Source organism: Monodelphis domestica, chromosome 2 (assembly GCF_027887165.1).
Source record: "Monodelphis domestica isolate mMonDom1 chromosome 2, mMonDom1.pri, whole genome shotgun sequence".
NCBI classification, from domain to species: Eukaryota; Metazoa; Chordata; class Mammalia; order Didelphimorphia; family Didelphidae; genus Monodelphis; species Monodelphis domestica.
In genome coordinates, this window is record NC_077228.1 from 260781699 (window position 1) to 260853787 (window position 72089).

General features: G+C 40.2%; 2 protein-coding genes across 2 annotated transcripts in view; one reads left to right on the forward strand and one right to left on the reverse strand.

Moving 5' to 3' along the window:
* Positions 1-12939, forward strand: part of EPHB4 (EPH receptor B4) — a 20412-nt gene extending 7473 nt beyond the window's left edge. Inside the window, exons 5-17 of the mRNA XM_056817747.1 lie at positions 1040-1195; positions 1687-2019; positions 2355-2479; positions 2809-2974; positions 3382-3484; positions 3688-3752; positions 4109-4222; positions 4432-4679; positions 7233-7448; positions 8117-8266; positions 8899-9092; positions 9315-9470; positions 11802-12939. Coding sequence (XP_056673725.1) covers positions 1040-1195; positions 1687-2019; positions 2355-2479; positions 2809-2974; positions 3382-3484; positions 3688-3752; positions 4109-4222; positions 4432-4679; positions 7233-7448; positions 8117-8266; positions 8899-9092; positions 9315-9470; positions 11802-11931 — 2156 coding nt within the window. The 3' untranslated portion in view covers positions 11932-12939. The remainder of the gene's footprint in view (positions 1-1039; positions 1196-1686; positions 2020-2354; positions 2480-2808; positions 2975-3381; positions 3485-3687; positions 3753-4108; positions 4223-4431; positions 4680-7232; positions 7449-8116; positions 8267-8898; positions 9093-9314; positions 9471-11801) is intronic.
* A 30593-nt stretch (positions 12940-43532) lies between these two features.
* Positions 43533-51173, reverse strand: EPO (erythropoietin). Its single transcript, XM_056814692.1, has 5 exons — positions 51083-51173; positions 49921-50123; positions 48988-49074; positions 46831-47010; positions 43533-46571 (listed from the first exon to the last, which is right to left on the reverse strand). Exons 1-5 carry the CDS (start codon positions 51171-51173, stop codon positions 46416-46418), a joined length of 717 nt encoding a protein of 238 aa, XP_056670670.1. The 3' UTR covers positions 43533-46415.
* Between the last annotated feature and the right edge of the window lie 20916 nt (positions 51174-72089).

The window sequence follows — 72089 nt, forward strand, 5'->3', positions numbered from 1 at the left end:
ATATATAGTATTGATTCTGAGAAAGAAGGTAAGGGTTTAAAAAAAAAAAAAAGCACTGGACCTGAGCTTTGAGTCTTGGCTGTGCTATTTATTGGCTATAGGATCCTGGTAAAGTTACTTTCCATCTATAAAATGAATATTACTTTCATAACTTTAATAAAATGAAAGTTACTTTCCATCTATAAAATGAATGGGTAAGAACTTGTGGTCTCTGAGGTCCTTGCAATCTCTAATGTTCTAGGACTCCCAGAATTCTTCCCTCTTAGTTCCTATGGTTCTTCTGATTCTATATCTAATGGTCATCTCTCCTCTTCCAAGTTTTCTAGCCTCTTTTAGAAAAAAATATTCCATGAGTTCTATTCTCTCACTATTGCCTCAATATGAGTAAATAGAATATGGCGAATTCCCCTTTTGGAATTTTCACAACTCATAGATCCATCAACCATAATCTCTTATAATAATAATAATACATTTGTATAACATGTTAAGATTTACTAAGTACCTTATACATATTCTCTCATTTGATCCTTATAATAATCCTCAGAGTATTTACCATTATTATCCTCATTTTCTAGATGAAGAACCAGACTCAGAGTAAGTGCCTAGGGTTACACAGCTGTCTGTGTCTAGATTTGAACTCAGGTGTCTGAGTCTAGATTTGAACTTCCTGACTCCAAGTCATCTCTAATCTTTTTCTAATCTCTTCCTTCCCTACTTTGCCTCTTTCTTAAACTTCAACCACATTCTTTCCCCTACCTCTGAGAATTCTAACCTAAGCCCAAAGAATCTCATCAGAACTTGACCAGGGTTGGGATCAAGGGACAAAAGTCTCATGGACCTGACTTATTCAATATGACCTCTGGCTCCTTTTCTGCTGTTTTTTTCCTAGTATGTTTTCTCTTGATAGGAAAAGCTCCATTTTCTATCCTTTCTGGCTTCTCTTCTCTTCTCCGCTGTTGGTATTAATAAAACTTTAGAATGATGAACTGTATTGGGGAGTAGAAAATGTTTTTGGTGATTATCCACTTCTCTTCCACAGCCTGTATGCAGGGAACCTTCAAGCCTCTTGCAGGAGAGGGGTCATGCCAGTTATGCCCAGCTAATAGCCAGTCCAACTCCTTTGGTTCGACCATTTGCCAGTGCCGAATTGGCTACTTTCGTGCCCCCACAGACCCCCTGGGAGCTCCTTGTACCAGTAAGTAACCAGGGCCCAGAAATTTGAGGGAAGGCCTTGGCATTAACTTTAAAACTGGGGGGGGGGGGTGTTGAGCAAGATGATCTCTAACAGATCTCTTCCAGCTGTCCTTAAGCCATGAAATTCCTTCCCCTCCCCCGCCACCTCCACTTCTTTCAGGTTCCAGGCATCCTGTGCCTCAGCCATAAAAAACTGAACAATACACAACACTTATGGTTCCATTGAGTTAAATTCAACCAGTACTTATTAAGCACCTACTATAAAAGATTTTGTGTTTCATTAAAAAACAAACTCTTTTTGTCTCTGCCTTTTTCTCCCTCTCTGTCTCCTTCTGGTGGGATTATTTTGGTCTCTTTTTTGATATGTGTGTGCTTTTCTGTGTTCCTCTATGTCTCTCTGTGAGTTGCCCGTTTCTTTATCCTTTTGACTGTTATCCTTTGTCTTTGCCTCTGTCATGAATTCTCTGTGTCTGTCTTCCCCATCCCCCTCAGCCCCACCCTCAGCCCCCCGAAGTGTAGTGGCTCATCTCAATGGCTCATCTCTTCGTCTGGAGTGGAGTGCACCCCTTGAATCGGGAGGCCGAGGAGATCTGACTTATGCCCTTCGTTGCCGGGAATGCCATCCACGAGGCTCCTGTGTATCATGTGGAAAAGATATGACCTTTGACCCAGGTCCTGAAAACCTGGCTGAGCCCTGGGTAGGGGTTCAAGGACTTCGTCCTGACCTTACCTATGCCTTTGAGGTCATGGCCATCAATGGGGTATCCTCTGTGGCCCTTGGACCAGTTCCAGTGGAAGCAGTCAATGTCACCACAGATCGAGAGGGTAAGATTGGCAAGTTAGAGGATAGGGATAATAAGAAGTAAAGTGAGGCATGAAGGGCCCCGGAGGAATGTGGAGAAACTGGGAACAGAAGATTGATGAGCAGGGACAAATCAGCTGAGGCAATGGGAAGAAAGGAAAGCAGGGATACTCAAAAAACGATCTGGGACTGGAGGACACAGAAGAAAGACCATAACACTAGCCAGAGCTGAGAAAAGAGGTTATAGAAACAATGGGGAGTCTGGAGAGATTGGGAAAGGGAAGGAAAGAACTCAGTAGATTAGAGGCAAGTTTGAAGTGAGGAAGGGCCCCAACTTGCCTGACCTGTCTCTCTCCAGTACCACCTCCAGTGTCAGACATCCAGGTGACAGGAGCATCTCCCAGCAGCTTAAGCCTGACTTGGCCCATCCCCTATTCCTCCAATGGGGCAGTGCTGGATTATGAGGTCAAGTATCATGAGAAGGTGAGAATTACTCAGGAGCTGTAGTCCTTGAGGTGGGGCCAAGGGCCCAAGGGTGGAATCCCAGGGTCTTAAACAGTCATTATTGGCTGAATGTACTTTGTGGAGTAAGGAATGGGTGTTGTGTACAGAAGACATGATCTTCCCACCCTTCTTGAGACATGCATAAGACACTTCTATTCAACGTAAACAATAAAAAATGCTTGGGGGGGCACCTTTGATGGAGAGGATGAGAGTTAGCAGGGAGAGGGCTGAAAGCTGAAGCAGGAGGTTAAATAGAAAATGTGAAATCTTAACTCACAGCCACCCTTTCTGCCCCTCACTGAGGACAGGGTGTGGAAGGACCAAGTGGAGTACGCTTCCTGAAAACATCAGAAAATCAAGCGGAGCTACAAGGACTGAAAAGGGGGACAAGTTACCTTGTCCAAGTTCGGGCACGCTCTGAGGCTGGCTATGGGCCCTTTGGCCGTGAACATGACAGTCAGACCAAACTGGATGGTGAGAGAGTTATTCTGGGGTCAGAAACAGAAGGGGAAGAGGGTTTTTTTTTTTTTTATCATTTTATCATTTATCATTATTATATGGTCTGTGGTCTGTCCCTGACTATTTACATTACCACCACCACCCCTTTCTTTCCAAATCATTTCTATCTTCATTTTCCATCTCATATTTCTTGCCCTTTCTATTTCCTATCTTCACAGTCATATTGTATGAAGAATGTTGAAGGGATGATACACCAGTGGCTAAACTTATAACCACTCTCCTCTTCTAATTCAATCTTGGGGGGGGGGGGAGAGGAGGAAGAAAGAAAGAAATCAATAAGTCAAATATTCCTTTATATCGCTTTCCCAAGAGTCCTGCCTATCCTCTTTTTGACTCCCCAAACTTGTTCTATCTGAAAATAGAAAATGAGACCTGGAGGGAACAGCTGGCACTGATCTCGGGCACAGCAGCCGTGGGGGTTATTCTTATTCTAGTGGTCATTGTCATCGCAGTCCTCTGCCTCAGGTGAGAACTAGTAGTCTCTATCTTCCATGCTCTGAGACAATCACTTGTCCCCGGGGTCCAGGGTAAGTCAGATGGCATTCCTGGTGAGTGGGAAAGAGAAGAAGTTCTTTTGCTCCCCCAATTTACTCTCTTTATCCCTCCATGGGGAACTTAGAGAGAGAAATCTGAGTCTTAATCCCTCTGTCTCTCTCCATTGACTACAGGAAACAGAGCAGCGGGAGGGATGCTGAATATTCTGACAAGCATGGACAGTATCTCATCGGGCATGGTGTGTGCATGGTATAACTAGATACCTGAGTTCTGGGCCCTAGCTTGGGAAGGAGACTGGGGTTTGGTGGGGAGAGGGCTGAGGAGATGTTAGAGAAGACATTGGAGTTCTGCAGGCACTAGGTAATAGTGAAAAGCATTTAGAGTCAGATTCAACTTTTGCATCTCTAGGCAAGCCAATTATATTTTCTGGGCCTCCTTTTCAATAGGGGTTGGGCCGGCTGGTTTCTTCCAACTCTAAAACCTACAATTCTATGATCCTGTGACCAGAGTACTTGAGGGAAATAGGATGTGGGAAGAGGCCTATCAATTGAGGAAGGGTATCCCTTACTGATGACTCCCCATACTGCCCCCCAGGCACAAAAGTCTACATTGACCCCTTTACTTATGAAGACCCCAATGAGGCTGTGAGAGAATTTGCAAAGGAAATTGATGTATCCTATGTCAAGATTGAGGAAGTGATTGGAGCAGGTAAGAAAGACAAAAGTTTAGAGTGCAGGGTTCTTGGGGGCTTTTGCATGAAGCGGGAATATAGTGGAGGGTTTGCTGTGTTGTGGGGGCTTTAGAGATGGACATTTGGGCCTTTGAAATTTAATTCAGGAACTAGATCTAGGCAAAGCAAAGGAAGGTGAGACCCTGGGTGGTGAGGGGATGGAGACATCTAGCTTCCTTTTCTTCAGGAGAGTTTGGAGAGGTGTGTCGGGGACGCCTGAAAACCCCAGGAAAGAAGGAGAGCTATGTGGCCATCAAGACCCTAAAAGGTGGCTATACAGAAAGGCAGAGAAGGGAGTTCTTGAGTGAGGCCTCCATTATGGGCCAGTTTGAACACCCCAATATCATCCGACTAGAGGGCGTAGTCACCAATAGTGTACCTGTCATGATCCTAACCGAATTCATGGAGAATGGGGCGCTGGATTCCTTCCTTCGGGTAAGTCCCGCTTCCTTGCCCTCATAGCCTCTTGGCTCCTGATTTCCTGTTTGTTTTTCTCTCAAACCAGAGTAGGGTATCTTTTTGTGCTATATGAGATGTAAAAGTAAGTTTTTGGCAACTTTTCTTCCATTTCTTCCTTCCCACACCCCTCCCACCTCATTCCTCTAAGATCTTAAAATTCTTGAGCTACAGCTTGTCAGGGGCCTTAGAGATCCTCTAATTCAACTCTAATTTTACAGATGAAAGAACTGAGGCCAAGAGAAGGGAGAAGACATGGCCAAGGTTACATAGGTAGTAAGGAGTAGAGAAAAGTCTAACCTTTCTGTTTGTTTGGTTTTTCCTGCTATAGTTTCCTGACCTTTTCCTTATTCTTTTCATAATCATATGAGGTCTTGCTGGATTGTTGTTGCTCACTTGTGCCCAACTCTTCATTATGCCATGGACCATAAGCTATCTGTGAGGTTTTCTTGGCAAGGATATTGGAATGGTTTGCCTTTGTCTTCAACTTGATCCAGTAAATCTTAAAAACAAACAAAACATACACACACACACACACACACACACACACAAAACCCCACCAAAAACAGCTTTTACTTTCTGTTTTAGAATCAATGCTAAGGTCACTGGGATTAAGTGACTTGCTCAGGGTCACACAGGACCTCCTATCTCGGGCTGAGCCACATAGCTACCCTCAGTGGATCCTTTTTTTGACAAGGAATCAGATGTTAAGTGATTTGCCAAAGATCACACAGCTAGGAATTATCTCAATCCAGATTTGAACTCCAGGCCCAGTACTCTATCTTCACTGAGCCATAATTGCCTCTGCTGTTCCTTATTCTTTTAGCAAAGATGGAGGAAGTCTTGTTATATGTGTTTATCCCAGAGCTCATCCTATCACCCCATCAATTTTGTTTCTCTTTATAGACAGCTAGCAGTACCTTTTATGTACTTCAGGGATAAGAAGGAGGAATAAGAATTTATTAAATTCCTGCTGTGTGCTAAGTGCTTTGCAGATATGACCATATTTGAAAGGGACCTGGTGAATTCTTGCCTCATAGCCCCTCCTCTAGCTAGCTGCAGAGGACTATTGTGCCGGTACTCTGCCTCCCAGTAGAATCGTTAGGTAACTCCTTAGTTTAGAAGTGCAAGATTTTGATGCTGAGGTCAAGGTCAGGATTTGGGTCCCTTGTTTGACCTATTTCCTGGTTACAAATTACATCCCAATCCCTGCTAATTGTCTTGTAAATGCTTTAAATTTTTTTATACTTTTAATGCTATACAAATGAAATTTCCAAGAATATACTTTGTATGATAATAACAAAATTCATTTGGAAAAATAAAATGTATAGAATATCACAGGAAATAATGAAAAGAAGTATATATGAAGGTGGTATTAAGACTTCCAGACCTCAAATAAAATTAAAAGAAGCATTGTGAAAACTATTTGGTATTGATAAAAAATAGAGAAATAGAGGGACAGCTGGGTGGATTGAGAACCAGGCCTAGAGTTAGGAGGTTCTAGTTTCAAATCTGGCCTCAGACGTTTCCTAGTTGTGTGACCCTGGGCAAGTCACTTAACCCCCATTGCCTAGTCCTTACTGCTCTTTTGCCTTGGAACCAATACACAGCATTATTCTAAGATGGAAGGTAAATGTTTTAGAAAAAAATAGAAATAGATGAATGGAAAGGACTTGAGAAGGGAGATTCCAAAAAAAATAGAACTCAATAACAGAGTGTTAGTGGCAAGGCCTAGGCCAACCTCGATTTTGGTTACAAAATAGCCTGAGCCATAGTGTGGATGTATCAATACAAATCCATCAGTATAGAGGGAAAAACTTGGTGGATCTATCATAGTATGTAGGGCTTCCCAAAAGTCTTAGTGCAGTCTTCAGCTTTAATAGCTTACTAAAATTATTAACAAAATTTATTGAGGTGAAAACTACACTGATAGCCCGTGATTAAAGAAGAGCCTTGAACAGAATAGTTAGCAGAAACATTTATTGAGTATCTATTGGGTGCAGAACATATACTAAGAAATAGAAAATAAATAGAAAACATAGTGTCTGATAATCTAGCCTAAAGAGACAGGCTATACACACTGGAACAGCTCTAGAACGAGATCATCCGGTCCAACCCCTTCTTGGATATTGGAACTGGGACTCAAAGAGATTAATAGTGACCTGCCCAACTTTAGTAAGCATCAGGGCAGGGATTCAAACCCAAATTCAAACTTCAAATCTAGGGCACTTCTCTGTTCTCACCTTGGTAAAATTGTACAAGTCTGGAACCAAGCAACTAAGAATAGAACTAAGAAAGAGTAAGTACCAAAAGGAATCAAGAATAAAAGAAGGCTAAACATAAACCTAGAATCAACTGGGGAAAGATTCCTAAAGGAGATTGGGAGGAATGTAGATTTACAAGGTAAAGAAATGAGAATAATTCAAGAGTGGGGATGTTGAACAGGTATCTTGTGAGGTCCTCCTACCTCCTCTAATTCACTGCTCCCTTGTCTTATTTCTCCCCTTTTCTGTATTCGGGTTCCCACTGAAGCTTAATGATGGACAGTTCACAGCCATCCAGCTGGTGGGCATGCTTCGAGGCATAGCCTCAGGCATGCGGTACTTAGCAGAGATGAGTTATGTGCATCGAGACCTAGCTGCCCGAAACATTCTGGTCAACAGCAACTTGGTCTGCAAGGTTTCGGATTTCGGTCTCTCTAGATTCCTAGAGGAGAATTCCTCTGACCCCACCTACACCAGCTCTCTGGTAGGTCCAAGAGTCAAGGGAGGTGGGATTCCTGGGCATGAGGCAAGGAAGGAGAAAAAATGAGGACCAGGAAAAAGAAATGGAGCCAGAGCCTGAGGGATTTGATATTTAGGTTCAGGGGAAGAACTAGGAGCTGAGAGAGACCTGGGAAGATGGAAAATAGACCACTTAGTTCTCTTAATAAAGGAATGTGGGCTAGCTTGAGTGTATGTGTATGGGATTGGGGATTAGAATTGGAATTGGGATCAGGTAACCATGATGGCAGGTACAACTCACGTTTTATAGTGTTTTAAAAGTTTACAAAAAGACTTTACTCACAACAACCCTGTAAGATAAGTAGGGTGAGCATTACGAGTCCCATTTTACAGATAAGAAAAGTGAGGTTCAAAGAAGTGTCACATGGACATATGACAGAGCCAGGATTTTAACCAAAGTTTCCAGGCTCCAAGTTCACTGTTTTTGCCCCCTAACTCCTCTTCATTGCCTCTCTTAGAAGTGGTGTTGTACTGAAGTTGAATGTCTGGGATGTAGAAAGCAAGTCAAGATTAAGTAGAAAGAGCTGGGGTTGGGGTAGATTTGTCAAAGATGGAAAAGGGGTAGAAAGGGAGAAATGAAAAAAAAGGGGGCTGGACCATCTCTCACATTACCCTTCTCATTCTTTTGTTCAGGGTGGCAAGATCCCCATTCGTTGGACAGCCCCTGAAGCCATTGCCTTCCGGAAATTCACATCGGCTAGTGATGCTTGGAGTTATGGGATTGTGATGTGGGAAGTCATGTCATTTGGGGAACGTCCATATTGGGATATGAGCAACCAGGATGTGAGTCCCTTTCCTCAAGATATTCCTACTGAACATAGGGTCTTACTTACCCTAGAACAAATTATACAGAATTCTCCTGAAGATTTTCTATGTGGTCTTTCCCCTCCTTCCTACAGCCAGCAAAACTCCATTATATAGGTAGGAGAGAAGGGAGTTTCCAGGGTGCTCGCCACTGAAAAGAAGTGGGATTGGCAGGAAGATATCTTTGGGTTTAGGGATAGGACTGGACCTTCAGAGGTACATAGGATTTAAAGCTGAAAGGGACCTTAGCAGTCATATAGTCCAACCCTCTTATTTTACAGATGAACTTTAAAGAAATTCAATTATTTCCCCAAGTTCATACAAATAGTAAGTAACAGGTCAAGGATTCAAATTCAGGGATTGAATTGTATGGCTCCAAATGTGGTGCTCTTTCCTTTAGAGAAGTAGAGGCGGGAGAGCAGGATAAGAAAGGATTTATATGTGGACCACAATTCAAAGGCATTTAAATGGGTTTCTCTCTACACCTATACCCATCCCATACATATACAGTGGTTATACATGGCCAATCTAGTGACCATCTTCATTCAAAATATCCACTGCTTCCCAGACCCCACTACTTCCTGATAATTTCCCCCCCTCTTATCTGTCAGGTCATCAATGCCATTGAACAAGATTACCGGCTACCCCCACCTTCAGACTGTCCCACCTCCTTGCACCAGCTAATGCTGGACTGCTGGCAGAAGGACCGAAATGCAAGACCCCGATTCCCCCAGGTGGTCAGTGCCCTTGACAAGCTGATCCGTAATCCTGCTAGCCTCAAAATTGTGGCCCGGGAGAATGGAGGGTAAGAACTCTGGCCTTCTGTGGGTCTATAATCTAATATTTTGCATGACTACTGAAGAGTCTCCTAGAAAGATGCTTTGCTGATATTGTATGGAATCATTCTGTCTGCTTCCTGAGAAGCAGAAATGACCATTTGGTAATGCTTTATCATATTGTCCTCTATCCCTTCCCTGTCTTTATTCCAGTGCTAATAAACCCTCCACTCTTCTCCCTTGCCCCATAGAGCCTCACATCCTCTCCTGGATCAGCGGTTGCCTCATTTCTCAGCCTTTGGCTCAGTGGGAGAGTGGCTTCGGGCAATCAAGATGGGCCGATATGAAGAGAGTTTCGCAGCTGCTGGGTTTGGCTCCTTTGAGCTGGTCAGTCAGATCTCAGCAGAGTGAGTTTTGGACCTGTCTATGGAAGCAACAACTATGGGGGTATGGGGGAATGAAGGCTTTGGAGAATCAGAAGAGTGTCAGAGGAGGTGGATAGAGTCCTTTGGGATTTATCTTTTTTAGTAGAGAGAATTACTATCCTGATGATAGCATTGGTAGTTCCAGCCACCCAATGATTAGAAAAAAAAGAAGAGTAGGAATTCCAAAAGCTGAAAAATTGAACATTTATGAATCATGGAGGAAATAACCATGCTACTGCCTTCTTTCTACCTTGAACTGCTTGTTCCATTTAAATTTCTCCCCTGAACAGATATTGTCCTTTTTCCTGCTTCCGTCTTCCCTCTTCTCTTCTTTCCTCCTCTATGTTTCCCTTTTCTCCTGTTTCTTACCATATTTTCCCCTCTCCCTGGAAGAGTATGACCAGGATGGCAAGGAGATTCAAGCTCAGGGCATCCAAAAAATGTTAGGGTTATCTGGTCTGAAGAAGAATAGATTTGTGGTGAGAAAGGTGCCTCCAAGTATTTGAAGACTGTCATGTGAAAGAGGATCTAGTTCAACTTGTTCTGCCTGGTCCCAGCAGGCAGGATTAGAATGAAATGATGGAAGTTTCCGGGAGGGGCAGACTTGGAAGAACTTCCTAATAACTGGGGCTATCCATGGTAGAATGGGAGGCAGTGAATTTTCTGTTCCTGGAACTCTTTAAACCCATAACTATCATAATTTATCAGAACTGTGAAGGGGATTTCTATTTTGGAGAAAGTCTGTAGAAGATAGCCTCTAAAGTCCTATCATGCCACAAAGTGTTTGTCTCAGCTCCCTGCCACTTTGTTCCCTATCTCTTTCTCTTCCCCATTTATTTTCCACAGTGTCTCTTCTGTTTAACTCATAGAAGTTTAGTCCAACCTCCTTCATTTTACCAATGAGGAAACAAATTGTAAGAGAGGGTAAGATCACACCAATACTGAAAAAGCTGTTACAGGAACCTGTCTTCACTTTCTTTCCCCTAACTCTACTCCATCCTTTTCTCTCCAGATTCCTTCTCTCCTCCTTGTTCCTTTCATTTCTATCCCTTCTGTATTCTATCTCCATTCCATGCGGAGTCAGGCAAATCTGTTGGTCTTTGGTTTTATCTTTGTCAGTCAATCAGTCAATAAATATTTAAGTGCCATTTTGTGCCAGGGACTATGGTAAGTGCAGCTGATTCTCTTTTCCATTTGTTCTTTTCTTTCCTCAATTTTTTCCCATCTGCTCTTCTCTGTTAACCCCCTTCTTCTTCTACTACTTTTTGTATGTATTCCTCTTCCCTTTGACCATGAGAAGAGTATAATGGAACGAGTCTCAGATTTGGCATTAGAAGACTCCAAGTGAAAATCCCAGCTCACTCCTCCACTTATTACCTCTTTGACAAGTTTCATCTCTGTGGGCCTCAGTTTCCTCATTTTTAAAATGAGGAGGTTTCACTGAATAACAAGTGTGCTTGCTCATACATTGATTCCACTTATTCCACTTTCACCCCATCTTCCCAACCCTGGGGTCAGGAAGACTTGAGTTCAAACCCAATCTCAGATACTAACTGTGGACAAGTCACTTAACTTCTGTCTGCTTGTTTCTTTAACAATAAAATGGGAAATAATAGCAAGCACATGCCTCCCCAGGTTGTGAGGAGATAAAATGATGTATCTATTTAAAGCACTAAGCATAGTTCCTGGTATATAATGGGCATTTAATAAATACATGTTTCCTTTTCTTACTCTCTTTCTCCCAGACCAACTTGCTTGTTTGCTTCCAGCCCCATGAAAAAGTATTTGTATAATGAGAAACTAGGACTTTTTAGGAAGGGCACTGGCAAATTAGAAAATTTTAGAAAAGGGCAATCAGGATAGTGTGGGGTCTCAAGATGGTAGCATATCAGGAACTGCTAGAGGAACTGTGGGTGTTTAGTTTGGATAAAAATAAGGAGACCTGATAGTATCCTCTTGTATTTGAAGGTCTCTTGCATGGAAAAGGAATTAGACTTGTTTTGTTTGGCCTCAGAGGATGGAACGAGGAGCAATGATTGAAAGTTAGAAAAATAGATTTCAACTCAATGCAAACTTCCTAATAATTAGAACTGCCTCTGTGTGGGAAGGACTGCCTCAGAAGGGAGTGGGTAGACTAGACAGGTCCTCAGACAGAAGCCCTCTAGAGGGTCATATGTTTATAGGTGTGTAGAGGGGATTCCTTTACAGGTAAAGGTCAAATAAACTTTGAAGACCCTTTCAACCCTGAGAGCTAGACTGAGGATTTCTGAAAGAGAATGTTGGTAATGACCATCACTCTATTCCTTTCCATAGGGATCTACTCCGGATTGGCGTCACTCTGGCTGGACACCAGAAGAAAATACTGTCAAGCATCCAACATATGAGATCACAGGCCAAGCCTGCAACCCCAGGAGGGGCAGGAGGACCAGCTCCCCAGTACTGATCCCTGTTTCTTCTGCTGCTTCTCTCTAGGAGCCCACATCCCTGGAACAATCCCAGGAGCCCAGGCTCCCTAACCTTTTCTTCCCTGGCAGAGTTGAGGTTCTACCATATTCCTTAACCTTGCTGGATTGCACTTTGAACTCATGGGGGAATGGAACTTTGGAGAAACCAGATTTGGGGATTCAGTCACATGAGAATGTTAAGGAGAGTTCATGGAGCACATATCCCCTTTTCCCAGGATCTCCTACTCTTTCCCTCAGAACTGGTAATCACTTGAGGGAAAGGTAACAAAAGTAAGGAACCTTTCCCTCCAATCTCCCAGCTCTTGCTCTCCAGCTTGTGGTTGGGAGAAAGAGGTGAGCATAGCTCCCTCTCAGGGTCCTTCTCATTCTTGAACAGGACTCCCCAGGTGCTTCTCTCCCCCTCCCCCCAGGGGCCATACCCCCCACAGACCAAAGAGAGGACTGAGGGACAGTCTCATGACATAAGAAGTGGAGTGATGTCACAGGAGGCAGGGAGTCAACTGTGAACATGTTGGTGTTGCATACGACATCATTTTCCTGGCTGTTTTGTTATCCTCCTAGAAGTGATATCGTCACCCCACTTCATTTTTACCCTGTAAATTCCCCTACCCCACATCTGCTGCCTTCATATTGAAGGTTTTGTGTTTTTTTGTTTCATCTTTCTGTTTCTTCCCAATTATTGTCACAACTTAATGTCTCAGAGGAACCATTCCCCTCATTGTTCCTCTTTTTGCGCCTAGACTGGGATAGGAGATAACAGTGTACCTGCTTGATCTCTTGAAGAGTACTTTTGTCACAGCACATCCTCCCAAGATGGGACATCCCACTCTGGTCCTGCCTTATAAAGGGATGACCATAAGAGGGCAATGGGGAAGAGTTGAAGGGAAGGACCCTGGCTGACAGAAGTTCCTTGGAGGGGTTCTTAAATTATAAAGATGTTGAGGGTTATTATTTTTTTTTGTATAAATAAAAGAAAACTAAGGAAATGGACTCTGGGATTGACTTGAAAGCACATGGTCTCCAAGAGGGTTAGGATCTATGGAAAGTGAATAAGAGTTAAATGGTGGAGGAGCACGGAGGAATTAAGGGCTAGACATGGATCCTTAAAGTTATTGGGCCAGAGAAGAAAGAACAAGGGCCTCATTTTGTCAGATTGGGGATGGAAGGTCTGTTAGGGGAGTAGAACTCTTGGGTTTCCAGCCCCAGGGTATTTGGGTTTGTGTGGATGAGTCATTGGCAGCTGCTCCTAAAGGCTCCAGCCTTTGCTGCCAAGAGCCCTGGGCATCTCCGGGGTGGGGCTATCTCTCCTTCTCCAGGCTGCCCCTGTTCCAGCAGGAGTGCTGTGAAAAGAGGGGAGAAATGCAGGGCCTGGCTATCCAATTTAGCAGATCTTGAGGGAGAAATGGGAGCCTTGGGGGGCCCAGGCTAGAGCCGGGGATGGAGGGGAGGAGGTTCAAGCAGTAGGGAAGACAGCTGTACTCCAGATGTTGACAGATGGGCTTTGCTGCAGAGGAAGAAGCAAAAAGGGTGAAATGAGAGGGGTGGAGTTTATAGTTATGGGGGAAGGGAGGAAAGCTAAGGAATTAAGTGTTGGTAGAAGACCTTGATCCTTGTTCTATCTTCCTGAACTGTCCTTACCCTTACCCACTGGGTCTATTTAGGAAGAAATCTTAGATGGTCCTCCCAGTCAATGATGAAGGGAAGGGGGAGGCTGTCTAGATGTTTGTTTGTTTTTTCTTTATTCATCTCCCCAATTCTGCCTTATTAAGAAGACAGTTCCTCTATCATTTTCTTTTTCTGTCTTTCTCCTCATTTCTATCACTGATATCTGACTTATTTTGTCTCTCAATGTTTCCTCATGTTCTTCCATTCTACCTTTGTCTCTGTCCCTCTCACTGTTTCTGTATCCAGAGCTACACAGACATTTGGGAATGGATGCCAACCGATGGAGAGGGCCTTTGGGGCAGTGTGGAGATGGGGCAGGGAAGTGACTATGAAGGTGAATGAGTCCTCTGATATTTTTATGTCAAAGATGCCCCCTTGTGGAGTGGTTAGGGTCATCCTAAATGCCCTTCTCTTCCAGGCACCAACCCATGGTTATATTGCCTGCCCCATGATTTTCCTCCCCATGTATTACCATTCTTTTAACCCAGGTATCCTTCAACTACCTTCCCAGAGTCCCATTTTTCCCCTATAAAGATAAGATAACATTCGAGTCCCTGGAGAGAAATAAAAGTCCTATATGGAGGAAAACACAAGTTAGAGAAGTTATCCATGCAGGAAAACTGGGCCCCATGGAAGACCAGTACAGATTATCCTGGAATGGTGGATGGAATGCTGGATTGGGCATCAGTAAGAGCTGAGTTCATGTTCTGATTCAGCCATTCACTTACCTGCCTTTTACCTCTGAATCTGTTTCCTCAGTTGAAAATGAAGATAATAACACCTATCCCATAGTGTCATAATGATCAAATATGTTGTAGGTGAAACTGCAATCCTTAAAGAGTTATATAAATATGAGCTATTATTATGTATTTAGGTTGTGAGGAATTTAGCACTAGAGACCTCCTTCTCTTCTCTTTTCCTGAGTGCCTGACAGTCAGAAAGTCAAGGTGGAATGTAGAGAAGAAAAAAGGAGCAAGGTTAGAGACCAAGGGCAGGAAGGCAGTGTTGATGCTGTGGTGGGCACTACCCTATGGGTCAATCTCCTATCTCATCAATGATATTGATACAGTGATAAGGAGGAAAAGAAGGTTCCCTTATGTTTCCCAAGCTTCTACATATCTGCAGTCCAGTTTAATCCCAAAGCTACCTTACTGACTTAGCCTTAACATAGGCTAATTCCTAGGGCCAAAAGAAAGAGGCAAATAAGGCTAATTGGCTGGACTGTAGGAACCCTCTTCCCCAACTCTTCAAACTTGTTTTCACTAGGGATGGGGGACACTTCACCTAGGGCAGAAATTCATAATCTGGGGTCCACAGCTCCAAAGGGGTCTGTGGATAGATTTTTAGACAGCCCATGAACTTAGATGGGAAAAGAATTCTGTTTTTACATTCACTAAACTCTACCTGAACTTTATTATTTCCTTCACTTATGAAGGAAGGCAACAAAGTTTTTCTGAGAAGGGGGTCCATGGTCTACTGTTTTCACTAAACTTCCACAGGGGTCCATGACATAAAAAAAAAAGGTTAAGAACCACTGCCCTAAGGATTGGAGAACTGATAGCTTTAGGAAAGGAATATGGAGAGTAAGGGGGGAGGTACCTGTCCAGATTTCCTCTCCTCTCAAGGTTCCCTCCATTCTAAGTGTATCTTGGTAATGAAGGTTTAAATTGGGGGGGGGGGGGAGCAGGAGTTTGATCAAAAGCCAGTATGCCGTTTATTAAACGCAAAACACTTAGTTTATTATTAGGAAATACAGATAGGAAATAGGAAGGAGAAAAGTGCAAGTAATCTTATAATAAATTATAACTATACCCAAGATCCCAATCCTAACTAAATTTTTCTACAAAACTCTACATCTATCTGCCTCAGAGGGCAGTATCTTCTGCTAGGCAGAAGCCCTCACCTACTCTCCTCTTCTCTCTATCTGATAATATAACCACTATCTATCTACCTTATCTACCCAAGTTAGTCTATAATCAATAAGGTTGTTTAGGCCTTAAATCTGTTTCTTAGTCTCCTCACAGTCCCAGAGAAAGCAAACCACACATACTAGACAAAAAGTCCTTTCCAACAGTCTAACTTACAACTTACTCAGTCACACCCTTCTAACTGTCACCAACTGCCAAGTGGCACAGCATGGGTGTCATCAACTGAAAAGCAGCACAGCAGAGGGTCTCTTACTAAAAATATTATTGATCCTTTTTCTCTTAAATATAAAAAGAGAAATTAATAAAAACTCTCTTAATACTAGGTATATCATGGTAACGTCCTCAGTCCTCTTTTTTTTTTTTAATCTTTACCTTCTAACTTAGAATCAGTACTTTGTATTGTTTCTAAGGTGGAAGAGTAGTAAGGGGTAGGCAATGAGGGTTAAGTGAATTTCCCAGAGTCACATAGCTAGGACATATCTGAAGTAAGACTTGAACCTAGGACTGCCCATCTCTGGACCTGGCTCTCTATCCAATAAGCTAGCTAGATGCACCCTTCAACTCCCAACAACCCAACAATACTTGCTATCTGGATTTACTTTCTAATCCAACCTGGATCTACCCTGGAAGGTCTGAGGTTTCCAGAAATGAATCATAATCATTATGCCACTGCTCTGAAGGTCCTAGGGGCAATCGTGGTGACTGTATGTGGAGAAGACCCTTTACTCCTCTTTACAACAAGTGAGCCCCCAAGAAATCAGCTACCATGATACTATTAACATGATACCTTTGCTAAACAATAAAGTGGAAACAAAATTAATAACATTTAGATGTAGAACTCTTTCCTTTTTTCCTTTTCCTTAAAATACAGATTAATATTCCTCCCAGAATAGCAAAAGAACTATGCTTTATAATTATTTTATTTTCCACCCTCAGAACAGATCAGAAAAAAAGATCTTCTTTTGATATTTAAAAAATAATTTTCTTTTACTAACAGTACAAAACTTCTTTTACTCTTACTTAAAAAATGTTTTTAGTGAGAGCAGTGACCAAATGCATTCATTTTTTAATGCTTTGTAATATAAATGATTTAACATTTTTCAATGCAACTATTCAAAAGTCTGGCTCCAAATTTAGTCTGTTTTGATACTTTTAAGTTATAGGTTAAAAAGAAAGATCCTAATAAAACCAAATTAAAGAAAAGTACATAATTGGTTGCATAGCTAAATCATGATAATTTTTCAATCTCATCTTTATTTAGGAAAAGATTTTTCATTCAAGCAAACATTTATTAAGACTCTACTATTTGCCAGGCACTGGGCTAGGTGCTGGAAAATTTTCATCTCTGATGTCAAAGAGGGTGGGGAACATGGTCTATGGAGTTTAGGTTCAAAGGGTAGCTAGAACTTAATAATCTTTTTTTTCCCCCTTAAAACCCTTACCTTCTGTCTTGGAATCAATACTGTGTATTGGTTCCAAGGCAGAAGAGTGGTAAGGGTTAGGCAATGGGAGTCAAGTGACTTGCCCAAGGTCACACAGCTGTCTGAGGCCATATTTGAACCTAGAACCTCTCATTTCTAGCTCAATCCACTGAGCTTAATCATCTTGATGGAGCCCTTAGGAACTATATCCAAAGGAGTGAAAAAGTATGGGCTAGAGAGACAGATCCCAAACCCAGACACCTGGCTCCCAACCTTTGGCTCTCCAACTCCTTTTAGGGACTTTTTAGGCTTAATATTCGTCACTCTCATCAGGTTGCCTTTGTTTTTGCTCTACATTTCTTTCCTAGTAAAGGAAAGATATTAAGACCCAAAGGCAAGTTGAAAGGACTTCTCATGCCCAGCTTCTAACCTCATTTCCCTGGTCCATCCTTGCCTCCTCAGTTACTCCCTTACTTAGTAGCCACCTCTCACCCTTTAAACCTACTGCTACATGCATCAACATTCACTAGCAGGATGGTGAGGTTGGCTGACACACTCTGGGGGTTGAGGGTCAGTAATTTTTATACTTAGGACCATAGTACTTGGAGCTAGAAGGAAACTTAAACTATCGTCTAGTCCAGCATTGTTGAACCTTTTAGAGATTACATGCCCAAACTGCACCTTCAAGCTGCCTGTGAACAGCCACACACACGCCAGACAGCAGCAGGAGGAAGTGCTTGCCATTGGGCAGCTGTAGAGAGGCAGAGCATGCAAAAAATGTCCTCAGGTACAGAGGGCAGCCCCCTGTGGCACCTGGAGCACACCTGCCACAACCCTAACACAGATCTAGTCCAACTCCTTCATTTAGCAGAGAAGGAAATGAGACCTGGAGATGTAAAGTAACTTTACCTCTGACCAAAGTCATATGGGTTAATAAGAAAAAAATGTAGCAGGATCAGAATCCAAAAGCCAGGTATTTTGAGTCTATAACAAGGCTTGTTTCCCCACTATATATCTCTGTTTCTTTTTATTCCCTATTATGTAATAAACTTGAAAGTAAAAATTTTTAACTATCTTTGTATCCTCAGCTCCTAACATAATTCTTTGGACATAGCCTATTTTTATTTATTTTTATTTTTTATTCAAAGATATTTTATTTTCCTAGTTACATGTAATAATAATTTCCAACATATGTTTTCCAAAATTATAAGATCTAAACTGTCTCCTTCCCTCTCTTCCCTCTCCTCACTCAGAGATGGCAAGCAATTTGATCTGTGCCATACATGTGTCATACAAAACACACTTCCATATTGGTCATTGTTGCAAGAGCACACTCATATAGAGCCAAAACCTCCAAATAAAACCACAAATACACCGATGTGAAAGATAGTATGCTTTGATTTGCATCTACTTAATTCAACAGAAGTTGAAGAAATTACATGGATTAGAATTAACCAGAAAATATGTAGAGTTAATAAGCTCCAGTTTACCTGAGAGAGAAACCCTGATCCCACCGAAGGGGAAATTCTCTGGAGGTATATGGAGGCAAACTGGAAACCAGTAACATGATGAGAAGCAGTTCTAGAAAAGGTTGAATGACAGGATCAGCTAAGAAAATGTTACTAAGGGTAGAGAGGGATTGGAGAAGAGAAATAATAGGAGTCTGCTCTGGAGTCTCAAAAGTCAGTGTTATATTTTCTGTCCCTCTTCCTTCCACTCTCTTCATCCCTCAACGTGACATCAAAGTTTCCTACATATCTCTTTCTCTCTATCTAGAGTCAGTCCCAAAGAAAGTCTAGAACCAAGTTTGTCTCTTCCAAAGAAGAAATAGAGAATATCTTCAAACTCTCCAAAGTTCTAGCATCAACTCTGTTCCTCACATAGGCAGGCAATGTCTAATATTAATTCTCTCCACTAACAAGAAAAGTCTTATGCAAATGCTCCAGTCTTGGAAACCTGGAATATACCTGAGCAGGCAGGAACTTCCCTGGGCTCAGGGAACAGCCTTCTCTAGTAACCAATTTACATTTACTGATAAAGTTGGCTCTTTTCCATTCCCAACAGAATTCATCATTATTGCAAAGATTCTACAAACTGAAGTTCTCTGAAGACACAAGATTAGAAGATGATTAAAGCCATTTTGGTTAGTGTCAACGTGGAAATCTAAAAATTCCTAGTTTATTTAGTTGGGAGGTAGAAACCCCAGGTTTTGACCTTGGGGAAGGTCCTGCTTCACTGGTCTCAGGCTAACAATAGATACTCCACTCCAGAAGCCTTTCCCAGTATATCACACCCTCCTTCCAAGGGACCTTCAGCTTGTGAGACTGACACACTGCCTATAGTGTCAAAGAGTCACCCGATTGGGTTTAGTTCCCATCTGAAGTGGATTGTCTATTGTTAGCCTGAGACAAGTGAAGCAGGACCTTCCCTTAGGGGGAAAACTCTCCTGTGACAAGGTCAAAACCTGGGGTTTCTACCTCCCAACTAAATAAACTGGGGACTTCTAGATTTCCACGTTGACAGTAGGAAATAATGAGAGTCCTTAGGAGCCTTAGATTGAAGGAAAATTGAATAGTAAAAAGATCTTTTCAACTAAGATAGTGAGGAAGTCAAGGCACAGGGGATAGAAAATAGACCTTCCAGAAAAATTCTCAAACCAGAGGCTTAACTCTCCTCTCCTCCTTCCCTCATTCGTCTGTTCTTCCATTTTTCTCTCATGAATATATGCACTCACACACACACACACACACACACACACACACACACACACACACATGCTTCAGGGTAAATCCGCCAGCAAAGTGAGTGACAAGGAAACATACAGCTAGAAAAGCACCAAAAATTGCCAGAAGAGAAAATTCAATTAGAAACCTAGAGCCCAGCAGATAAATCAACAGAGATTTTAAATTATAAGGGGAAAATTAGCACTCAAATATCCAAAAGATTACAAACCCATCCAAATCAATTTTGCAGTAGGCTGTTCCATAATATTTCAAAAAAAGATATAAAGGGGGGGCGGAGTCAAGATGGCGGCTTAGCAAGCAGCAAAAGTTCAGACCTCGTGGAAGACCCTTCTTTACTGATACAGACTGAATGCTCCAAGGGCACCAAAATCCAAGCTGAACAACAGGACAGAAGCGGGGAACCCTCCTTCTGGACTCAAATCAAAAGGTATGCCCCCCAAAAGCCAGAATCCGAGAATACTCAGGGCTAAGGGGAAGGCAGAGGATAGGTCCCAGGACCCCTCCCCCACAACCCAGAGCGCTGAGCCCACGGCAGCAGCGGGAACCTCTGAGCTGGCAAAGGTGCTGGTTTGGAGGGTCTACCTTGTGAGCAGCGGAGTGCTGGGCTTGGAGCATCCAGCTTGGACAGTGGGGAGGAAGCCAGGGAGAGACTGGTCATGGCTGGGTCCCTCCATTGGGCTCCAGCCTCACCTTTGCCTCGGGGCACAACCAGATCAATCCAGTTGAACATAATTCAATCAGAACTCCTCAGAGTTTAGGGAGGTGGGCAAAGGCACTTGTGGACAGCGGAAAAGCAGCTGGAGAGAACTGGAGAGAGCCTGGGTGGCCCAACCTTCCAGGAGTCTTCAGAGCCTCAGGGCTTTATACCACATACAGCCCAACCCACTTGAACTCAATTCAATCAAAAGCCTCCAGAGGACAGGAAAGCTAACATTCCTCCCCTAGAGACTGTACCAAGAGATCTGAGAAAGCTCCAAGAGGGGAGACTGACAGCCCCAAAACCAAAACAAAATGAGAGGAGCAAGAGCACAGCCAAATATGGGGAGCAAAGAAGGGGTAAACTCGAGCAAACTACAGAAAAAGAAGAAAGAAATTACAATAGACAGCTTCTGCACAGGTAATGAGCAAAGAGCGAATGAAACAGAGGGGGAGGGATCAGCAAAGGAAAAATCAGAAATCCCAGCGAATTGGATACAGGCTTTGGAAGAACTCAAAATGCAATTCAAAACACAATTAAGAGAGGCTGAAGACAATTGAGAAAAGAACTTAAAAACTAAGATAAGTCATCTAGAAACAGAAAATAATGTCTTGAAAGCCAAAATCAACCAGCTGGAAAATGAGGCAAAGGAGATGAAAGATGAGGCAAAGCAGATGAAAGATGAGGTGAAGAATATGAAAGATGACCTCCAAAGAAAATCTGACCAAAAGGAAAAGGACAACCAAAAAACTAAGGATGAAATCCAGTCTTTAAGAACCAGAATACAACAATTAGAATCGAGCGACCTCACAAGGCAACAGGACTCTATAAAACAAAACCAAAAGAATGAAAAAATTGAGGAAAATATGAAGCATCTCATTCACAAAACAGAGGATTTAGAAAATCGTTCAAGGAGAGACAATTTAAGAATTATTGGCCTACCAGAAGACCATGACAAAAGAAAAAGCCTGGACATTATATTACAGGAAATTATTAAAGAAAACTGCCCCAAAATCCTTGAACAAGAGGGAAAAGTGGAGATTGATAGAATCCACAGATCACCTCCTGTACTTAATCCCCAACTGACAACACCCAGGAATGTTATAGCCAAATTCAAGAACTATCAGACCAAAGAAAAGATATTACAAGCTGCCAAGAAGAAGTCATTCAGATACCAAGGAACCACAGTGAGGATAACTCAGGATCTGACTGCATCGACACTGAAAAAAAGAAAGGCATGGAATATGATATTCCAGGAAGCAAGGGAACTAGGTCTACAACCAAGAATCAACTACCCAGCAAAACTGACTATATTCTTATAGGAAAAAGTATGATCATTCAACAAAATAGAAGAATTCCAAGAATTTGTAAAGAAAAGACCAGACCTGAACAGAAAATTTGATGTCCAAGCGCAGAACTCAAGAGAATCATCAAAAGGTAATTAAAAAAGAGGGGAAAAAAGAAAAACAAAAAAAATTTTTAAGAGACTCAGTAAGTTAAAATGATATGTATCCCTATAAGAAAAGAGGTCATTGGTAACTCTTAAAAAATGTTGTTATTACCTGGGCAGCAAAAAGAAGTATACTTAGAGGGAACAGCAACAAATTGTATAGGATGAAAGGACAAGACATAAATAGGTATATAGATATATGCATGCAAAAATATATATGCATAAGTATACATATATATATATATAACTAGAGCTTAAAAATAGGTTAATATTAAAAGAAATGGGAAAAGAAACAAATGGGGGTAAATTTATATGTCATAAAGAAGCTCATGGTGGGAGGGGAGAGAACATCAATACACTGGAAGGGTAAAGAGGTCGGAGACAGGAAATACTCAACTTTTACGTGATTTGAAAGTGACTCAAAGAGGGAAAAACAATCCAATCCATTGGGGGCAGAGAATAGATTTGCACCCTATAGGGGAGTAGAAGGGTAACAAATGGTCTGGTGGGGAGGGAAGCAGTACAAGAGAAGGAGGGAGTGGGGGGTTAATTTTAGAAAGACTATAGGGAAAATAAGGGGGGGATAAATAGGGAGGGGGGTAGAAAGGGAAGTAAAATAAGGGTGGGAACAAGGGGGACTGTTCAAAAGCAAACATTGGTGTAGAAGGAAATAGTGAAAGAAGAAAAGGCAGGAAAAGGAGCAAAAATCAAAATGCTGGGAAATACACAGCTAGTAATCATAACTCTGAATGTGAATGGAATGAACTCACCCATAAAACGCAAGCGAATAGCAGAGTGGATTAAAGTCCAAAACCCTACCATATGCTGTCTACAAGAAACACATATGAGAAAGGTAGACACACATAGGGTGAAAGTAAGAGGGTGGAGCCAAATCTATTGGGCATCAACTGACAAAAAGAAGGCAGGACTCGCAATCATGATATCCGACAAAGCCAAAGTAAAAATAAATCTAGTTAAAAGAGATAGGGAAGGTAATTATCAAAACAATTTGGTACTGGCTAAGAGACAGAAAGGAGGATCAGTGGAATAGACTTGGCGTAAATGATCTCAGCAAGACAGTTCATGACAAACCCAAAGACCCCAGCTTTTGGGACAAAAATCCATTATTTGATAAAAACTTCTGGGAAAATTGGAAGACAGTGTGGGAGAGATTAGGTTTGGATCAACACCTCACACCCTACACCAAGATAAATTCAGAACGGGTGAATGACTTGAACATAAAGAAGGAAACTATAAGTAAATTAGATGAGCACAGAATAGTATACATGTCAGACCTTTGGGAAGGGAAAGATTTTAAAACCAAGCAAGACTTAGAAAGAGTCACAAAATGTAAAATAAATAATTTTGACTACATCAAATTAAAAAGGTTTTGTACAAACAAAACCAATGTAACTAAAATCAGAAGGGTAGCAACAAATTGGGAAACAATTTTCATAAAAACCTCTGACAAAGGTTTAATTACTCAAATTTACAAAGAGCTAAATCAATTGTACAAAAAATCAAGCCATTCTCCAATTGATAAATGGGCAAGGGACATGAACAGGCAGTTCTCAGCCAAAGAAATCAAAACTATTAATAAGCACATGAAGAAGTGTTCTACATCTCTTATAATCAGAGAGATGCAAATAAAAACAACTCTGAGGTATCACCTCACACCTAGCAGATTGGCTAACATAACAGCAGTGGAAAGTAATGAATACTGGAGGGGATGTGGCAAAGTTGGGACATTAATTCATTGCTGGTGGAGTTGTGAATTGATCCAACCATTCTGGAGGGCAATTTGGAACTATGTCCAAAGGGCGATAAAAGATTGTTTGTCCTTTGATCCAGCCATAGCACTGCTGGGCTTGTACCCCAAAGAGATAATAAGGAAAAAGACTTGTACAAGAATATTCATAGCTGCGCTCTTTGTGGTGGCCAAAAATTGGAAAATGAGGGGATGCCCTTCAATTGGGGAATGGCTGAACAAATTGTGGTATATGTTGGTGATGGAATACTATTGTGCTAAAAGGAATAATAAAGTGAAGGAATTCCATGGAGACTGGAACAACCTCCAGGAAGTGATGCAAAGCGAAAGGAGCAGAACCAGGAAAACATTGTACATAGAGACTGATACACTGTGGTACAATCGAAGGTAATGGACTTCTCCATTAGTGGCGATGCAATGTCCCTGAACAATCTGCAGGGATCTAAAAAACACTATCCACAAGCAGAAGATAAACTGTGGGAGTAAAAACACCGATGAAAAGCAATTGCTTGAATACAGGGGTGGAGGGGATATGACTGAGGAGAGACTCTAAATGAACACTCTAATGCAAATACCAACAACATGGAAATGGGTTTGAATCAAGAACACATGTGATACCCAATGGAATTGCGCGTGGACTATGGGACAGGTGGTGGGAGGGGGCAGGGAAGAACAGAAAATGATCTTTGTTTCCAATGAATAATGTTTGGAAATGACCAAATAAAAATTAAAAAATAAAAAAAATAAAAAAAAATTTTTAATTTAAAATTTTTTTTAAAAGAACCCTAGATCTGCAAGGTGATATATGTTTAACTATAAATGAATAAATGCTATATATAAAAGGAAAAAAAGATGTAAAAATCTTAAGCTAAAACAGGAGGGAACAAATGACAAAATTTAATGTTGGCACTGCAGAAATAATTAGCATAATAGAAAAACTCTATTCAAGTCTTTTTTTTTAATAGATTAAGAATATAAATATTCTGAAGTGAAGGACAAACTGGAAAAGATAAAGGAAAAAGAAAGAAAAAGCAATAATGGTAAAGGCATACATGATCTTCACACAAGCAAAAGTTATAAATTATAAAGCTGATATATATAGATACAACCTAAGAATCATAGGCTTCCAGAACTTAACAAGTCAAAAAATCTGAATACTATAATGTAAGAAATAACATAAGAAAATGCCTCGTTATTCTGAATACAGAAAACAAAACTCAAATCAAAAGAATCCTCAGATGATGTCTAGGGAAAGCAATAATAACAAAATATCTTGTGTTTCAAAATCCAAGACACCTAGTGGTTAAATTTGACAATTTCAATAACAATCAATTTTGCTACAAAAAAGGAAGATCTTCATTTGTGAAGGAAAGGAAATTCAAATACTACATTGTGCATGTATTTATGTATTCATGTGTCTGCCCTTGTGCTCAATCTTCTTTTTTCCAGTTCAGATGAAAATAGCCTTCACTGGATGCTTATTCTCCCCACTCCTTTCTCCATGACTATATATATTCTTTATTTTATACACCTTTTTTTATACAATAATGTTTTTCTGCTCCTATTTCCTTCTTTCTTTTCCAATGTAATCCTTTGCCCTCATCATTTTATCTTCTCCTAAGATCATTTTAAGAAAATAGAAAAGACTACTCATAGACTCTCTGGAATTTTAACCTTTTTTTATGACAATTATTTTAGTATTATATATTAAATATGTTAAGATATAATGTAATACATATTACATATGTCATATAAATACATTATTTTGGTCTTTTAAAATTACATTATTTCAATTATGTTGCACATTATATATTATACATGTAATATATATAGTATAATTGCTATATTTTGTTGCATTGTATTTGCATGGTATAATATCTTATATCATATTATAGTATTAGAGAAAATATTTGTTTCTTATCCCCCTATTAATATGTAAACACAATTACATGTTCCCTTTCAATTATACAAATATACATGCCTTTCTCTATTTCTCTTAGCATCTGAATTTCCATTTCCAAATGTCTACTCAGTTTTAGTAATTTTCTCAGTGACACTTGAAAATTCTCTTTTCTATTTTCCCCCTGCAGTATTATACTAAATTTTACCAGATAGGTTTTTATTGGCTATAAAGTTTTATCTCTTGCCTTTTAGAATATTGTATTCCAATTTCTCCCTTTATTTAGAGAGACAACAGCTAAGTCTTGTGGAATCCTTATAATGCCTTCTGGGTAGCCACTCTTTCTTTTTGATTGTTTGGAGTATTTTTTTTCTTTGACCTAGAAACTCTGCATTTTGGTCCTGTTCTTCTTGGGAATTTTCATTCTAGTGTTTTTTTCTAGAGGTATCTAGTGGATTCTATTTTCATTTTGCCTTCAAATGCTAAGAGTTCTAGGCAGCTCTCATTTCTAATATTCCAAAATATGGTATCTATACCTTCTTTTCTGATTATGATATTTAGAGAGTCTGATACCTCTTAGTTTGTCTCTTCTTGACCTGTTTTCCAGGTCAATTGTTTTAATATTACATTTTTAGATTTTCCTCTTTTGGTTAAATTTTTTTTGTTTTGTTTTGATAATTTTTATATTATTGAGAAGTTATTTTAATCTAGCTCATTTTCAAGGCATTAATTTTTTTGACTGAGATTTCCTACCTTCTGTTCTAAGGCATCAGTTTTCTTTACATTTTCTACTCTCTATCTTTTCTTTTTTTTTTAAACCCTTACCTTTCATCTTGGAGTCAATACTATGTATTGGCTCCAAGGCAGAAGAGTGGTATGGTGTAGGCAATGGGGGTCAAGTGACTTGCCCAGGGTCACACAGCTGTAAGTGTCTGAGGCCAAATTTGAACCTAGGACCTCCCATCTCTAAGCCTGGCTCTCAATCCACTGAGCTACCCAGCTGCCCCCTCTCTATCTTTTCTGTTTGATATTTCCTTTCATTTTCTCCAGGTATCACTTCAGTACTTGTGGTCAAGATATTTTTTCTAATTGAGGTTTTAACTAGACCTGCCATATAGTCACTATTTGCTTCAAGGCTTAGAGAACTCCCTGGGTGTCTCTCAAACCAAAGTATTTCCTTATATTGTTCACAGATGCCCTTGGTTTGCTTATGAGGGGGAGAAACCTGTGCTTAAGTCAAGATCCACAACTGAATGGTGTGGTTAGGGTCCACTTAGTTGAGTGTAGTGGCCAGACTTGGCCCCTACTTAAAGGGACTCTGGGGCTGCTTTGGTATTGGCTCTGTGAAGAATGGATTTGTTTTTCTCCTGATTGTAACAATGAAGGTACTTAGTTCTTCCTTGAGTGTGAAGATGAAATTGTAATCCCCTGTCTATTTGTTGATTTAATCCCCAGAAATGTAAGCACAGTCCTTGAAGTTGAGTGGGAATATCTGCCCATGTTAGATCTGATCATCAAGGGTGTAAATATCCCACTTAATCATGAAGTGGGAGGCCTGTGACCCATGTGTGTGATAGTGGGTAACAAATTAGAATTGACCAACTGCCTTCTGGGCAGTCTTAGAGCAGAGCTTCAGCTGTGATTGGTAGGTGTGGAATTAGGGGTAGTGTGAAAGAAAAAAGGTCTTTAAAAGAAAGAGACAAGGGTATGAGGGAGGTTAGTTGTTGGTCTTCTAGAGGTTGCTGGGTGGTTGGTCTTCTGGGAGTTTGAAAGAGACACTTGGAGTGGAGCCTGCTGGAGTTGAGACTCATAAAAGAATCAGCTGATTGAACTGACACCATAGTGAGTGTAAAGGCTGACTTTATTCCTTGCCCTTTCTGGAGGTATGAGCTTCCCAGAAAGGCCCATTGTCTTGAGACTCCTTTCCCCTGGCTGGGGCCTTAGAATGCTACCTGGGTCAGAGGAAGCCCAAGCTCGCTAATGCTCATGCTCACTCTCTCTCTCTCTCTCTCTCTCTCTCTCTCTCTCTCTCTCTCTCTCTCTCTCTCTCTCTCCCTTTCCTTTTCTCTCTTCCTAAAAGCTTTCCTTTATTGTAAAATAAACTACCATAAATTCCATTTGACTTTAGTAATTCATTTTGGGGATTTAGAAATTAAATCCCTGGTGACCAATTAACTATTCAGTCCAACCATATAACATTTAACAGCTCTCCCTGGGAATTCCTTCCTATCATATGATTCTCCTTCTCTGCTGTTGAGTTCAAGGGTTATTCTCATGTTGGGTTCTCATCACAGGTTCCAGGGATTACTGAGGCTATATTTTACCTAGGACTTTTCTTCTGAAGCTTGGTTCAGAGCACTGGTGCCATGTTGGATCCTGTTCCAACATTTTGACCACAAATGAGGATTCTGCTAATCTAAGGTTGAATTCAAACTGTTGAGACTGGTTTAGCCTCAGGTTCTGTTTCTGAAAGTCATGGGCTAGATCTGCCCTAGAGCATCCTGAGTCTATTCCTTCCAGAGCAGTTTGGGGAAGGTTCAGATTAGGATATAGTGCTCTCCAGCTTGGGCAAGGAGGGCTACTCTTGATCATCCAGAATAATCCAAAGACACTCTCCTGAAACCCTGACCTCAAGGAAACCCTAGGCTTTTCTAGTCTTGGCCACAGTAGGGCTCAGGCCAGAAGTTTGGGAATTGCTTTGAAGGTTCTACAGTCAGCTGCTTTTCTCTCTCAACCTGCACTGGCTTGTCTATTCCAGTATCTCAAAGGGCTCTAGGGTTTCCTCTATGCATTCCTAGGTTGGGTGGGGGTATCCAGAGGTGATCCTTTCTTTGATCTAGTAGAGTAGCATATATCTGAGTAAGCCAAGATGAAGTGTTGGGGGGAGAGGAGGTGGAGAGAAGGGGGATCTGGGTTTATCAGAATGCCAACTTCTAACCCTAATTCTCATAACTTTAAAAGTAAATGGATTTAAGAGTTTAAAAAATCCAATAAAATGAAAGTGACAGATTGTATAAGAAAATAAAAGCTCTGTTGCTTACTAGAGACAAAAGAAAGCAAAGACATGCATTATCTAAAAATGAGAGGCTGTAACAAAACTTATGTATAAAGTAAATCCAACAAAGCAATATTTGCTAGCATGCTATTAGAAAAAGCAAAAAATAAAAATTCATAATGTAATCAGAAGAGGAAATTTTAAATATTAAACGTGTTTCTAAATTTAAAAAAATTAAACAAATTGCAAAAGGGCATATATAGTAACACAACAATAGCAGAAATCTTCAGTATTTCTCTCTGGGTTGGACAAATCTAACAGACATATAAAAAAAGAGGAAATATAGAATTAAAATATATTGGAAAAAATTCAGTTAAAAGATTTATAGCAATTTTTGATGTGACCACAAAAGAAAATATAAATTTCTTAGCATCAAATATGCTTTTACAAAAATGGATTTTGTCTGAGGTCACAGAGAAATGGCAAATTAAATGAAAATGTGGACATTTATATTATTATATTATTTATAAACCACTATATAACAATATTTAATAATAGAGGCCTCCTTTACTGATCACAATGCAATAACTTATATTCATTCAAGAGTTTTTAAAGAAAGCAATAACATTGATTAGAGACTAAATAACTTCATTCTAAAGAAGTAGTGAGTCAAACACAAAGTAGAGAATCAATGGATCATTTCACCAAAGAAATATTGAAAATTCAAAAAATTGTGACAACTTATTAAAATTTGTGAAATATAGCTAAAGCAATTATTGGAGGAAATTTTATATTTCTAAGCACTAAGAAAAGAAATCAGAAAACTAGACTATCAATATATAAAAAGGAAAATTCACAGCAAATGATGAAGTAAATGGCTTTTTAAATAACTATTTTGGCCAATTATGTACTATTAAAATTGAAACTTTAAATGATCAGTTGATTATTACAAAAAACACAAAACAAGAAATAGAGAATTTAAATTACTCAATCTCAGAAAAAGAAATTTAAAAGTAATTTTTATTCAAAAATAATCCCAGCACCAGATGGATTTATATAAGCAAGTTCTTTCAAACACTGAAAGAATAATTGCTTTCAATATTATGTAAACTGCTTGCAAAAATAATAAAGGAAAGGGTCCTGCCAAATTCTTTCTGTGAAACTAATTTGACCTTCATGTGTAAGTGATGAAGAGACAAAACAGAGAAAGAAAATTTTAGACCAATATTTTGAATACATTTTATTTTGCTTATTTATTTTTATTATCATGCAAAACACATTTCCATATTAGTCATTGTTGTAAGAGCACACTTATACATAACCAAAACACCAAAATAAAACTATAAATACCCTGATGTGAAAGATAGCATACTTTGCTTCACATCCATGGACATCCCCTCAATTTCCAATTCTTTGCTACTACAAAAAGAGCTACTATAAATGTTTTTGTACAAGTAGATCTTTCCCCCTTTTTTAATGATCTCTTTGGAATATAGACCCACTAGTGGTATTCCAGGATCAAAGGGTATGCACAGTTTTATAATCCTTTGGGCATATTTCCAAATTGCCCTTTTTTAGAATAGTTGGAGCAGTTCATTAGTGTCTCAATTTTGCCACGTCCTTCTTAATACATTTTAAGTAAAATATTAGCAAAGAGTCTTCACCTACAAAGAAAAAAATTATACACTACGACTAGGTTGATATATATCACTAACATAGGACTGGTTCAGTATTAGGAAAACTATATACTTAATAGATGATATTAAAACAAAAATTACATTGATTACTAGATGTAGAAAAACTTTGGACAAAATTCAACATCCATTTCTACTAAAGAAACCTTAAAAAAATAAATAAAAAAAAGAAAGCTATGTGGAATTATCTAAAACCAAGGGAAGGCACAATAAATAACAGAGATAAATTTAAAGTCTTTTCAGTAATGTCAGAGATAAAATGAAGAAATTCATTATCACCATTTAATTTTGCAAAGAAAACAATTGTTTTTGCCAATTACATTATGTTCTATTTAGAGACACCTGGAGAGTCAACCAAAAATTAATTCAAATAGTTAATGATTTTGGCAAAGTAGCAAGATATAAAATAAGCCTACACAAAATCTGTTAACTCCTGAACAAAACCAGCTGGAAGTGATTAAAAAAGAGAGAGAGAGAGTTCTATTCAAAATAAAAGGGGGTCAGGTTGGGAGGCAGGAAGACCCAAGTTCAAATCTGTTTTCAGACACTTACTAGCTATATGATCCTAGGCAAGTCACTTTACCCTGTTTGACTCAGTTTCTTCATCTATAAAAATGATCTGGAGGAGGAAATAGCAAGCCATTCCAGTATCTTTGCCAAGAAAACCCCAAATGGGGTCATGAAGAAGCAGTCACAACTGAAATGGCTGAACAGAAACAAAAATTAGAACAAAGTTCATCTAGAGGAACAAAAGGTCAAGTACTTGAAAGGGAAAGAATGAAGGAGAAAAAAACAAATGGAAGAGAAACAGTAATCATCAAAACTCTTTAATATTGGTTAAAGTGCAGAGCAGCTAATCAGTAGAATAGATAGGTACTTAACATACAGTGGAAAACATTGTAGAATAGTGTTCAATAAACCCAAATAATCAGTTCACTGGAATACAGAATCACTATTAAATAAAAACTGCTCAGAAAACTAGAACGCAATCTGGTAGAAATTAGTTCTACACCAATATATCTCACTGTATATACCATGATAAGTTCCAAAAGGATACGCGACTTAGATATAAAAAGAAACATTAAATTTGTGGAGAAATCTTTATAGCTAGTGTCTCTGATGAAGTTTTGAAATTCAACACACGTAAAGAACTAATTGAAATATATAACAAGAGTCATTCCCCAATAAATATGGATATGAATACGTAATTTTCCAAGGAATAAATCCAAACTGCCATATAAAAAATACTCCAAATATTAATTAGATAAATGCAAATTCAAATGTGTCCTGAGGCTCAAACCTATACATTTGCATGAGATTCTCCTTAATTAGTGGAAAAAATTATTATATGATGATTTGTGCCTGCATGAGCTACACTTTGTTGAGTGCTTGGGAGAGGAGAATTCTTCTTTCTGGTTCAGTAGAGATCACATGTGTTTTCAGGTTTTCAGGGAGGGGTCTTGGAGGGAGAGACTCTGGGAAGAAAGGAGCAAGTACCTCTGACATGGAGAAAGGAATCCTCAAAAGCAGGGGGTACAAAAAAATTGTATTCTCAACTTGTGCCCACTCTTTTTTATGGATATTTATGAATCTGTGAAGAGTGTGCCCTAGGCTTTGGAGAGAAAATGTTTTGTAGCTATTGTTTAATTCTGTCATCTTAGAAAAATGCCTGGAGGCAGAGTCAAGATGGAGACCTAGAAGGAGCAGAAGTTCAGACCTCTGAATACCCTTCCTAACTGATCATAAACTGAATGCTCCCAGGGGACTGAAAAACAAACTTAACAACAAGACAGAGCCAAGGAACCCTCCTGCTGGACTTAATTCAAAAGGTACTCCCCCCAAAAATCTGAAATCCGAGAATACTCGGGTTTAAGGGGAAGACAGAAGGAAGGTTCCAGGACCCATCCCCCCTCCCATCCAGAGCACTGAGACTACTAGACTCCAGCGGGAGCGGGAACTTCTGGGCGGGCAAAGGTACTAGTCTGGAGGGCGTACATTGCAACCAGGGTTGTGATAAGTTGAGAGCATCCAACACAGATGGCAGGGAAGGAGATAGAGAGGGAGCATATACCTGGCAGCCTGGCCAGAGCTGTGGAGATCCTCCATATTTGCTCCAGCCTTCCAGGAAGTTTTGGACTCAGAGCACACCCAGCCCAACTAAGCTGAACTTAATCCCATCAAAAGTCTCCAGAACTCAGGGAAGCCAAGGCACCACACCCATCCTCATTGACTGCTGGACTTAATCCAATCAAAAGCCTCCAGAGGATAGGGAAGCTCAAACCCCAACAAACCTCCACCAGAGACTACACCAAGAGATCTCCTGTTAAAGCTCCAAGAGGGGAGACTGACAAAAGCCCCCAAACCAAAAAAAAAAAACGAGAGGAGCAAGAGCATAGACAAATACTGGGAGTAAAGAAGGGGTGAATTTGAGCAAACAACAGAAAAAGAAGAAAGAAACTACAATAGCTTCTACTCAGCAAATGGAACAGAGGGGGAGAGACCAGCAAACAATAAATCAGAAATCCCAGCTAATTGGATACAGGCTGTGGAAGAACTCAAAACACAATTAAGAGAGGCTGAAGACAATTGGGAAAAGAACTTAAAAATAAAGATAAGTCATCTGGAAACAGAGGCACTTGAACTAAAATGAGAAAATAGTATCTTGAAAGCCAAAATCAACCAGCTGGAAAATGAGGCAAAGGAGATGAAATATGAGGTGAAGAAGATGAAAGATGAGAAAAAGGAGATGAAAGACGAGGTAAAGAGGATGAAAGATGACCTCCAAAGAAAATCAGTCCAGAAGGAAAAGGATGACCAAAAATCCAGGGATGAAATCCAGTCTTTAAGAACCAGAATACAAGAACTGGAATTAAGTGACCTCACAAGGCAGCAGGACACTATAAAACAAAATGAAAAGAATGAAAAAATTTAGGAAAATATGAAGCATCTCATTCACAAAACAGACAATTTAGAAAATCGTTCGAGAAGAGACAATTTAAGAATCATTGGTTTACCAGAAAACTATGACAAAAGAAAAAGCCTGGATTTAATACTACAGGAAATTATTCAAGAAAACTGCCCTGATATCCTAGAACAAGAGGGAAAAGTGGAGATTGAAAGAATCCACAGATCACCTCCTGTATTTAATCCCCAACTGACAACACCCAGGAATGTTATAGCCAAACTCAAAAACTATCAGACCAAAGAAAAGATATTACAAGCTGCCAAGAAGAAGCCATTCAGATATCATGGAAACACAGTGAAGATAACTCAGGATCTGGCTGCATCCATACTGAAGGACCAAAAGCCATGGAATATGATATTCCAGAAAGCAAGGGAACTAGGATTACAACCAAGAATCAACTACCCAGCAAAACTGACTATATTCTTACAGGGGAAAGTATGGTCATTCAACACAATAGAATTCCAAGCATTCATAAAGAAAAGACCAGACCTGAACAGAAAATTTGATGTCCAAGCACAGAACTCAAGAGAATCATCAAAAGGTAATTAAAAAAGAGGGGTAAAAGAAAAACAAAACAAAATAACAACAACAAAAAAATTTTAAGAGACTCAATAAGTTAAAATATGTATCCCTATAAGAAAATAGGTCATTGGTGTGAACCTTAAAAATTCTCAGACCTGACTTCATAAGGTTAGGATTGTAAACCTTAAAAAATTTCCCAGACCCTACTTCATAAGGTTGGGTTAAGACCATTCCCCATTGGGACCATTCCCCATTTGGGCAGTGAAGGTACTTAGATCAGGAATGTGAGAACTCTACTTAGATCAGGAATGTGAGACCTCTACTCCACCCCTACTTAAATCTGCCCTAGGGGAAGATAAAGTTGTAAACTCTTTTCTGAACAATGAAAGATACATAAACCTATACTTATAATAAGGCAAAAAGTTCTTAAGCTAAGTACCTATAAAGGTCAGGCAACTTGTGAACTTACAAGGAGCAAAGAGATGGGAACATACTCAGAGATTCTAGTCTACTCAGGTGTGAATTACTCGAAAGAAAAGCCTTCTTAGGTGTGAACTAAGAATGGTCTGTCCTTTGAAAAATGTCTACTGTGATTGGTAGATGGGAGAACTTAGGGGAGGAGACATAGGAGAAAATTCCCTTTAAATAGGAGCTCAGATTCATTCAGATGGTGAGTTCAGATTCAGATTCAGGCATTGAGCTGATGGACTCAGCTGAGATGGAGCTGGCCTGGTGTCACTAGAATCCCTTACTTGGACAGATCTTGTGGTGAGTGATTTAAGACTGACTGATCTCTCTCTTAAGACTCAGGTCTAGACCTTTCGGCTAAGGCCCTTCATACTTATTCCTCTCTTATTCTCTCTCACTTTCATTAATTCCTTAATTTGTATTAATTAATTAAAATCTCTATAAAACCCAGTTGACGGGCATATTTCATAATTGGGAATATTTCCCTGGCGACCACCTTATATTCGATTTAAAATAAGACACTGTCTCAAAACCATATTTTCTGCGGTCACAATTTAACAATCCACTCTTATATCTGCCACAATTTATGTCTTCCACTATTTTAATCACTATAGTTTATGGCCTCAACCATTTTAACTCTTACATTGGTAACTCTTAAAAACTGTTGCTACCACCTGGGCAGCTAGAAGAATTACACTTAGAGGAAACAGTGACAAACTGTATAGGATGAAAATAGTATACACACACACACACACACACACACACACACAACCAGAACTAAAAAAAGAGGCTAATACTAAAAGAAATGGGAAAAGAAACAAATGGGGGTAAATTGATATGTCACAAAGAAGCTCATGGCGGGAGTGGGGAGAACATCGATACACTGGAAGGGTAAAGAGGTTGGAGATAGGAAATACTTAACTCTTACGTGCTTTGAAACTGACCCAAAGAGGGAAGAATAATCCAATCCAGTGGGGCAGAGAATAGATTTGTGCCCTATAGGGGAGTAGAAGGGTAAAAAATGGACTGGTGGAGAGGGAAGCAGTACAAGGGAAGGAGAGGGTGGGGGAGAATTTTAAAAAGACTACAGGGGAAAATAAGGGGGGGATAAGAAGGGAGGGGGGTAGAAAGGGAAGTAAAATAAGGGTGGGAACTAGGGGGACTGATTATAAACAAACACTGGTGTAGAAGGAAATAGTGAAAGAAGAAAAGGCAGGACCAGGAGTAGAAATCAAAATGCTGGGAAATACACAGCTAGTAATCATAACACTGAATGTGAATGGAATGAACTCACCCATAAAATGCAAGCGAATAGCAGAGTGGATTAGAATCCCAAACCCTACCATATGCTGTCTGCAAGAAACACACATGAGGAAGGTAGATACGCATAGGGTGAAAGTAAGAGGATGGAGCCAAATCTATTGGGTATCAACTGATAAAAAGAAGGCAGGAGTCACAATCATGATATCTGACAAAGCCAAAGTAAAAATAAATCTAGTTAAAAGAGATAGGGAAGGTAACTACATCCTGATAAAAGGCAGTATAGACAATGAGGAAATATCTGTACTCAATATGTATGCACCAAATGGCATAGCATCCAAATTTCTAAAGGAGAAACTAGAGGAGCTCAAGGATGAAATAGATAGAAAAACTATACTAGTGGGAGATCTGAACTTTCCTCTATGTGAACTAGATAAATCAAACCAAAAAATAAATAAGAAAGAGGTAAGAGAAGTGAATGAAATCTTAGAAAAATTAGAGTTAGTAGACATGTGGAGAAAAATAAATAAGGACAAAAAGGAATACACCTTCTTTTCAGCAGCACATGGTACATTCACAAAAATTGACCATGTACTAGGGCACAAAAACATTGCAAACAAGTGCAAAGGGGCAGAAATAATAAATGCAACCTTCTCAGACCACAATGCAATGAAAATAATAATTAGTAAGAGTACATGGAGAGATAAATCAAAAATTAATTGGAAATTAAACAATATGATTCTCCAAAACCGGCTAGTTAAAGAACAAATCGTAGAAACAATCAAATAACTTCATTGAAGAAAGTGGCAATGGTGAGACATCCTTTCAAAACCTATGGGATGCAGCCAAAGCAGTACTCAGGGGGAAATTTATATCCTTGAGTTCATATATAAACAAATTAAGAAGGGCAGGTCAATGAATTGGACATGGAAATTAAAAAACTAGAAAGTGAACAAATTAAAAATCCTCAGATGAAGACTAAATTAGAGATCCTAAAAATCAAAGGAGAAATCAATAAAATTGAAAGTCAAAGAACTATTGATTTAATAAATAAGACTAGAAGCTGGTACTTTGAAAAAACAAATAAAATAGACAAAGTACTAGTCAGTCTAATTAAAAAAAAGGAAAGAAAAAACCGAAATGACAGTATCCAAGATGAAAAGGGGGACCTCACCTCTAATGAAGAGGAAATTAAGGCAATCATTAAAAACTACTATGCCCAATTATATGGCAACAAATATGGCAATCTAGGTAATATGGATGAATACTTACAAAAATATAAATTGCCTAGACTAAAAGAGGAAGAAATAAATTACCTAAACAACCTCATATCAGAAAAAGAAATTGAATAAGCCATCGAAGAACTCCCTAAGAAAAAATCCCCAGGTCCAGATGGATTCACAAATGAATTCTATCAAACATTCAAAGAACAACTAATCCCAATATTATACAAACTATTTGACAGAATAAGCCAAGAAGGGGTTCTACCAAATTCTTTTTATGACACAAACATGGTACTGATCCCAAAGCCAGGCAGATTAAAAACAGAGAAAGAAAACTATAGGCCAATCTCCCTAATGAATATAGACGCAAAAATCTTAAATAGGATACTAGCAAAAAGACTCCAGCAAGTCATCACAAGGGTTATCCACTATAATCAGGTAGGATTCATACCAGGAATGCAAGGATGGTTCAATATTAGGAAAACCATCCACATAATTGACCATATTCACAAGCAAACTGACAAAAATCACATGATTATCTCAATAGATACAGAAAAAGCCTTTGATAAAATACTACACCCATTCCTATTGAAAACACTAGAAAGTATAGCAATAGAAGGGCCTTTCCTAAAAATAATAAACAGTATATATCTAAAACCATTAGCAAACATCATCTGCAATGTGGATAAACTCAAAGCCTTCCTAATAAGATCAGGAGTAAAACAAGGATGCCCATTATCACCTTTATTATTTAATATTGTACTAGAAACACTAGCAGTAGCCATTAGAGAAGAAAAAGAAATTGAAGGTATTAAAATTGGCAATGAGGAGACCAAGCTGTCACTCTTTGCAGATGATATGATGATTTACTTAAATAATCCTAGAGAATCAACCAAAAAGCTAACAAAGTTGTAGGATACAAAATAAATCCGCATAAGTCATCAGCATTTCTATATATCTCCAACCCAGTTCAGCAGCAAGAATTAGAAAGAGAAATTCCATTTAAAGTTACCCTAGACAATATAAAATACTTAGGAATCTATCTGCCAAGACAAACATAGAAACTATATGAACACAATTACAAAACACTCTCCACACAGTTAAAACTAGATCTAAACAATTGGAAAAATATTGATTGCTCATGGGTGGGATGAGCTAACATAATAAAAATGACCATCCTACCCAAACTTATCTATTTAGTGCCATACCCATTGAACTTCCAAAAAACTTTTTTACTGAATTAGAGAAAACCATAACAAAGTTCATTTGGAACAACAAAAGATCAAGGATATCCAGGGAAATAATGAAAAAAAAAATACAAAGGAAGGTGGCCTTGCAGTCCCAGATCTCAAACTATATTACAAAGCAGTGGTCATCAAAACAATTTGGTACTGGCTAAGAGACAGAAAGGAGGATCAGTGGAATAGACTTGATGTAAATGACCTCAGCAAGACAGTCTATGACAAACCCAAAGACCCCAGCTTTTGGGACAAAAATCCACTATTTGATAAAAATTGCTGGGAAAATTGGAAGACAGTGTGGGAGAGATTAGGTTTGGATCAACACCTCATACCCTACACCAAGATAAGCTCAGAATAGGTTAATGACCTGAACATAAAGAAGGAAACTATAAGTAAATTAGGTGAACACAGAATAGTATACATGTCAGACCTTTGGGAAGGGAAAGATTTTAAAACCAAGCAAGACATAGAAAGAGTCACAAAATATAAAATAAATAATTTTGACTACATCAAATTAAAAAGGTTTTGTACAAACAAAACCAATGTAACTAAAATTAGAAGGGAGGCAACAAATTGGGAAACAATCTTCATAACAAAAACCTCTGACAAAGGCCCAATTACTCAAATTTATAAAGAGTTAAACCAGGTGTACAAAAAATCAAGCCATTCTCCACTTGAAAAATGGGCAAGGGGGGAAACAATCTTCATAAAAACCTCTGACAAAGGTTTAATTACTCAAATTTATAAAGAACTAAATCAATTGTACAAAAAATCAAGCCATTCTCCAATTGACAAATGGGCAAGGGACATGAACAGGCAGTTCTCAGCCAAAGAAATCAAAACTATTAATAAGCACATGAAAAAGTGCTCTACATCTCTTATAATCAGAGAGATGCAAATCAAAACAACTCTGAGGTATCACCTCACACCTAGCAGATTGGCTAACATGACAGCTATGCAAAGTAATGAATGCTGGAGGGGATGTGGCAAAGTGGGGACATTAATTCATTGCTGGTGGAGTTGTGAATTGATCCAACCATTCTGGAGGGCAATTTGGAACTATGTCCAAAGGGCGATAAAAGATTGTTTGCCCTTTGATCCAGCCATAGCACTGCTGGGCTTGCACCCCAAAGAGATAACGGACAAAAAGACTTGTACAAGAATATTCATAGCTGCGCTCTTTGTGGTGGCCAAAAATTGGAAAATGAGGGGATGCCCATCAATCGGGGAATGGCTGAACAAATTGTGGTATATGTTGGTGATGGAATACTATTGTGCTCAAAGGAATAATAAAGTGGAGGAATTCCATGGAGACTGGAACAACCTCCAGGAAGTGATGCAGAGCGAAAGGAGCAGAACCAGGAAAACATTATACACAGAGACTGATACATTGTGGTACAATCGAAGGTGATGGACTTCTCCATTAGTATCAATGCAATTTCCCTGAACAATCTGCAGGAATCTAAAAAAATATATATAATACTACCCACAAGCAGAGGATAAACTGTGGGAGTAAAAACACCGATGAAAAACAACTGCTTGACTACAGGGTTGAAGGAGATAAGACTGAGGAGAGACTCTAAATGAACACTATAATGCAAATTCCAACAACAGTGAAATGGGTTCGAGTCAAGAACACATGTGATAACCAGTGGAATCATGCATCAGCTATGGGAGAGGGAAAGGGGGGGGGGGAGGGGAGGAAAAGAAAACGATCTTTGTTTGCAATGAATAATGTATGAAAATGACCAAATAAAATAATGTTTAAAAAAAAAGAAAAATGGGCAAGGGACATGAATAGGCAGTTTTCAGTTAAAGAAGTCAAAACTATTAATAAGAACATGAAAAAATGTTCTAAGTCTCTTATAATCAGAGAGATGCAAATCAAAACAACTCTGAGGTATCACCTCACACCTAGCAGATTGACCAACATGACAGCAAAAGAAAGTAATGAATGCTGGAGGGGATGTAGCAAAGTGGGAACACTAATTCATTGCTGGTGGAGTTGTGAATTGATCCAACCATTCTGGAGGGCAATTTGAAAGTATGCCCAAAGGGTGCTAAAAGACTGTTTGACCTTTGTTCCAGCCATAGCGCTGCTGGGTTTGTACCCCAAAGAGACAATAAGGAAAAAGACTTGTACAAGAATATTCATAGCTGCGCTCTTTGTGGTGGCCAAAAATTGGAAAATGAGGGGATGCCCTTCAATTGGGGAATGGCTGAACAAATTGTGGTATATGTTGGTGATGGAATACTATTGTGCTAAAAGGAATAATAAAGTGAAGGAATTCCATGGAGACTGGAACAACCTCCAGGATGTGATACAGAGTGAAAGGAGCAGAACCAGGAGAACATTGTACATAGAGAGTGATACATTGTGGTACAATCGAAGGTAATGGACTTCTCCATTAGTGGCAATACAATGTCCCTGAACAATCTGCAGTGACCTATGAGAAAAAACACTATCCTAAAGCAGAGGACAAACTGTGGTAGTAAAAACACCGAGGAGGAAAAGCAACTGTTTGACTACAGGGGTGGAGGGGATATGATTGAGAAGAGACACTAAATGAGCACCCTAATGCAATTACCGACAAGGAAATGGGTTCGGAGCAAGGACATATGTGATACCCAGTGGAATAGCATGTTGGCTAGGGGAGGGGTGGTGGGAGGAGGAGGGGAGGAAAAGAAAATGATCTCTGTTTCCAATGAATAATGTATGAAAATGACCAAATAAAATAATGTTTAAAAAATAAAATAAAATATCACTTTAAAAAATGCCTTTGCTAAGAGAGAATAGTTTCTTTTGGATGATTACTAATGGGAGTACACTATTGGGGGGTCATTAAGCTTAGAGTTAGGAGGATAGCCCCAGAGGATAACCTTGGAACTTGAGCTAGCAGCCATCATCTGAGGACTAAACATAGGAATACAAGAGCAAGTTAGAGAGAAGTCCCCCAAAGGTTGTTAAACTATAGGGGATTACTAGGAATTTTTGTACATTTTGGTGCCTTATACATTTTCTGGGATTCTCTATTTGGTGTATTTCCTCTTTGATGACTTAATATTGCAAGAATCTGCTAGAGAAAAATTGAAGGTCTGGGGTGTGTGTGTGTGTGTGTGTGTGTGTGTGTGTTTGCTTTAGACTCTGATTCAGTTTATCTAGTGTGTTTCCTTCAAACGTAGACCAATTAAAATTTTTTTATATTAACAAATTTCCAGACAAGTTTTCTGAAATTATATGATCCAAATTGTCTCTTTTCTTTTCTCCCAGAGATGGCAAGCAATTTGATGTGAATTATATGTGTATCATTCAAAAATATATTTCCATATTGTTCATTTTTACAAGGGAATAATCATAGAAAACCAAAAACCCCAGAACAAAAGCCCAAGTAAACGAGTGAAAAAATTGTATGCATTCATCTGCATGCTGACCTCAACAGTTCTTTCCCTGATGGTGGCTAGCATTCCTTGTCCAATTCCCTAAGAATTGTCTCAGATCATTGTATTGCCGATAATAATTGTCTATCACAGCTAATTATTCCACAATACTGCTGTTTCTGTGTACAGTGTTTTCCTGGTCCTACTTATACCATTCTGCATCAGACCATGAAGGTTTTTCTAACTCTGAAATCACTCTATTCATCATTCATTATAGCACAATAGTATCCCTTCACCATCATATTCCACAATTTGTTCAACCATTCCCCAATTGATGGACATCCCCTCAATTTCTAATTCTTTGCCACCACAAAAAGGGCTGCTATAATATTTTTGTACAAATAGGCCCTCCCCTCTCCTGTTTTTAATCCCTTTGGGATACAGATTCAGTAGTGGTATTACTGGATCAAAGGGTATGCATTGGGCATAGTTTTGGGCTATAGCTCTACATTGTCCTCCAGAATAGTTGAGTAGTTCACAATTCTACCAGCAATGCATTAGTGTCCCAATTTTGCCACAGACCCTCCAATATTTATCACTTTACTGTCATATTGGTCAATCTGATAGGTATAAGGTGGTACCTCAGAGTTGTTTTAATTTATATTTCTCTAATCAAGAGGAACTTAGAACATTTTTTCATATGATTATTGATAGCTTTGATTTCTTCACTTGAAAACTGCATATTCATATCCTTCAACCATTTGTCAAAATTGGGGAATGACTTTAATTCTTATAAATTTGAGTTAGTTCTTTACATATTTGAGAAATGGGACTTTTATCAGAGAAATTTGTTTAAAAATTTTTGGTTTTGTTTGTACAAAACTTTTTTAATTTGAAATAGTCAAAATTATTCATTTTACATCTTATAATGATTTCTGTCTTATTTGTTCATAAATTCTTCCCTTCTCCATAGATCTGACAGGTTATTCTTTGTTCCCATAATTTGCTTATAATATCACTTTTGAAGTCTAAATCACATACTCCTTTTGATCTTATCTTGGTATAGGGTATGAGATACTGATTTATGACTAATTTTTGCAATGCTGTTTTCCAATTTTCCCAGCAGTTTTTGTCAAATAGTGAGTTCTTATCCCCAAAACTGGAGTCTTTGGATTTATCTATTTGTAGTTATTTTAATTAGGATGTTTCTTTCTATCTCTTCCTGCTGGATTTTGCTAGTAACATATAGAAATAATGAAAATTTATATGAGTTTGTTTTATAGCCTGCAACTTAGCTGATTATCTAAATTAGTTGTTAGTTGACTCTAGGGTTCTCTAAGTAAACTGTCTTTTCATCTGCAGAAAGTGATAGCTTTGTTTCTTCATTGCCTATACTTATTCCTTCAATTTCTTTTTCTTTGTCTTTTTGCTATAGCTAGCATAAGACATAGTTTACATGTATTTCAAGTACAATATTGAATAGTAATGGTGATAATGGAAATTATTGAAGCAAGATATTTTTTAAATGGAAGAATTAAAAAGAGAATAAATTTTAAAAGTGCTAACCTTACCTAAGTAACACTCTCTGAAAGTTCAGAGCTACACTATCTCAACATATGGATCCATAAACAGAGGCAATTACTTGAGGGAAGAAATAGCTTTGAAGAGTAAGACTCTGGCAGCAGAAAAACAAAACAAAACTGGATATTGACTCAAAAGACCACTAGCCCTAGAAACAGAATTGTAGAGAGAAAGAGATCCTGGGAGCCCAGCTGAGCAACCCACCTAGCAGAGATGCTTAGCTTAAGGGGAGAGTTTTGTGAAGATTGCATTACAAGAAAAAGGCTTTCCAGACCCTACAGTAGCAGAGTGGTGAATAGCCTTGTCTATTTGTGTTGTCAGTATGTATGCCTCACTTAAGTTTATGTCCAGCCATCCCACAAATGATCTATGTATTATAGGAAGAGTAATTCCCAGGTTTATAAGGGAAAATGTTTTGTAGCTATTGCTCTTATTATGTCATTTTCATTAAATGCCTTCACTAAAGGCTAATTAAGTCTATTGGCTGATTGATCATGAGAAGCACATTAGTGGAGACTCAAGAATTATAGTTTTGGGATGTCCATAAGCTACCTTCTGGAACCTAAGAGCAGTAGTAATAGCATTCTAGGGACTCCAATGTGAGCACATCCAGGGAATAACCTTGAATGGATACCATGCTTCCCTGTCCTGGAGCATCAATCTCTTTTTGTCTACTTTGGTATAAAATAACCTGACACATGTGGGGTGTTTGGAACTGGTTGATGGCCTGGACAGAACTGACTTTCTAGCTGATAACTCCACGTGTAGGTGGCTTCATTTCCCTAAATCAAGCCAAACCAGGGCCTCAGAATGGTAGTAAAGTAGAGCCCATATATATTTTGTGCCCTTCCTTAATGATTATGTCCACTAAATCAGTTTGTACTCAATTCATAAACTGTAGTTAGGACAGTATGGCCATGTTTCTCTGTATCTCACATACTTATGCTATTTCCTGTGCACAAAGTGTTTCCTGTGATCTCCATTCACTGAAATTATATCATTCCTTAAAGATCCAGCTCAGATGCTATTATTCCCTCATGTGAACTTTAGAGGGCTTTTTGAACTTTCATTCTGCCAAGAATCTAAGAAGCAGATGATGATTAGCATCAGCGATGGCTTGGGGCAGGGAGTTGATGAGCTGTTATAATTTTATTAATAGCCCATATTAAAAAACCTTTATTAAAACAAAAAAACAAAAGGCTCTCCAAATTAGTAGAAGTTGGGAACCTCAGTGGATTCAGGCTTCTGAATATAATCAAGTCTTTGTTCCTCATTTTGCCAAATCAATTGAACTATGGACTCTTGTGGGTTAATTTGCAGAGAGAAAAAGAATGAGAAAGAAGAGTCTAGAAATAAAAGTCTAAAGAAGAGGTCCTACCAAAAGACAGATCCCTAGATGAAGATGGTTTGGGTGAATTTGTCTCCTTCCTCTCCTCCTCCTCTCAGAAAGGATGAGGTGAGAAGGCTTCCTTAGCCAGCTGTCCCTCCTTGGAGGTTAAAAGAATAGTCCCGTGGACAATGGGTCATCCATGTGTTGTCTTGTATTGTTAATTAATTTTCTCATGTTAGTCTTTCCATGCCAACTAAGTTGTTAGTTACTTGAGGCAAGAATAATGTCAAATGAATGTCATTTGTATTATTCTGTTGATTTCTTAATTAGATGAAGTAGGAACTAGAAGCAGAAAAAAAAAGTCCAGGACCTAGGGTGAGAGAACTTAATTCCAGGGTCAAGGACAAGTACAAGGAATTGGAAGAAAAGGTATCTGTTTCTTTAGGAGTAGAACAGAGACTAGAAGACCCCTAAGTACTGGAAGAGAAAAGGATTCACATGACTAGGCAGAGAACAGTTCCTTGAGGGCAGTTGTTTTTGCATTTCTTTGTATCCCTCATGCTTGGTATGGTGCCAGATATAAATGTATAAGTGTTCAATAAATGTCTGACTGATTGATTCCTATAATATTTTTCTATATGACCAGCAGAGGTCACCCTTGCACAGGGGATTTGGGTAACCATCATGGGAATTCCAGATAGTGTCCCTTTGCTTTGTTACCTCATTGCCCCTCACAGTCCTCCTCCAGCCTACTTCCCTTTTCTCTTAAGCCTCCTTCTCAATGAATTTCTAAGTGAGGACTTTGGGTGTAAAATAGGATATATATCATCAGACATCAATGTGTTAATTATTTTCACTGAACTAATTTTTTTCTCTTTATTATTTGTCATAAAGGATGCCTTACTGGGGAAGAAAGGGGGGAAAGATACATTTGGAAATAAGGTGATATAAAAAGAAAAAATATCAATAAAATTTAAAATTAAAAAGCATTCTTTTATATATATTTATATGATATAATAGCAAAAGGCATCAATACAACTTAAAAAAAGAATAAAGGCTATTGAGAAGGGATAATAGAGGAGTGAATATGGAAGGAATTGGGGTACTGAGGAATTGTATTCCCAAAGCCCCCTTTCCATCATGCCTGAGGGGAAAATTTTATGTTAGTGGACATAGAGAAAAACACTGGCTGGGAAACTGGATTCAAAATTAGACATATGGAAATTGAGGTAGGTAGTACAACTTGATATTAGGATGCTTGGTTTCTAAATGGTGGCAGAGGTTGGAGATAGAGCCAAAATCTGGGGTCCAGGGAGAAGCGACAAAGAGAGAAGCCTCTAGTTAACTAGAATTGGGAGCTGCCCCCAATTGAGAGCTTTTCCCGCCCCCTCATTCCCTTTAAAGGCTTCTCCCGCCAGAATTGGCAGCAGCTGCCTGGGGAACAGCCTTGAGTAGAGACAGGTTATCGACCAGCAGTGGTTGAGCCTGTGGCCTCAGGCCCAGTAGGGTCAAGAAGTCAGGCAGGCCGGATGAGGCAGCACGTAGGGCTTGACCCTTGCAACCTCTGTGCCTCTCAGGGCTGCAGGCCAGGCCAGGACCCAGAGAATGGAAGGGGGAGCATAGTTTAACCAGTCAGGATCAAAGGGGAAAACAGAAAAGCTAAGACACATTTGGTGTTTTCAATTCTCGGCAGTTAGGTTCTTAAATATAAGAAATAAAAACAAAAACAAAAAAAACTTGGGACAACAACAAGATCAGGGGATACCCCTCTCTGGGACCCCATTCTCTCTCTCTCTGTTGTTCTTCCACTCCTACCTTAAGCCATTAGTTTTTAGCTAACGCACAAGGGAGTCAGCCAGGCCTGGAGAACGGGTTATTTACTATCTAAGCTCCTGAATGCTTCTTCCCTATTCTGTGGCTCCAGATAAAAGCATTCTCCCCCCAAACCTCTCCAGTGGCATTGTCTTCAAGAAGGTATTTCCCTCTTGTGGCTCAATTTAAAGCTGGATTCCTCCAGTGCATACTTCTCTGTCTTGGCATTGTGATAGCCCTGGGACTCCAAGACGAGTATAAGACAGTTTCTCCTGCTCTCCAGGCATCTTCCTTGGCATTGCTGTGTCCATGATCTGGGTGGAACTAAGTTCTGAGTCCTCCTGAAGAGTGCTGGTAGCAGTGTCATTGAGTACAGTAGGAGGGTGGATGTGCCTAGGGTGGAGGTGGGGGTACAACCAGTCACCTCTCCTCACTTTGGCAAGCTTCTCTCAAAAATAGCTTGAGTTTTCCCCTTAGGAAATTGGAGTAGATTCGAAAAAGTTTGTCCATGGTCCCAACAGTGAAGGTACGAAATGGAGCTGCTGTTGGGGCATCTGGAAGGGAGACAGTTTCCTCCTGGCAAGGAAAGAGAAACAGGTTAGGGAACTGCCTGTATCCTAAAAAATGAAAGAATTTCTGCACGAGAATTGGGGTTTTGCTTGATCCTTTGGATCTTGGATTTTATCTTGGATTTTAACTTGGATCAGGGATTTTATCCCCATTTCACAGAGGGAAGAAATAAAGCCCCAGAGCTAAGTTTTCTAAATTTCATGATCCCAATGCAATTTGTTCCCAATTCTCCTGATTACTTTTAGTTCTACCAAACTGCCCTTACCTGTGTTCTCAGTCCTCGAAGCAGGAATCTGAGACTTCTCAAGCTGCTGACTGCTTTGTCCACAAAGAGCTTTAGAGCTGCTGGTGTCTGGGAGGAGTTGGCCAGCAAGGCCTGCCCCTTTAGGACAGCTTCAGAGAGCAGAGTCAACCCCTGCCAGACCTCTCCTGCCTTCTGCCCCACCTAAAGAGAAATAAGAGAGTCATTCTAACCTAAGCTTTATTTTCATCTTGCCTTCTCTCTACCTCAGTGTGCCAGCCTCTTTTTTCCTTTCTTTCCCTCTTAGCACCTTCATTTCTTTTCTCTTGAATTTCTTTCTTTCTACCAGTTCCTTTATGTCTTCAGCCTTTTAGGACCCTCAACTATCCTCTATCATTCGATTTCATTCCTTCCTTTCATAGTTAAACTTTTTTTTAGTTTATTTTATTTTAATAGCAAATTTCCACATAAGTTTTCCAAAGTTATATGATTCATGTTATCTCTCTCCCTTCTTCCCTTCCCCCTCCTAGAGTTGACAAACAATTCAATCTGGGTTATCCATTTATTGTCATGCAAATCATATTCCCATATTATTCATTCCTATAAATGAATAATCTTATAAAACCAAAACCCCAAATCATAAACCCAAGTAATCAAGTGATAAATCCTATGTTATCATCTGCATTTATAATCTAACAGTTCTCTCTCTAGAGAGGGATAGCATTCTTTTTCATAAGTTCCTCAGAATTGTCCTAGATCATTACATTGCTATTAATAGCAAAGTCTATCCCATTTCATCATTTCACAATATTTCAGGCACTGTGTATGTTCTCCTGGTTCTGCTTATTTCACTCTGCATTAGATCATGTAGTTCTTTTCAAAATGATCCCGTTCATCATTTTTTACAGCACAATAGTATTCCATCACCATCATATCACAATTTGTTCAGCCATTCCCCAATTGAAGGACACCCCTTTAGTTTCCAATTCTTTGCCACCACAAAAAACACAGCTATATTTTTGTAAATTTTTCCAATTTTTTTTCTCTTTGGGACACAGATCTAGTAGTGGTATGCATTTTTTTTATAGCCTTTTGGGCACAGTTCCCAATTGCCCTCCAGAATGGTTGAATCAATTCACAACTCCACCAGCAATGCCTTAGTGTCCCAATTTTGCATGGCTAAACTTCTTGCATCTAGTCTTTTACTTCCTTTCTACTCACTGTCTCCTTCAATCCCCTACAATCTTGTTTCTGCTCTCACCACTCTTCTAAACTACCCTTTCAAAGGTCACCAATGACTCACTAATCACCAAATCCAAAGGTCTTTCTTGATTCTTCATTCTCTTTGACTTCCTAGTTTTAGATCCAGTTGACTCCTACTAGATATTTCTTCACTTAGCTTTAGAAACACCACACTCTTGGTTCTCTTCCTAACTTCCCTGCACTTGTGCTCTCTCCTCTCTCCTCTCTCCTCTCTCTCTCTCTCTCTCTCTCTCTCTCTCATTCCCTCTCTCCTTTCCTCCCTCTCTCCTTACAATAGAAGGAGAACCTCATCTTTCTGATTTCTTAATGTGGTGTTTTCCTGGGGATCTTTCCCCAGGTCTCTCCCTTCCCTTTCTCCCCTTCCTCACCTATTCTTCTCATCTTCTCCCCCCACCCCACCCAGCTTCATGTAGATGATTCCCAATCTTTATCTTCAGCCCTGACTTTTACTCTCTATGGGAGATCTCACAGCAGCCTTTCAAACTCAACATATACAAAACTGAATTTATCTTTCTCTAAACTTTATCATTTGGACTTCAGTATTTCTTCCTGAGATACCACCTTTTACCCTTCTCATATCTGTACACTTGGGCTTATTGTTGACTCTTAATTCATCCTCATCTCTTAGGTCCAATGAGTTCTGACATTTCCTCTCACAGTCATTTCTTCCTTTATTCTCATTACCACACTTACTAAAGTAAGTACAATTTTTCAAGACCACCACCCCCCCGGGCTATTATAGTCACCTCTCCCCTTCCCCGACAGCCCAGTCCCTACACTACTAGAAAAAATCTTTCTTTACATTTACAACAAAACAGGTCGAATGAATGAATACCCCTGTTTCTATCATTGCATCTTCTACTCTCTGGTTATGTCCTTTTAAAAAAAGTGAATATTCAAGAAAGTACAATGTCTTACCTCCATCTTCTTCCAGGTATGGAAGTTCACCCTGGTATCAGGGACTGTGATGTTCTCACCCAGGCTGCAATCTTCCATGCAGGCTACCTAAAATATCCCAAACCGCCCCCCCCAGGTCAACAGGTCAGAGTCTTCAGGTTCTTATCCAGTTAAACAATGTGTCTCCATCCCAATAGAGGAGCAGAGATCTGGGAGGAACCTTAGAGATAATCTAGTCCTTTATGTTACCAGTGAGGAAACTGAGGTTCAAGCAGATTAAATGACTTGCCCCAAATCACAGGTAATAAGGATCAGAGCTGAGAGTCAAACCCAGGTCCAATTTGTCAAACTAGGTTCTTAGTCAAACTCAGCTCCACATGTTCCATTGTACTGAGCTCTCTCCCTCCCTTTTCTGATTCCTCTGTCAAGTTAAGTCAATAGATCATTAGCTGTTCTTTTGGCAAAGAGTTCATTCCAGTAGATGTCCAGACACCTGAAGTGCCCCATCACTACTTTCTAATTCCTCCATGCCAGGCTTTATGATGTGTTTCTTCTTTGAATCCAAGTAGCTTGTAGTAAATTCCCAGGCTAAGATGGATTCTTCTTTCTGATTCAAATCAGTCTCCACCACATGCTCCCCATCTCATGGTTCCTCCATTTCCTTACATGAGTATACTATAAAATACAGTGACTATCTATCTATTGTCCTGTACTACCCCCCCAACCCCATCCCCATTCCCATATTCCCTCTTGCTGCTTTATAGAACTGCTTCTCAGAAGGAATCTGACCACCAGTTATAATAGTCTTGCCTGGCCCTGGGTGGAGGATAGGAAGGATTTCCAGGATTGGTGGGCTAGGAAATGAACTTTGGGTTCAACAAATCAACAAATATTTATTAAGCAACTAGTATTTGAAAAGGCCAGGACTATGTTTCTTCTGGGGTGAAGCCTTACCGTAGCATTCTGGGCTTCTTTGGCCTCAAGGATGTACCTTTCCAAGATGTGGCTATCACAAAACGGGGACTGTGGAGAGCCTCTTACTGGATCTCCAAGGCGAAGTAGCAGCAGCTGCAGCAGAACAAGGAGTTCTGGAGAAGAGGGAAAGCCAAAATGAATATGACACAGAATATGACCATGGGAGGAGGGATGAAGGTAATCTTAGTGCTGGAAGGGACCATCAAGATCATTTTACAGATGAGGAAACTAAGGCCAAGAAGGTTAAATGACAGGTTAGAAAGGTAGTATCAGAACTGGGATTTCATTCAGTCTTTCTACTGCATTAAGGTTCTTTCCAATAAGGAAATGCGTTGTGGGAGCAGTTTAACATGCAAAGATGTTGCTCCCTAACTCCCAAATACAAGAAAAAAACCTCAAAGGTTCACTTTCCAGGCCCCAGGGTCTTGTAGTCCCACCTACATTCCACATTCCAGTGAACCCTAATTCTAATCTCCAGCCTGCTCTGGGATATCCTCTCAACCAGATGCCAATTCTAATTCTGCTGTATCTCCTAAAAGCCGGCAACTCCAATCCTCTGATTTCTCCTTCTGAACTGAAATTTCCTGCTTCCTCAGGTTAGGGGGTCACTGCACGTGCCTTCCAGTGGAGATTCCCTTTTTTCTCTTTCTACACGTGGAGTCCAGCCCCATCTCCTCCCCCTCCCCCTTCCGGGTCCTTGGCAAATCCCTGGTCCTTGAACCTAGCCACCTTCCTGTCAATAGCCTCAACAGCAAATCCTTCCCCAAACAAGGGACCTGAAGCTAAAAGAGAATTGTAACCTGCCCAGCCCATGCTAGCCACTAACCCTGAGTGCCTGCTCCCCTGCTTCTGAGAGGTTGGGATTACTCACCATGAACCCCCATCTCCATTCCTGTGAGCCACGACACCCTCAGAGACCAGGAGCCTGGCCTGCCCCCAGGCAGGGAGCCCTCATTTTGGGAGGGTCAGATCCCAGCTCCAGCTCTTTAAAGGTGACCGGTTACTACCCAGAAAGAATATGGGTCAGATTGAAGACTTCTGGGAAGCCAGGGGTTTTAACAGGTGAGCAAGCTCAGAAGGGTGTCTTCCTAAACCTGGGTAGAGGAGTCCCCCCTCCCCCCTCAAAAAAAAAAAAAAAAACCCGCTCCTGGGAGAGCAGAAAGCAGCCGCCTGGGGGCTAGCCCTTGGGACACTGCTGCCTGCAGGCTGGGGGTCGGGGTTGTTATCAGCATGTGTGCGTGCGTGTGTGGGGGTGGGTGGGAGCATGTGTGTGCGTGTGGGGTCGCCCGAGGTGGGGGCCAGGCGAGTGATCAGAGCAGAGGGCAGGACTCCTGCGTCTTGGTCTTGGCTACGAGAAGAGAAAGATCTGGCAACGAGGAGCGTGGTTGGGACACCAGATCTCGTGGCTATGTGTTGAGGGGGAGACCTGGTAGTGGGGGATGGAGGGATAGGGAAGGTGGTAAATCTTTTAGCTTCCAGGATTGGAGAATAGGCGAAGGTGAGGTTAGCCGATAACGGACAGTATTTTTGAGTCAAGAATGTGAGCTGAGAAAGGTGCTAGATGCAGACACCTCCTGCATACTCAGAGATACAGTTCTTGGGGAAATATTCCTAAACTGGACCCTAGTGGGACCCTGGGTTCAAGTGACAGATTAAATCTGGAAGATGCCAGGAATTTTGATTGATCTTCTCCCTACAGTCACACTAGATTTCCAGGGATTGGATCTTCTCTGTATCAACAAGTGTTGTAGGGAGTGAAAAAGATAGGTTTGAAAAGGACCCAGGAGACCAGAGCAGGTGAGAGAACTCTTTGGGCTATGGGAAGAGCAGGGGAAGAAATTGATATTGTTGGACCCACCTGAATGTTCATTTACTAGAAACAGAGACAGACACCTTTTGCAAGACTAAAGAGCATATAAAATTGGCCTCAGCCTCTTTGAGCTTCAGATTTTTCCATCTATAAAATGAACTCTTTGAGAGCCCCAGGATTCCTGAAGTCAGGGAGCTCTGGAATAAAGGTCACCTCCAAAGGGACAGTGATGCCAATTTACAATTGGTGGCTCATTAACCCTTGGAATACAGTAAATATCTTGGTAGTATATGTAAGAATGACATATTGGTTGGACTTTGAAAACCTTAAAGCACCACATAAATTAAAATACTATATAAATCTTGTCTCTATGACTAACTTACTTCCTTGGGACTAATTTCCTACATCTGATAGGAATGATAACTTTCCCTACATATCTCACAGAGTTATTATAATGATTAAAGAAAGTTGTTATTACCACACCTTCACTCCCACCCCATCACATGTTCATTCCTTCAAACAAAAATAATTGAAAGGACTGTGCTAGATGCTTTAGGAAATCCAAAGAAGTATAAGATAAAAAACCCCTACTATATCTTTCAAATTTGTTGGGGAGAGAGAACGGATAGAGAAAAAGATGGAGATAGAGATAGAAATAGAAATAGAAGAAGAGATAAAGGCAGAAATAGGTGTAGAGATAGAGGTAGAGACAGAGATAAAGATAGAGATAGAAATAGAAGTAAAGATAGGAGTAGAGATAGAGATTGAGATAGAAGCAGAGGAAGAGAGCAGCCCATCATCTTTCCCTCTATTTTATGATCCTTGATCCTGTTCTTCATAGCCTGTTCTTTATGACCTCCAATTCCTCCCTTCCTCAGCTCTTTTTTAGATTATCACTACCACACTGTCTATACTATCTTCCTTTCTTTCTCTTGTCCCCTCCTTGGTAAAACAACTCTACACTATCCTCTACTCTCAAATCTTTTACCCTTTTTCAGGTCACAGCATGATCACATCTTACCAACCCCCAATCTTGGATTACTCCACTATCCACTTCCATGCTACTGACCAGAACAGAAGAAAATCACAAAAATACGCTGACTAAGGAGTAGCTAAGAGGTTCAGTGGTAGAGAGCCAAGCCTAGAGACAGGCAGTCTTGAGTTTGATTCTAGCTGTGTGATCCTGAGCAAGTCACTTAACCCTACTTGCATAGCCTTTATTGCTCTTCTGCCTGTCTTCCATAAAGAGGTGGCTTTTCTCCCTGCCAAGACCAATCTTTCTTGCAACACTTCTCAACCACTATCAGATAGGCCCCATCCCCATTTTCTCTCTCCTTTATTTTTAATCTCTCCCTAGCTACAGATCTTTTGGGTCCTGCCATGCTGCCTTTGATTATGCTCATTTCCCTCACCTTTAAAAATCATTCACTTGTAGTTAAATGGAACAAATTTTAGCTTTCTGACTCCTGCTACACTTGCTTGAGTTGCACAGCTGCTTTTATGCTACAGTTCAAAAATAAAATTTGACTATGATCTTTTATAGAAAAAGACACTTAAAGAATCATAGAGATGAAATGATAACACAGTAAAAAAAAGCTGAATTAGAACTGGGACTTAAATTTAGTACTTTCAACATACTACAGAAGATCTCTGCTTATGAATACAAGTATAACCTTTGTTACACATTTGAATATTATCTAATAGTTATATTTCTGCAGTGGGCTGATAAAATAATAATTTAGTAGCTGATTGTGGAAAAAGCTGACAGAATGGTCTTATAATTGTTCTTTGTTTTCAGATAGATACTGTTATTTAGTAGTGGTAGTCTCTCCGTGACCGAGAAAAAATGATTTTCTAACTGCTCTTTTTTTGGTCTTTCAGCACTTAACTATTAAATTCTTCAAAAAGATATTTAAAAAACCATTCACTTGATTTTATCTCTCAGATCTATCTCCTTTATCTATCTTTTCATTCATCTCTATCCATCCATCTACTTTATCATCTCCCCTTGGCTAAACATTTTTAAAAAGCAGTCCACATCAGATACTTCCACTTCCTCTCCTCTTCAACCTCCTCTATCTCTCTTCTCTGTTTGCTTTTAAACCTCTTCCTTTGAAATCTGGCTTCAAACTTTACCACTGAAAATGAAGCTGGTCTCTCTAAAGTTACCAATAATGTCAAATCTAAAGGCCTGTTTCAGTCTCCATTTTTATGGACCTCTTTTCAGAACTTGCTGATTAAGCTTTCCTCCTGAACAATCTTTTCTCTCAAAATTTTCTTAACACTGCTCTCTTCTAAATCCACCTACCCTCCTCCCCCCCCCCCCCCCCATCTCCTTAACTAGCACTTTATCCATGTCACACCAAGTAACAGTGGATATTCACCAGTGCTCTTTCCTGGGCCTTCTTCATTTTTTTAATCTATACTTGGGGATCTCATCATGTCACTTGGTTCAATCATTATCTCTTTACAGATGATTCCTAGATTTATAGATCTGGTTGTGTTCTCTCTTGAGCTACATTAACACATCACCAACTGACTTCTGACTATCTCAAACTGAATATCATTTGAAACTCAACATTTCCAAAACATGTTTCCCCCTAAACTCACCCAACTCATTGACAGATCTTACAGTTTTTCTATCACCACAACTCTCATATATGTTCCCTTTTCTCTTCTCCCACAATCACCACCTTAATTTGTCACCTGGACATGTTCATTAGCCTACCTCCCCTCCTCAAGTTTCTCTAATTCATCTTCCACTAGGCGTCCAAAATGATTTTTCTAAAGGGTAGATCTGGGGGCAGCTGGATAGCTCAGTGGATTGAGAGTCAGGCCTAGAGATGGGAGGTCCTAGGTTCAAATCTGGTCTCAGACACTTCCCAGCTGTGTGACCCTGAGCAAGTTACTTAACCCCCTTTGCCTAGCCCTTACTGCTCTTCTGCCTTAGAACCAACACACAGTATTGATTCCAAGACAAAAGGTAAGAGTTTAAAAAAATTAATGAAGTATAGATCTAACCATGTCATCTTCCTACTCAAATTCCAGTGGCTCTATATTACCTAAAGAATCAAATAGAAAGTTCTCTGTTTGGCATTTAAATGTCTTTCTTTCTTTTTCCATCTTCTTAGACTTTACTCCCCTCAACATACTCTATAATCCAGCTACACTGACCTATTTGCTATTCCTAGTACAGGAGGCTTTCCCATATTCCATCTCCCATCTCCATTCCTTTGTACTGGCCATCACCCATCAACTCTGCCTTTTTAACTTCCTTGTCTTTCTTCAAGACTCAGCTCAAATCTCTCCTTTTGCTGGTCCTCACCAGCTGCTAATGTCCTCCCCTCTGAGATTTCCTTCCAACTACTCTATCTTGTATGTAGCTAGTTATTTACATATTACAATGCAATTGCCTTGAAAGAAGGCAATGTTTTTCTTTTTAACTCCAGCACTTAACACAGTGCCTTGTGTGAAGTGAGTGCTTAATATATGCTTGTTGAGAGGCATCTAGGTGGCTCAGTGGATAAAGAGCCAGGCTTAGAGATGAGAGGTAATGGATTCAAATTTGGCCTCAGATATTTCCTAGCTGTGTAACCTTGGGCAGGTCCCTTATCCAACTGCCCAGCCCTTATTGGTCTTCTGCTTTGGAACCAGTTAATTCTAAGACAGAAGCTAAGGGTTTTAAAAAACAAATAAATAAATGCTTGTTGACTGACTGACTCATAGCAGTGGTAATTAAATATGAACACTTGGTGATCCTTTTATAAAAATATAAATACCTAGGGGGAAGCTGGGTAGCTCAGTGGATTGAGATCCAGGCCTAGAGATGGGAGGTCCTAGGTTCAAATCTGGCCTCAGACAGGTCCTAGCTGTGTGACCCTGGGCAAGTCACTCAACCCCCTTTGTCTAGCCCTTACTGCTCTTTTGCTTTGGAACCAATATATAGTATTGATTCTAAGAGTGAAGGTGAGGGTTTAATATATATACCAGGTAACAGTGGGTATTCACCCACTCTTTCCTGTGTGTGTGTGTGTGTGTGTGTGTGTGTGTGTGTGTGTGTGTGTGTAATTAAAGGGAGCAATTTTTTTGGATGAGAAAAACTGGCACGCCTTTGGTGGGCTTAAGAGCTTAAACCTGGAGAGAGTTCCTGGCCTGGAGAGGAGATCCTTATGTGGGAAGAGGATTTCTATCTCTTCTACCTCCCAGCAGTCATGGTATCTAATAGCACATCTACAGAAACACCACATCTAGCAGTTGGAAAGTCAGTTTTTAGTGTTAAAGACCCAGCTGAGGGAGTAAAGATGCACAATTCAGACAAATGCATATAGAGAAGCAATCAATCAAAGGAGCAAGGAGCTTCAAGGAGTAGGACTCATGGTGGCATAAAAGTGAGCTATGGACTCAGAATTAGCCCTAGCTAATCAGTTGAGAGCCCAGCTGTGAAAAGGAGCAGATGCTAGGAGCCCAGGTTCACAACCCACCTGGTAGAGAAAACTCTGCTAGGAGAAAAATGATTGTCAGGTTCTGCAGTACTGAAATAGTCAGAAGCCTTGGCTACATGTGCTCTCTCACTACTGTTATATTTTTAGTTTGTGTCCACTCCTCCCATGGACTCCATGTACTTGTGGAAGAGTGTATCTCAGGTTTATTTGGGAATGTTTTGTTTACCTTTATTAGATACCATTTTTGTAAATGTCACTGTTATCATCTAATTGTGTCCACTGGCCAACCATTCATGAGAAGCATATCAATGGGGACCCATAAGATATATTGTAAGAAATCTAGGCCCATGGAATATAATTTGGAACCTGAGAGTAGCAACTATGCTGTGATGATCCAACTGTGGAATATACATTGGGGAAATAGTCCAAAAGTGGTCTAACATAGATAACATATACCTTAGGAGTGAAGAGGCAGAACAAGTAACCTGCCATGGAGATCACTGAGAAGGTGGGGCTTGATGAATGAATAATTTTCTATTTGAGGAGATAAGAGAAGAAGAAATAGAAATAGTCCAGATAGAAGAACATGCAGAAGCAAAGCTAGAGGGTGAAAGAAAGTGGAAAGTATGCTATTGAATGATTTTTAAAGATCAATAAGTAAACTAGTTTGGATGGATTGGAGGATTTATGCAGGGGAGAAGTAGGGCAGAAGTCTGGAAAAGAAGGCTAGGATCATTAAGCCATCTATCTTGGGCATCTTGCCATTTGCCCTGTCACATTGCCTCTTCTCCCCATTAGGAAAAGCATCATCTAGACTGGACCTCAAATGACCATCCCTCCCCTACCACCCCTATATACTGAGTTTTGTACAAGGCTCTGCCTTGGGGCTGAGCCATCCTGATTGTCTAGTATGAACTTACCTAACCTCCTATATCTAGCTGGCCCCAGACATCTACCCATCTGTCCATTCACCACAGGAATTCCCCCCACCCCCATTTCCCCTTACTCAGGGAACAGTAATGAAATTAATAACACCATTGCTTCTATGAAAGAAATAATAATAGTGATATTTATATGTGCCAGGCACCTTATTATTAGGATCTCATTTGAACCTTAAAACTGAGAGGTTGTTGTTCAGTAGTTTCAGACTCTTAGTGAACCCCATTTGGGGTTTTCTTTTTTTTAATTAAGTAAGTAATTAATTTATAATTATTTTTCCATGGTTACATGATTTGTGATTCATGTTCTTTCCCTCCTCTCTTCCCTCCCCTCTCCTGGAGGTAACAAGCAATTCCACTGGATTATGCATATATTTTAACTCAATACCTATTTTCATAATATTCATTTTTGTAATAGAGTAATCTTTTAAAAACTAAAACTCCACACCCTATACCCATATAACTAAGTGATAAATCATATATTTTTCTTCCGGATTTCTATTCCCATAGTACTTTCTCTTGATGTGGATAGCATTCTTTCTCATAAGTCTTGGGGTTTTCTTTTTTTCTTTAAAATATCTTTCCATGGTTACATGATTCATGATCCACCCCCAAACCCCTGTTCTTTCCTGCCTCTTCCCAAAGCTGACAAACAGTTCCACTGGGTTATACATTATCATTGTTCGAAACCTATTTCCATGTTATTCATATCTGCAGTAGAGTGATCCTTTAACATCAAAATGTCTTGGGGTTTTCTTGAGAGAGATTCTGGAGTGGTTTACCATTTCTTTTTCCAGCTTCTTTTACAGATGAGGAAACTGAGGCAAATAGGGATTAAGTGACTTGCCCAGGACCACACAGCTAGAAAGAGTCTGAGGCTATATTTGAGCTAAGTATCCCTGACTCCAGATATGGCACTCTATCCAGTGTGCCACCTAGCTTCCCTAAGAGAATCACATACATCATGACCTCACATATCATCCTTATGATCCCTCCAGACTAAAACTGGCCCCTACTCCTTTATATATGTTATCTTACTCTATTAGAAAGTAAGTTTAAAAAAAAAAGAATGTAAACTTCTTGAAGGCAAAAACTGTCTCACTTTTGTATTTGTAACTCAAGCATTTAGCACACGCCCAGGCCCTTAAACATTGTTTCATTCATTCATTCATTTATTATATGGGCTTTGAGTGAAAGACTGAGGAGTGTAGATTTTATTCGGTAGACAATGAGAATCTATCATGGTCTTTGGAGAAGAAGTGTAGACTTTGTCCCTTTATTAAAGTTAGGAGATCCCTGAATGTGAATCCCTCTCTGTTACTGACTAGTTATATGACCCTTATTTCCTCTCATATAAAAATATAAAAGCATCCTTACTATTTCACAGAGTTGTTACAATAATCAACTGAGATGAAATCTTCTAAAATGTTACATAAAATGTCAGTTCTGATAATAATTATCGATCTGAACTATGCCTTAGAAAATTAATCTGCCAATAGAATATAGAATGATTTAGAAAGAGAGAGGCTGACTATCAATTTAGATGAGAACAGTCTAGCCTGTAAGCTGAGCATGGGCCAGAAATGTGGTAAAGGAGTCAAAGTAGCTAATGTTCTCCTAAGGAAGGCCACATTCAGATCTGGGTGCCCTCTGTTTTTGTTATGCAATCAAGTCATTCCAGACTCTTTGAGACCCTATGGGGGGGGGGGTGTTGGGGCAGAGATTCTCAGGTGGTATGCCATTGCCTTCTCTAGCTCATTTGACAGGTAAGGAAACTGAAGCAAACAGCATTAAGTAATTTGTACAGGGTCACCCAGCTAGTAGATGTCTGAGACCAGATTTGAATTTGATCTTCCTGACTCTAGGCTCAGTCCCTAGCTGCTATCACCATATATTAGCAAGGAAAATGATAAATTAGAGATTGTACAGAGGAGGTCCTGGGATAGTGAAGAGCCCTGAGAATGTATCAGAAAGTGAGAATGTTCAAATCAAAGAGAGGAACTTCAAGAAAAAGGAAGTAAGAGAAAAGAATAAGCATTTATATAGCACTACTATGTGCCAACTGCTATGTTAAACACTTTTTAGAAATATTATCCCATTTGATTCTCACAACAATCATGGGAGGTAAGTGCTAGTGTAATTTTTACAGTTGGGGAAATTAAGGAAGACCAAGTTAAATGACTTGCTCAAGGGCACACAGCAAATGATTGAGGTAAAATTTGAACACGGGGCTTCCTGATTCCAGGGCCAATGCTTGGTATAATTGTGCTACCAACTCCTTCTTAACATGATGGTTTTTGGCAATTATTTCAAGAACTAATTCTTGAGAAGAGGGATTAGACTTGTCCAGTTCAACCCTAGAGGACAGAACCAGGATTGGGTCAACTTGGGCTCCATGTAAGACAAAGAAAACCTTAACAATTAAAAGTATTTAAGAGTAGAATATACCTTGGATATAATGGCTTCCCTAATACTAGAGGCCTTCAAGGAAAGACTGGATGGCTCTTGTGTTGGGTCCTGGAGAGAGAATTCTTGTAAGACAGCTAGGAGGTACAGTGGATAGAATACCTGGCCTGGACTCAGAAAGATTCATCTTCCTGAGTTCAAATCTGGCCTCAGACATTTATGTCATCTGTCAAATGAGTTGGAGAAGCAAATAGCAAACCATCCAGTGTCTTTGCTAAGAAAATCCCAAATGGGGTCATAAGTGACTGAAATGACTGAACAACAAAGAGGATTCCAGTTCAGGTAAGGATTAAATTAGATGACTTTGGGAATCTCTTACCTCCCCCAAATTCTCAATTCTATATCTATAAGGGAGGAGATTAATTAGCAGGATATTGCAATTGCAAAGTTGAGGTCATAAGAATCCAAACTAGGGAAGTGGGAGCAGGAATGAAAAGGAGGGGATGGATTTTATAGAACTAATTTACCACCTTTTGCTTTAATTTACACGTCCTTGATTGCCCCTGGACAATCAAATGGGCTTTTATGTTGGTTGCAGACTTTTTCCTCATAAGAGCTGGGTGACAAAACTGAGGCAATATGGAGAGAGAATGTCAGGAAAGAGAACTTGAGTGTCCCAGTGTCTTCCCTTCAGCTCCTAAACTGCCTGTGCTTAGGGCATCCCCTCAGGAAGCATCATGACACTGGCCTTTGCCATAGAGTCAAAAGACCTGGATTTGAGACTTTTTACTAACTGTGACTGTTGACAAATTATTAAATCTCTCTGAACCACAGTTTCCTTCCCTGTAAAATAGAGACCTCATTGGACTGTGGGGTGGAAAGTGCTTTGTAAACTATAAGTATATAAACATAAATTATATTTGTACATGTGTTATATAGGTATGTGCATGTGTATACATACATACACAGGTATATATATTAATGGGCAGCTGGATGGTACTGTGGTTAGAGTGCCATGTTTGAAGAAAGGGAAGACCCAAGTTCAAATCTGGCCTCAGACACTTAATATCTATGTAACTCTAGGCAAGTCTCCTATCCCTGTTTGCCTCAGTTTTCTAATCTATAAAATGAGCAGGAAAAGGAAATGGCAAACCACTCCAGTACCTCTGCCAAGAAAACCCCAAATAGGGTCACAAAGGGTTGGAAAAACAACTGAACAACAGCATATATGTATATACATTGGGGACAAGTTACTAAACCTCTCCAAACCAGTTTCCCCACCTGTAAAATGGGGACCTCACTGGATTGTGGTGAAGAAAGTACCTTGTAATCTGTGCATATGAATGTATGTGTCTCTCATTCCTTTCTGAGAACCTGAGCAGTCTTCACTTTTGGTTCCTATCTTCCCCAAGTTTCCTACTGTTTCCCCCAGATTTTGCTCCCTTCCCATAACTGAGGCAATTAAGAATCAGTACTCCCACTTCCACCCCAGCCTCAAATACATGTACATCTTTCTCCTTGCACTCACGTCCACACACACGTCCACACTGAAGCCCTGCTCTTCTGTCCCCCAGGGAAGTGGCTCTGCTCTTTCTGTTCTCTGTCTGCGTCACTGGGCTGCCCTGCCCTGACCAGAGAGAAAGAGGCCATGTACAGCTGGTGGGACAACCAAGAGTGAGGGGGAGGAGAAATGGTGGGGGAAGAAGAATACAGCTTTAGGAAAAGAGAAAAGAGAAGTTTTTCAAAGTTGTCCTCTACCCTTGCAACAATTCGCCAAAACCTATAGCATATCTATTAACACAAGAAGTATAAATTCATATTTCTATAGAACTTTAAGGTTCACAGCCAACCTGAAGCCCTTTTTGCAAGTTAGAACTCAGCAAGGTGTGAGAACATACCAAATAGAATGTAGTCATGATTTCCCCAAGACAGTCAGACTCTTTCCCCCTATGCTCTAGTCTACAGAGAGAGGTGGAAATCTATTGCTTTTCATTTACCTTTAGGGAGTTTGAGGAATAGGGGAAGGGCATGAGTATCCCATTTCCCATCTCATCCCTTTCCAAGTCTTATTCTACCCTCACAAAGTTGTAGCAACTTGGCTAAGCAAATCTTGGTTAGGAAGCATATCTGAGACCTGATGGGATTTATATAAAATGAGGGGCTATTTCCTGGCAGTTCCCTCTTAATCTTACTTTGATGGGAAGGTAAACTAAAGTACAGATAAGAAAGTAGAAAACCCAGGTTCCATGACTTTTTATCCTTCCATTTTATAGGAGTTTAGTTTATTTTTTTAATCCTTACCTTTTATCTTGGAATCAAAATTGGTTCCAAGGCAGAAGAGTGGTATAATCTAGGCAATGGAGGTGGGGGTGGGGGATGATTAAGGGTTAGGGTTAGGGTTAGAAACAAATTTAAGGTTAGGGATAGAAACATATTTAGGGTTATTAATCTGCACGTATTTAGGGTTAGGGTTAGAAACGAATTTAGGGTTAGGGTTAGAAATCTGTGACATGATAGAAATCGGTGATTTGCCCAGCATTATACAACTAGAAAGTGTCTGAAGCCAAATTTGAACCTAGGACCTTGGATCTCCAGGTTTAGATCTCTAACCACTGGGAAACCCAGCTGCCCCATTACAGGAGCTTTTAAGGTCTTTGATATCTTCCTCCCTTCTTGACACACCACAGTTCCTCAAAGAAAGATACTGAAGCACAAAGAGGGAGAAGGAAAACCAGAATCCTATTTGGAGCTGAGAAGAGAAAGTATAATGTTCCAATACTCATGGGGACTCAAAAGGGCCTCTGGGTAGATGTCTTTCACTTCCTGAACAAACAGTGAAAGCCTTTGGAGCCGAATCAGAGAATGAGCTCTTGGGGAGAGAGAAAGGGGTTGGGGGTGGAAGTCATTGTTCTACAATTTTCTCCTGGCAACCAGAAGAGATGGAAAATCCAAGGAAAAGCAAATTTATAGTTCCTCTGAGCTGTCCAAAATCTCCCCAGGCCGCACGACTCCACAGCTCCTGGGAGAGGGAGACTCCTCAATTTAGTCATCCTCCTTCCTTCACAGCAAGGATTCGCTGACTAGGGAGTTCAGCCAGAGGCTGAGAAAGCCTATTCCTGTGCTAGAGAAGTGAGGAAGTGAAGGGACTGGAGGAAGGGTCCCTGATTTTCAAAAGAAACTAGGAAAAGGGCAAGAGAGTTGTGGAAGTGGGGATCCCTCCACGATAAATGAAACTATATGGAATACAATTAAACAATTCGGAAAACTGAGACAGAAATGCTTTTGTTTTGCTTTTAATTACAATTTAGAGACTGTAGAAACAGAATCTGGTACCTGATTCTCCACAAGCACTTTTGCTCTCTGTCTTACTTTTCCCCCTTTCCTGTCTTTTGTCCCTTCCTCTCAACGACTGGGCACCAAACCCTGGGATACCAGCTTCCAGGCCCACTCTATATCTATTCCTTCTTAAAAGATAAGGATAGAACTATGGCATAGACCTGCCTCCCATCTTTCATGTGGGGAGAAGGGCTGCCAGACAACAGTTAGTTTTGCTGAATAGCTGTTTCTCTTTTTTATTCTTTATTACCAGGAGTGGTTCTCTTGGTATGGAAAGGAAAGGCTATGTTCAGAAATGAAGAAAATGTAAAAACAAGGTATTTTTCTTATAATATGTTATTGAGTCATTTCAGATTTTTTACAGCCCCATTGTGGGTTTTTTTGGCAAAGATACCGGCAAAGGTATTACAATTTCCTCTTCCAGCTTATTTGACAGGTAAAAGGCAAAAAGAGTTAAGTGACTTTCCCAGGGTCATACAGCTAGTAAGTGTCCAAGTCATATTTGAACTCGGGTCTTCCTGACTCCAGGACCAGTGATTTAGCCAACTAGCTGCCCTGTCCTCAATAACAGCTAAATAGCATTTATATAGCACTTGAAGATTTGCAAAGTACTATATATATTACTTTGTGGGGAAGGTAAACTAAAGTACAGATAAGGAAGTAGAAAACTCAGATCCCATGACTTTTTTCTGATATCACTCCCCCTTCCATCTTACATGAGTTTTTTTTTTTAAACCCTTACCTTCCATCTTAAAATCAAGATTGATTCCAAGACAGAATAGTGGTAAGTGGGGGTTAAGTGACTTGCCCAGGGTCACACAGCTAGGAAATATCTGAGGCCAGATTTGAAGCCTGGTCCTCCCAACTCCAGGTCTGACTCTCTATCCACTGAGCCACCCTAAATGCTGAGACCAAGGAGCAGCAAGCAGAACCCTTAGTTGAAATGTAACACATTTCCACATTGTCTACCCTATTAAAATGCAGAGTCCTTGAAAAAAAGGGCCCTGTTTTTGCCCTTTTTTGGATCCCTAAAGTTTACCACTGTGCCCCTGGCACACAGTTGGCATCTAATCAATGCTTCAACCACCTGGATGCACCCCACCTAGAGACTTTTAAAGCAAGACTTTAGGAAGATTATTTTACCCATTGTGTGGAGCTGAAATTGGAAAAGGGGAGTCTGGAAGCAGGAATGAATACCAGTTAGAGGGTTATTGAAAGAGTCTAGGCAAGAGGTGGAGAAAGCCTGAACTAAGCTGATGGCTGTGTGTGTGTATAGATAAATCAAAGGATTAGAGAGGGTATCAATGGTGGATAGAGTGCCATGCCTAGATTAGGGAAGACCTGGGTTCAAATGTAGCCTCAGACACTTCCTCTATGACCCTTTTTTTTGTGGGAGAAACACACCCAAGTTTATAGCAGGGTCTCCCCCCAAGAAGGAGAGACTCAAACTCTGTTCAGTCCAGAAGAAAATAATTTTATTTGAAGAAGAGGTTTATGGTGGCATGATAGCCTGGGGGATAATCATGTAGCCCAAGAGGATTAGTCTGGGAGCTAGTAGTAGCTGCTGGAATAGCAGCTCTCCAGGTGTGGAATAATAGTTCCAACTGTGGAGTAGCAGAGCAGCTCTTGGGGTGATGGAATTGCCCAGTAGATAATGGAGTAGCTGCCCCAAGTATGAAGTCCCAACCCCATCCATGGAATAGCAACCCCAGGTGTGGAGTAGCAGCTCCTTGCTCCATGGATCAGGGTTTGCATATTTATTAAGGTCTCACCGCTAGTCATCTCCCATTCCAAAGAAATCTTCACCTTTCCCATAACCCTGGAAAATGGGTATGGCCAAATTCAGGTGGAGCTGTGATTTTGGGTTTGACATGTACATCACAAGGAATAAGGAGCATGTACAATTTTGGGGGATTCTTCTGGAACACCAGAGCTCTTAGTGCGAAGGTCCCATGTTACCCATATTGTCCAGTGTAGGAGAAGTCTCTCTGCCCTTCTGGAATATTTTCTTCAATGTTGGGAGTGGGGAGGGGAATGCAGGACATTAAAGGACTGAGTTAGGTAATGAATAATACCTGACAGTTCAGAACTAAAGTAAATATGGAACAATAGATTAGGCACAAAAGCTGATGTACCATGTAGAATATTCCAGATCCTAGAGAGTTGATTGATGTTACAGAATGGGTACCTGGTCAACAACACAGATTCTGCAATTCATGCTTGACTAATGCTGAAACTACAGGTTTTCAGTTGATGTTTAACTAGTACTAACTGGTGAGAGAGATACCAGATTTCAGAGTAGGAGGGTCTTGTTCCTATTACTGCCCCTCACTGGCCCACTGCCAGCCTCCATCACCCAGGCAAGTCATTTAATCCTATTTGCTTTGGAACCAGTAGTTTAGGTTCTGAAACAGAAGGTAAGGGTTTTTTGTTTGTTTGTTTGTTTCTAAGGAGGGTAGATCCCTAGAAAGAGACAACTTGGGAGGAGGGTTAGATGGGGGAGGGGGGGGCAAAATTTGTTAAGTTTGAGATACCAAGAGGTTAGGCCAGGAAAGATGGCTAGCAAGCAACTGATATGTGGGATTGGATGTCAGGAGCAAGATGAAGCCTGGATATATGGATTAGGAGGTGTCACCAAAATACATGACACTTGAATTCCTTGAACTGACTCTTGGTACCATAGCTGCTTGTACAAGTCATTTACTGAAAAAAAATGGGCAGAACAGTAGAGTATAAGTAATATTCTTTCTTTAATGTATTTAAACACATTTTGGAGCACTCTCGCTTAGAAAAAAACTGAATGAGCAAGAGTGAAAAGTTGTTGAGGGATATCTTTATTGAAGCTCTGAAAATCACACCATCTCGGGGAATTTTGGTCCTAACCTTAAATTTGTTTCTAATCTGAGATTTCTCTTGGGGTTTGTGGTGCTTCATAGGCAGGCTCATGAAGGTCTAGGATCCAAAACATAACTGTACACCTGCCTTAAACCCATCACAGGATCACATGTTCCTTTTTTTTTTTTTTTGGTTGCTTCTCACAAATGTCCTTACTCTGAGCAGTTGTTTTAGACCTTACAGAAACTTCCAGTAATCCAAGGTAAAGGCTGGCACTAGGAATGTGGAGGAAGCTTACCTGGTTCATATCTACTTCATTCACTGTGGTGAGTTTTCCATGAGAAAGGCAAAGGAGACCATTGTGCTGTGTACCACATTTAGTCACAGTATTCCTGATTGCCCAATATAAACCCTCATCCTCTCCAGGGCAAATCAGAAATCAGTCAGTAATTGCTTCCCAGTTGTAGGACTTATTAAACCATCACTGCTATGATTCATTTCATAGTGTTGGGCTTGCCACTCCAGGCCCCTTCATATGCATAGAGGGATGATTACTTCTTAAAATTGTGTAATGGCAAGTGTCATCCTTCTTCTGGGTAAATGAATTTATATTGCCACCTAGGAATTAGGAACCTGTCTTGCATGTATACCCTGTTGTGGTGAAAATTTCACCTTTTAAGATTATTATAATATTGAACAATGGCCGCCAAGGAATTTACTTATGAAATTCCTAAAATGAAACACTCAAATCAGAATGGAGTTTATGGAGGTTTAATCACAATGGGAGTAGGGAAAAGGAGAGAGAAGGAGAGAGGAGAAAAGGGAAAGGGGCTACTCAACCTCTGACCAAGGCAGAGGGAGTTTAGGCCCAAAGGGCCAAGGTGGAAGGAATCAGTCCTTGACTCACGTGACCGATCTGAAGGTAAACTGTCTGCGGGCCTCCTCTCTCTTCAAGCTTCTAACTCGAACTGCCGTCTAGCCCTGTCTACAGGAAGTAAGCGAATTCCAGAGGCTGCTCTCTCCGTCACTTCCTGTGCCTCACACGTGCCAATGGTGGCTCAAGCTTGGCTTAGGACAGCCCAGGCAGTTAGTTATTTCTGATTTGTCATTGACTAGCACATGCCCGTGTAGTGTGGGTGTGCACAATTTTTGGGTGCTAGACCAAGATGGAGATTTTAAAATTCACAACCCTTACTTTCTGTCTTAGAATCAATACTGTGAATTGGTCCCAAGGCAGAAGAGTAGGAAGGGCTAGGCAATGGGGGTCAAGTGACTTGCCTAGGGTCACACAGCTAGGCAGTGTCTGAGGCCAAATTTGAGTTTATGACCTCCCATCTCTACACCTCACTCTCTATCCACTGAGCCATCTAGCTGCACTTTCCACACTGCATTTACATAGCTATATTAATAGTTAAGACCTTTCTCCCCTTTTTAGGATCTTTATGGATTGAAAGTTCATTCCCCATCCTCTATAGCATTGATGGCAACCTATGGCACAGGTGCCAAAGATGGCACACAAAGCACTCTCTGTGGGCATGCAGGTCACCCTCCCTGGCCTCCCTCTACCAATCCCCCCTTCAAGTTTGTTACCAGAAAGGCCAAGGGACTCTTTGGAGCTGCTCCCCTCCCCCTCTCCATCATGCCTAAGGACATTTTTTCACATTACCTGCCCCTCTGCCCAGCAGCCAATGGGAATGCACAGGTGGGTGGCTCACAGGCAGCAGAACTGGAAGGGAGCAGAGTGCTCAGGCCACTCCCCTCTTTCTTTCTCTACACTGGCTAAGGACATTCCCCTCTTTACCAGCCCCTCTCTCCAGAAGCCCAATGGGAGCGCTTTCTCCCTCTCCTGTGTGGGGGTAAGAGGGTGGGGCATGAGGTCTCTGGGGGGAGGGATAGGCAGGGCACTTGGTCTGAGGGGGTAGGATCAGGCACTCCATTTCTAAAAGGTTCGCTATCACTGCCCTATAGAATCTATTTGTAACATCCCAATGGATTAAGCACTTCCAGATCTTTGATCCTCACTTAAGAAATTAAAGCCAAAGCCATCCTCCTGGCATCAGCCAGACAATAGAGGCAGAACTCCTTGGGAAGACTCATTCATATTAGAGGGACCTGCTAAGCCAGCACCCCAAATTGGATGCAGATTTGGAAGTCCACAATATCCCATCCCCATATGTAGCTTATATAGTAAAGAATATATTATAGGGGGCAACTAGGTGGCTCAGTGGATTGAGAGCCAGGCCCAGAGATGGGAGGTCCTGGGTTCAAATCTGGCCTCAGATACTTCCTAGCTGTGTGACCCTGGGCCAAGTCATTTAACCTCCTATTGCCCAACTCATCCCACTCTTCTGCCTTGGAACCAATACACAGTATTGATTTTAAGATGGAAGGCAAGGCTCTTTTTAAAAAAGAATATATTGTAATAATTGTTCTTTATATTGGTGCTCAGCTCTATTAGTTCTTGCTTTAAAGCCTGGTTTTCTTTTACAGTTTGGTCAAACTGGTTTTGTAGATGCATGAATTTCTTTTGCATTATTTCCCACTTTTCCTCCCAGAGGGCTTCCATCTTTTTGGTCATTTCTGATTCAAATTCTTCATGGGTTTGTGGAGAGTTTCTATTTCCTTTGGAAGATTTTGGAGAATTTTCTTGTATATCTTCTTCTATCTGCTCTGTATTTTGTATTTTGGCTCCATAGAATGTGTCCAAAGTCGCCCCTTTCTTCTTATTTTTCTTGGTATTTTGGGGCTTCTGTGCTTCTGTGGAGTTTGTCATCTCTGAATGTGGAGGATTAGCTTTTCTTATCTCTGTCTGGTGATCGGAGGCTTTAGTCCTGGGCAGATGTTGGTTCTATGAGCTTTCCCTGGGTTAAACTGAATATGCCTCACTGGAACTGGAATGGAAGGGTCGGACCACGAGGCCACACTCTCCCCCCGGCTCGCTTTCCGGAAGTTGCCTTCAGAATCCCTGGCCGTGAGGCAGTTTCGTTGGCCTGCGGGGGGATGGGCTGCAGCTTCCCCAAGCTCCGAGGGCAAGGACTTTCACTGAGACTTGGATAGCAGGATCCAGCTCGTGAGGCTGTCTTGCCCGCCCTGAGGGTTGCTGTTGTTTCGACCAGCTCTCTGCAGCGGAAGCCCCAGGCAGTAACTTTCACCGGGACTCGGGTAGAAGGCCCTGAGGGTTGTTGTTCCGAGGACCCTGCTCTCTGAGCCCGGCCGGGCTGCGGCTTCCGGGAGCCTTGGACTCTGTGCTCCTACCCCTGAGGTCCGAGTGATCTCGGGTTCTGGCTTTTGAGGGGAGCCGTACCTTTTGATCCGGGTCCAGGTCCAGGAGGAGGGTTCCCAGGGTCTGTGCTGTTGATCGTTTTGAATTTCGGCGCCTTAGGAGCTTATAGTTTGAGATCGGTCGGGAAGGGTTTTCCGGAGATCTGAACTTTAGCTTTCTCTAAGCCGACATCTTAACCGGAAGTCCGGTGCTCAGCTCTATATTGATTTTAGATCAGAGGTTGGGCTCCTTCATGTTGGTGGTAGTCTGTCTGATGCAGTAACTTGCCCTGCCACTGGTCACCTCCAACTGAAGGACTCTAGAATCTCCAGAATCTCAAGTTCACAAAGTTGCCTTCACGACTGGACATGTCCATCCAAGATACACAAAACAGAAAATGGAAGTCAGAGCAGAGTCAGACTAGCCAGAATAGAATATCTACTTTAATTGTCATCAGCATCCAGGAAAGAAAACTGAAGGAGCATTGCCCTTTCCACTGGCTCTTCCTGATTGGCACCCCATCAGAGGATTGGTTTGTTATACCTAAAAGCACCCAAGGCTGGTACTGAGTCAGACACATGGCCAGCTAGAAGTAGTCGGGAGCTTCACTGTCCCCAAAGCACATGTGGTTGGCTGGAAGTAGTGAAGGCTTCCTTGTTTGCTCCTTGTAATGTACAGCAGTCATACTATTTCTTCACAGTAGAATTTCATTTGTGTATATGTGTGGATTGAATACAAAAGATGCATTTTATTATGTAACCACCTCACAAGAAATGTTATCCTCTCCTTTCAAGGGTATCACATATCATGTGACAATCATTAGCCCTGCAAACTATCATTGCCCTTATCTGGAAGAACACCAGCCAAGCTATGCTCAAAAGAAGTTTTCATTAGCAGTTGAACAATTCCAGCATTTTCAAAAATAAGAAATGGCCATAAGAAACCAAAGTCTCACAATTGTACTGGGCAGGTTAAAAATTACAGGTTGTTATTGTTGTTGATCCTTGTTTATGGTTATGTGCAATACTTATCTTGTGAATTCATTCCATTATTGCTACACCTCTAGCCATTAAACATTCACTTGGGCCAATGGAGGACTTTATCCAAATGGTCTATAGCTGGTTGTAATGTGTAAAAATTAAATTTAGTTTCTAGTAATAGAAATATTATATTTTATGAGGCTTATTAAAGATTATTAGAAATCAAGGATACAAAAACAATAAGCCACGTGTCTAGGGCTGATTAGCCCATTCAAACCCTACTTACTACATGTTGCAATGTTTCAAGTCGAGGAAGAGAGAAAGCTGTTTGTGAGCATAGGAGAGGAAGAAGAGGCTCTTGGGAGGCAGAGAGCCCATTACTAAATTGTGATCTCGCCCAGGTGGAGACTCAGGTGAGATTATAGGCAATTCTGGGAAGTACCAAGGACTTCTGGGGATTGAAGTCCAGGGTTCAAATCTCCATTTTACATTCCCCCTGAGGCCCAAGGAAGACTACTCTCTCCTCTGGGTCTTGTAAACATACCAACTTTGAAATTACAACAATTTGAGGATAAGAGGAAAAGAGAACAAAACCAATAATTGCTAGACGCATTGACAAAAAGCTAGTTAGGGGCAGTCCCCTTTGGCATGAAAGTATACATACAAATAAATGTTCAATCAACCACACCCAAAGTTCATTCTTGATCTTCTGCACAGCTTGTGGTCTGTGGAGGTATCTTCATGGTGTCTTCTCCAAACAGTTCAGTTTCTGGATTCGGAGAGGTAGCATGTTTCTTAACCTAAAATTTCTCTCTCAAGGAATTTAAACTTTGAAATTTAAAATGATAATAATTATACATTCACCCCCTGAAGAGGGTGATTGAAAAACACAGGGATCACTTAGGGATGCATGGCTGAGTTATGAGGTATATGAATCAATTGGTAAGAGAAATCAAAAACATAAAAACAATCCAAATAAAAAAGATAATTTCTGGATGATATATAGACTATCAAAGTCTTATGTGTAAAAATTCAAAGTAAAGGAAAAATAAATCTATAACAGGTCCTTGAATCAGGGCCCAATTAAAAGGATATAAGCAAGTAAGCATTTACCCAGTCAGTAGCCAGGATTTGTAAAGATAATTTTAGTGTTTTGACTTAAATCTAAATAATTGGTCACCAGGGATGATTCCCAAATAATAAAATACCCAAGTCAGCTGGGAATTATGGAAATTTAATTAATATAGAGAGAAGGAATTAAGGAAATGAGACACAGAGAGAGAAAGCCAGAGAGAGAGAAGTAATTTAAACTGCTCTGGGTCAGGCTGAGCCAGGCAATAGTTGAAGACCTTGGCCAAAGTGGCCTCCCTGAGCCTAAGGGAAAGGGAGTCAGTCTTATCACTCACTACAAGACTGTCTCCAAGCAGGGTTCCAGTCCTCAACTGAACTCAATCTCCTGAACTGAGTTCAGAATCCTGAACTGACTTTTTTAGCTTCCTTTTAAAGAAATTTTCTCTTATGTCACCTCCCCTAAATTTTCACATCTACTGATCACAGTAGATACTTTTTCCAGGACTGCCCATTCTTAGTTCTCACCACTCTTTAGTTCTCACCTTCTCTGGTTAGATTATATCTTTTGAGGTACTTCACACTTCTTTGTAAAGCTTACCTTTTGCCAGTTACTTGACCTTCTTGTGATTAATTTAACCTTTATAGGTACTTAACACCCTTTTGTATTAGATCTAAAAGTAGACTTAGCTTAAAGTTCTAGCTTCACTATAAGGTATGAGTTAAGTACCTTCATTGTTCAGTCAGGAGTTTATAACTTTATCTTCCCCTAAAGTATGTCTAAGTATGGGTGGAGTAATGTAAAGTTCCCATGACATTCCTGATTCTTGTTAGACCAAGTATCTCCATTGTTACAATAAGGAAATAGCTAAATCAAATCTTCTAAAGTACAGTCTGAGTAGTTTTTAAGATTCACAGACTACAGAAAGTTGCCACACTATGAAAGACAGAATAGGGACTAGATTATAGGAGCCAGGTAGGAGCCAAATTTGAGATACTCATCTGTAAGTATTTTCAGAGTGTGGATACAAGGAAGGCCTATGTCTTAACATATGTTAAGCTTCGCAACCT

Bases quoted from the DNA above. Each gene is read 5' to 3' on its own strand.
- EPO (XM_056814692.1), bottom strand. From the start codon at position 51,173: ATGCTGATAACAACCCCGACCCCCAGCCTGCAGGCAGCAGTGTCCCAA. The intron at 50,124-51,082 runs GTTTTTTTTTTT...TCCAGCACTAAG, and splicing joins TTCTGCTCTCCCAGGAGCGG to ATTACCTTCATCCCTCCTCC. The intron at 49,075-49,920 runs GTAAGGCTTCAC...GGGATATTTTAG, and splicing joins AAGAAGCCCAGAATGCTACG to GTAGCCTGCATGGAAGATTG.